This window comes from Phyllobates terribilis, unplaced genomic scaffold (genome assembly GCF_046119375.1).
Source record: "Phyllobates terribilis strain yellow unplaced genomic scaffold, ASM4611937v1 Scaffold_470__1_contigs__length_1423970, whole genome shotgun sequence".
NCBI lineage: Eukaryota > Metazoa > Chordata > Amphibia > Anura > Dendrobatidae > Phyllobates > Phyllobates terribilis.
In genome coordinates, this window is record NW_027363230.1 from 246,072 (window position 1) to 304,475 (window position 58,404).

General features: G+C 44.9%; 1 protein-coding gene across 1 annotated transcript; it reads right to left on the minus strand.

The window, feature by feature from the left end:
- Positions 1-1,495: 1,495 nt before the first annotated feature.
- LOC141229248 (gastrula zinc finger protein XlCGF66.1-like) lies at positions 1,496-32,767 on the minus strand. The gene is made up of 8 exons (XM_073667436.1): positions 32,701-32,767; positions 25,075-25,147; positions 15,604-15,754; positions 15,295-15,474; positions 15,082-15,205; positions 14,901-14,998; positions 5,152-5,242; positions 1,496-3,073 (listed from the first exon to the last, which is right to left on the minus strand). Exons 3-8 carry the CDS (start codon positions 15,679-15,681, stop codon positions 2,148-2,150), a joined length of 1,497 nt encoding a protein of 498 aa, XP_073523537.1. The 5' UTR covers positions 15,682-15,754; positions 25,075-25,147; positions 32,701-32,767; the 3' UTR covers positions 1,496-2,147.
- Positions 32,768-58,404: the final 25,637 nt, after the last annotated feature.

Genomic DNA, 58,404 nt, shown 5'->3' on the forward strand with positions numbered 1-58,404 from the left:
GAGCCTTGACCTATTTTCAAGATCATCTGTTTCTGCCAGCAGTGCTGATATTTGCTATTCTGCAAGCCTGTTCTCATTGCTTGTATCGGCTATCTGGTCCTCAATGACGCTGACTCTGCCTTCCACTGCCCCTGCTCTATTTTCTGCAGTTTGTGTCGTATACCTGCTATCTCATCTTTAAGACCACCAAAATGTACATTGAAAGCAGATGGAGAGAATTTACAATGTACTACTGCAATGAAAAGGTCTTTTAAAGTAGGTTCCTCAGGTACCTGTATGTCCCACTGGTGCAGACTAAGCTGTGAGGCAGTGAGTATTGTGCCACATGCAATTTTGTGGTCTTTTCATCCCCTTCAACGCGGCTGCCTCTCCCATCTCCTGCACAACTAACTCCTCCACTTGGAGCCCGTGCACAGGTGTGGGGTAGCTGCTATAAGAAGGCCACTGGCACCTGCTGAGACCTGTGTTTCTGTGCAGGCAAATTGCTACAGCCTGGCCACCACTTCCTCGTCTCCCCTGCTCAATCTGCCTGCAGCATGACGACTGGTGTCATCTTGGAGCTGAGAGCCTGCTTCTCCCGTAGTCTTTATGTGGCTTTTCCTGGTCATTTTTTTCCCCTGGAGCAAAGTACCTCCACATTCAGAAAGTTAACTGGTAGATGGATGACGAATTTCAGGATGGTCGTCAGGTCCTTTATCGGATAAATAGCTAGATGCTCGGCAGGAGCTCTTACGTCTGCTTGTTCACATATGTTATCAGGGTTGTTGCACAAAAGTACTGCTGCTTTCTGTGTGAGTGGGATAGTCGTGCAAGAGAATATTGCTACAAAAAAAGGGACTGGCCTCTCCGACATTCACTTCAGCAAGGGAGTAAACTGTCCTGCATCCAGAAGTTGAGGACCCACCTAGGCAATGGTGGTAACAAAATCTTATCAAGTTGGGCCTAGTGAAGAACTTTGTAAAGGCTATGGATAAAAATGTAAAAGCATTCCTGCATCTGATTGATAATTTTCCAAGGTTAAGTGAAGCAAATATAAAAGAAGGAGTCTTTATTGGACTTCAGATTCGTAAGCTTCTTCAAGATGAGGAGTTTCTTCATTTGTTGCAGGGCAAGGAAAAGCTGTATGGTTTACATTTGCTTTTGTGGTAACTAACTTTTTGGGAAACTCGAGCAGATACAGTAACTATGAAGAATTGGTGTTATTTCTCCTCAAAACATATAAGGATCTTGGCTGTAACATGTCCTTAATGATTAATTTCTGACATTCTAGACTTTTCTTACACCAAACTGTGGAGTAGTGAGAGACGAGGATGGTGAGAGATGTAACCAAGGTATTGCAGATATGGAGACAAGATATCAAGGAAAATGAAATCCATCAATGCTTGCAGATTACTGTTGTATAATTTTAAGAGAGGACCCGATACAGGAGTACAAGAAACAAGCAAAAAACAGTTGTCACTGAATGAGGACTAATTTTGTAGTGCAATTTCTGTAACTGTTTAAAATTCGCAATAGGGTTTAGACAGGTTTTAGTTATTTGAATTGTTTCTACGTTTTCTCTAAATAAATATCAGAAAATTGGCATAACAAAATATTCTGCATCTGTATATTTACAAAAATAATAATGTTTCAAAGTACTGAAACTTTTATTATTAATTATATGTAGCAGTAAAAGGAAAACTCATTGTACAATTTGAATTCAGGAGGTCAAACTCATTAAGAAATGGCTCAGTTCATAGCGGAACCTGACAACTTTTAAAAATATGTAAAACAAATGTTACATGATCTGAAAGGTCCATGAGCTAGGTTCTTCAGCGGCTCAGTCAGGATGTGCAGCCTCTGTAAAGGTCCCGGTACTTTCCTCTCCTCCTCTGCACCAATCAGATAAGTGTGGGGCTTGAGGAGAGAGCAGTTCTCTCACTGATCAGGAAGGACACTGTCTCATTGTTCTCGGTCACAGGAAGCTACCTCCAGTGTATAGGACACACTCATTCTTTAGCAAGATTTTTTCTTGCTAAAAGTGTGTCCTTTCAAGTAAAACATTTTCCACATTAAGGATATAAAAAAGGCGTCTCCCCTCAGTGACTTCTCTGATGTCTATCAACATGTGCTTTCCGGTTAAAAAATTTCACACATACTGAACAGGATTAAGGCTTATCCCCTGTGTGAGTTCTCTGATGTCTAACAAGAGCTAATTTGTTGTTAAAACATTTCCCACATTCTGAACATGAAAAAGGCTTCTCCCCTGTGTGAATTCTCTGATGGTTGATAAGACTTGATTTCCCTGCAAAACCTTTCCCACATTCTGAACATGAAAAAGGCTTCTCTCCTGTGTGAGTTCTCTGGTGCTTAACAAGATTTGATTTCACAGTAAAACATTTCTCACATTCTAAACATGAAAAAGGCTTCTCTCCTGTGTGAGTTCTCTGATGTGCAACAAGATCTGATTTCTGCTTAAAACATTTCCCACATTCTGAACAGGAAAAAGGCTTCTCCCCTGTGTGAGTTCTCTGATGTTTGATAAGACATGATTTCCCTGTAAAAACTTTCCCACATTCTGAACATGAAAAAGGCTTCTCCCCTGTGTGAGTTCTCTGATGTATAACAAGATGCGCTTTCCGGAAAAAACATTTCCCACATTCTGAACATGAAAAAGGCTTCTCCCCTGTGTGAGTTCTTTGGTGACTAAGAAGACTTGCTTTCTTGTTAAAACATTTCATACACTTGAAACAAGAAAATCTATTCTTTGCTGTGTGAATTTTTTGATGTTTAAGAAAAAACTTTTTGAGGGGAAAACTATTTCCATATTCTGACTGTGCAATTGGCTTCTTCGCTTTAGGAGCAGTTGGTTTTTTAATGCTTATTTTGTGACTTTGATTTTCCTTAGTAGTTGGTAATGCATCTGAAGATAGGACCTGTTTCAAAGAATCAGATGACACATCTTTGCTGTGAAGGGATGATGGTATATTTGGAGTAATGGCATTCACTTCAATTGTATCCTGTGAGATCTCAAGCTCATCTGATTTGAAAATTGAAGATGTCAGCTGTCCCTCTGATCTCCTAGTACAGTCATCTAAGTAAAAAAAAAAATATTTGAATAAAATATTCTTGAAATTTATATTTTTTAACATTTCTACTTAAACTGTTGGTACAAATGGCAAGTTATGTAAAAATATTGAATCATTCACCAAGACAATGACAGTTCACAGCCTAATAGAAAACCTCATAGCATGAACCAGTAGAGCTTGGTGTTCAACTGTTTGTTCATTCTGCTTCCCAAATATGAAATATGCGAAAATGATACCAATAAAATTTTTTACTCATCTCACAAAAAAACAAGCCCCACTCAGGTCCATCGTCTGTCAATGGAAAAACAGAGGTTTCCACATCATTAGTGGCTCAAAAACTCTTGAAAAGCAACATGGCTTCCATAAACCAATCCAGCAAAATCCGCTCTTCCAAAGTCAAATATGCTCCCTACTTAACTCAAATGCAAAGCACCACACCCTACTAAAGCTCATGCATAATGCTGGAAGCTGCCTGATACAGCCTTGTTCTCCGCTGGTTAAGTCCTCTGTGTTCAGCTCCCGTGTTGTGTATTTTCTTCTTAGTTTCTTCTTGTGATCCCAGCCCGTTTACTGACTACTATTGTGTTTTCTGATTTTGTATTTTCTCTGCCCTCCTGGTTCTGATCCTGCAACCTGACTATTCTTCTTGTCATCTCACACCACAGGACAGCAGGCAACACCAAGTCCAAGCCTAGGGGTCTTTGTGCAAGTACAGATCCATGTAGAGGGGTTAAAGGGTGATGGGCAAAACTTTGACTATAGACAATAACACATCTAATGAAAAGATCAAAAAAAAAAAAAAAGTAACTAGTGGTGAAACCTCTCTGGGATAATTAGAGTATGCTACCTGGTAGCTCCTGGCAATTTAAAATATAGAAAGGGCCAATATTTTCTGTCAGATGAGTATCAAGAAGAAATATACATTTAATGAGAACTTTTTATAATAGTGCAGAGCTGAGGTGTCTTACATTTAGAACTCGGGCATTTGAAAGAGGCAATGGAGACCTTTTTTGAAAGACTACCAGGGAGTTACAGACTCACATAAGTGAGGCAGGCCAATCCCACCACAATCAAACTATCATACAGAATGAACCTGTAAAAAAAAAAAAAAAAGACCGAATAAAAAAACAAGTAACATCCCCAACAAGAATGTATGTTTGGGGGTGGGGGGGGGGAGAACTCCAACACTAAACTAGAGTTGCACTTATTTATGCTAGACCGTTGGAGCTACTATAAGTCCTGACCAGAAGAGTAGAGAAAGTATTAGTGCTCCCCATTTCAGGATAAATTGCATCTAAATTCTTTAGGATCGATAATATAATTCATGACGTGGAGTGAATCCATGAAACCAGGGCTCGAGTCATGCCAACATATCTCCTGCAGACATGAATACATTTTTTTACAGCCATCAGCCACTCACAGCTTAGAGATATATCATGGCACAGGTGTAATGTTTTTTGTATACTTTATCTATTTGAAGTTATTTAGTTTAAAAAGAAATTGAAAAGTCAGGGTAAAGGGAAACTCTGTTGTTATTATACAAAAATTCACACATGGCTTTAACTGCATGTTTAATGTTGCCGATCATAAAAGTGAAGTTTGGCCAGAAAGACTGGACCAGGTCTTGTAGGGACCATATGAGCACATTCAGCAGCACAGAAGGGAGAGAAGGTAGATTCATCCAATAAGATATCAGGGTTCTATGAAGCCAAGAGCATCATTACCCTCCGCTTTTTCTCACAGGCCCATCAGAATATTTTTCTTCAAGTGATTTTCTAACTTGTCAACACTTTCTACATATGCTGTCATTTGGATTGGTAGTTTACAGATCTGGGAAGGTAAGAGTCAGGATCTTCTAATTTCAGTTGGTAGGTGGATCTTCCAAGTTGTAAGTTCTATAGAAAAGGAGTTTCAATGTCCAAAGTCATTTGAACAGTTTTTGGTGGAGGACAATGTTTTGTTTTAGATGCAAAATGATGATCACACGATCGTGATACAGCTGGACTACATGACCGGTAAATCAGCCACAGCCTGTGACTGAGAAGAATCTGTGACTTTTCTGCATTTAGTGGTTACTACTCACCTGGGTAGTCATATGTAGGAATCTCCTCTTTACACCGCTCATCACCCCTCACATATGTCTCTGTAGTATTAATATGGGTCAGATCTTCACCCTGAAAGAAATATTGTACAAGTCGCAGACAGATGGAGAAGTCACATCTATGATCAGTAGTGATGAGCGAGTACCGTAATATTCGTAATCGCTATACTAGTAACGAGTACTTTGTAATAATCGCGTATTCGTTCCGAATATCGAGTACAATGTAAGTCAATGGGAAATGCGAGTAATTTTCTGCTGGACCCTACAAAGGGTTCTGGGGGACTAAGGAAAAGGCTGAAATGGATGGGAAAGTGATGAAACAGAATGGGAAGAGCCTGGAGAATGTGCCTGCATGCATTTCTGATTCACATATGGTTTCTGGGAATAAGTTTGCTGCAGTATTACACCACTTTTACAGACACACAAGAACAACTACCAAACCTAACCTAAATTGCATTTAACAGGCCAAAAAGATTAAGAAACTGTTTTTCCTGCACAATCACTGGTATATAAGGCTAAATAAACCAGAGAAACCTAAAAAATATCCTTTTAGCCTTTGTTCACACATACTGTTGTGGCTTTTTTTCGCCTTTTACAATTGGGAGGGCCCTGACTGATAAATTTTGTAGGTCCCTCCGTCATACATCATTTTTAGTTCGCTATTCCCCAGCACTTTAGAAGCACAGCTAGAAACCAAAAGTAGGTATGTAGATCCTTGACCTGAGAGGCCTCAGGTGCCTCTGGGACAGCTGTTACTTAGACATTTGGGCGGTCCCTCCATCATTGACACTCAGATAGTGGAATACATATTCAATAGCAGTTTACAATGTGCCCATTGTAGCGTTGGGCTTGACCCTTCTCCTCCTCCTCAACCACCATGTGATACTGTGGCCCTAAATTCAAATGTTCAGAGGCCCTGCAGTAGGCAGGAAAGCTGAGTTTTGTGAGAGCCCTTGTGTAGCCCTGTAACATACATTTTGAAGTGCACTCCTCTAGAGATTTTGGAGGTCCCTCTTGTGTACATGAGAGTGCCCTAACTTATTCGTATTGTAGGGCCCTCACTCTATTATTTAACTCATTTAAGGGCAGAGACTACAGAGAAAAAGGCCAAGAGACATGGAGTACTAGAAGGTAGCAGTGAGTGCGGCCTGCGGTCCTCAGGTTTGGCTGAACTCTTTGAACCGGAAAAATAAAGCTTCACTAGTCAAGTCAACTGGATGACGAGCTCAAATATATCACTTGTGCAAGTCAATGGACAAAGGATATATGGTGCCCCCCACCAGGATGGGTTGGAGAAGCTTCTCCAAATGGCTCAGAGATTTTGATTGTCAATATTCCCCAGATTATATAGGAAGAGAAGACTTCTTGATACTGTACTACTTGGTCCACTGCAGAATATGCATCGTATTTCCAAAAATTACTCCTGGGGGCTGTGTCATAGGCACAGGGAGATTCCTTTACAAGGGCCTCCCTTGTCAAACATTATCTACGATGGAGTACTATAGTAGTTGTGGCCTCCAATAACAAATATTAGTTTGGTAGGACCACTGTACATTTCAGATTTGTCCACTGCACAATGTGCATAGGGTTTGCGTCATTGTTGATGCAGGAAGCCACCATCCCAAGGGCCTCCAATCACAAATAGTAGTTAGGCTAGAGTAGGAATACTGTCCTTGTTTGTCCACGGCACAATCTGCATAGGGTTTGTAAAAATTAGCCCTATGGGCTGAGTCATGGTTGACGCAGGGAGCCACCATCCCAAGCGCCTCCAATCACAAATAGTAGTTAGGCTGGAGTAGGAATACTGTCCTTGTTTGTCCACTGCACAATCTGCATAGGGTTTGAAAAAATTAGCCCTATGGGCTGAGTCATGGTTGATGAAGGAAGGAAACGGTTTCTTATGGGAAGGGGGTGACGTTAACAGCAGTAGCATTAATCTGCATTTTTGGTGAATTTAGTTTGGCTTGCTGTCATCTGGAGGGATTAAAAACTGTGGAGATATCCAGTTCTTGTTTAATTTAATCAGAGTAAGTCTCTCTGCATTTTCCGTGGAGAGGCGTGTGCACCTATCAGTGATGATTGCCCCAGCGGAACTGAAAACACGCTCAGACACCACACTAGCAGCCGGACAGGCCAGCACCTCCAAGGCATATAAGGAGAGGTTGGGCCAAGTGTTCAGTTTAGACACCCAATAATTAAAGGGAACTGAAACATCAGAAAGGACGCACATATGATCACTTAAGTAGTCGTTGACCATGTTCTGCAACTTAGCCCTCCTTGGCATTGTTACAGGCACAGATAGCCCTTGCTGTTGTGCTGGTTTATTGAAAATTGCCCAATTTGTGCACATTTTCCTCCCACCTCCGTTGGAGCTGGTGTTCGTGTACCTCCCCATCAACCCTTAGTGTTCAAATGAGCTGGTACCTCTGCCACCAGCATTGTCTGAGGGTGATGTTTTCAGCAACTGATCTACAATGGCCCTCTTGAACGATTCCATTGTAAAACTCTTTGGTGATTCCAAAAGGAGAGAAGGAAATTTCTCCTTGTACCATCGATCGAGAAAGCTGGCCAAACAGTATAGGTTGTTGGATAAAATGTGTATCACGCGAGGGTCTTGCCTCAGACACACATGAACTGCGCCATGTGAGCCAAGCTGCAAAAAGGCAAATGTTCTGTGTCCCCAACAGTAGAAAAAGTACCCATCTTCTCCTCACACTAATTCGCCTCCTCCTCCTCCTCTCCAGCCCATCCAGCCTGGACAGACATGACAGCCTGGACAGACATGAAGCTTGGGTTGGGTGTCCCCTCTGTAGCATTACGAGTCCCCTCGGTAGCACAGAAAAACAAGTCTTCTCCCTCCTCATCTTCCTCTTCATCACCCATTGTTGCCTCAGAATATTGACTGGGCTGGGTAGTAACACCCATTGGGAAATCTGGCTCCATACCAACATGCTGGGCACTCAAAGCTTCCTCTTTGAGATTATGCAGTGATTGTTTCAAGAGACACAGCAGCGGGATGGTTATGCTGATAATAGCCTGATCACAACTCACGAGGTGCAGTACTCCAAGTTGAAGAGGAAGTGAGACTGGCGATCGATGGGCTTAGACTCAAAAAGTCTCCAGGTCTGGATGGCTTAACATCCGAGTTCTTTAGGACCTTTAGGGACTCTTTAGTCCCCCTCTTGACTCAGGTGTTTAATGAGTGTCTCTCGGGCACTCTGCCGAGATCATTAAGGAGGTCAGCTTTGATCATTTTGTCGAAGGTTAAGGATCCGTCACGCATTGAGAATTGGCATCCCATAGCACTTCTCGATGTGGACAGGAAGATTTTGGCTAAGATACTTTTCAACCGGCTTTTTGAAGTTTGCACCCCGGCTCCTTTCAGAGGCTCAGCACTGTTGTGTTCCTGGCCGTAGCACTTTTAGTGCTGTTCTTGTTGTCCGAGAGGCCGTGGAGCAAGGCCTTTGGAAGGAGTTCTTGCTGACCCTGAATCAGGCAAAAGCCTTTGATCGGGTTAACCATGAGTACCCCTGGTCCACTCTTTTGAGGTATGGTCTGCCTGGAGGGTTTGTGGACTGGCTTAAGACCTTGTACGCAGGGGCTGAGACTTTCCCTCTGGTAAATGGTTGGATTGGACAACCTTTCAGGGTAGGATCTGGTGTCCGTCAGGGCTGTCCTCTTAGCGCTTTGCGCCTTTGCAATTGATCCCTTCCTCAGAAGGATCGATTGTGGATCGTTGGCAGGGGTGCGGATGGGCAGGGTGGCGCCGGAGGCTATCCTGAGAGTAGTGGCCTACACGGACGATGTCACCGTCTTTGTTTCTTCGCAAGAGGAGGCAATGGTGGTGATGTCAGAAGTGGAGCACTACTCGGAGGCATCCAAGTCCAAGGTCAACCAGGATAAGTGTGAAACTCTCAAGCTGGGAGGTGGAGATCCCGGGTTTGATCTTCCGGACACCCTCCCCGAACCCAAAGAACACACCAAAGTCCTGGGCACCGTTTTCGGCCAGGGTGCTTACCCTATGAGAAACTGGGAAGGCAGAATCAAAGGTGTCGCCCAAAGAGTGGACCAATGGAAGGGTTGGTCTTTGACCCTGAGGAAAAGGGTTGGCCTGTGCAAAGCTTTCCTGCTCCCCTTGTTAATCTACCTGGGCAGTGTCTGTGTCTTGCCAGAGTGTCTCTGGACACGGGTCTACAGTCTGTTCTTCCAGATGTTATGGGGGAATAGACTGAACCTAGTCAAGTGGGAGGTCACTTACCGCACGATGAGACTAGGGTGGTTGTATATGGTGAACCCTGTGGTGTTCCTAGTAAACAACTTCTTGAAAGTTAACGTGGCAAACCTCTGGAAGGAGAGGGCTCCTCTGTGGTTATTATCCTGCAAAGGATGGTTTCAGCCTTTCTTGCAGGAATAGGAGAAGATTGAAGGATCTTCGCACACCGCATGGGCATCTCCCGACTTATGCTACCCCGGTTCTGAAAATGATCCACCGGTGGGGTCTGGGAATGTGAGGTCCCTCCCGAGGAAAATCCTCGATAGGAGGGTCTTGCTTTCTCATTTTCAGAGTCCATTGGTCCTCAAGGACTGCCCAAGTCGGGATCTGGAGGTTGGGTTGAGTTTGTTAAATTCTAGCAGGATCCCCAGGAAGTACTGGGACTTAACTTGGCGCTGCTTCCAAGGTAAGCTGTAAGGGGCAATTTGAAGTACAGGAGGTCTGAGGACAGGAATTGCCCCCGAGAGGCTTGTGCTAACATGCTGGAAAGCATGGGAGCATTTCCTGCTTCATTGTCCCTTTTAATACAGAGGTGTAAAACAGGGTGGGAGCTTCCATTGGTTGGCCGCGGCTTGCTACTCTGTCCTATGCCGAGTGGGCCTATGGAGCGTTCAGAGACCTTGGGAGATGGGACCGAACCACTTTATTCATAGTAAGTGTAGTGGTCAAGTATTTCACATGGAATGCACGAGTTTTAATTTTGACGCAGAGTAAAATCCTCCGTGTAGATGAAGTTTGTAAGAACATCCTAGGTGACTTGGTGAAGGTACCTGGCACTCCAAGATACGGTGAAAAGATTTTTTAGGAATTTATTTACATGATTCTTCAAAATTAATTTGACATATCGACCTCATACGGCCTTCATCAGAACTGTAAATTAATCAGCAAAATATAATGTGAATATATAACACATTCTCAAAATATACAACATAATAATCAATTTATATAAGAATCCAAGTTTGTATAGTAAGTGCATATTGCCTATACAAAAAAAATATATAATAGATGAGAGCAATTCATGATATGGAGGAAAATGGCTAAATACATTTAGTGTGATTTACAGACATATAACTATACATTGGAGGCATCAACAAGAAATTGGAATACATGTCATCGTTACCAGGATGCTGCCCAGTGGATATATAGGTATGTAGGTTGCCTTTGCCCTGGCCTCTGCTCAACTTGGTATGGCAGACTACAATGTTTTTCTCTGAAGGACTTTCAGAAAAAAAATTCCACACAGCAGCTGAATGCCCCCTTGCCCTGACTTGGCGCACAGCGGGAGTGCTCTTGGGAACAGTTGACCCAGCTCTCACTCTGGGAAAACCACGACCCCTTGGTGCCTGTGTTGGTGCTACATATCCATCTTCCTCTGTGTTGCTGTCATGGCTATGCATGCCAACGGTCCAGGTTGGATCAGTAGACTCATCATCGACCACCTCATCTTCCATCTCATCCTCCTTCCTAGTTAACATTGTAGGCTGACCTGATAGCAACTGTGTCTCATCATCATCAGCCTCCACCTATGGAGACAAAAAATGATGTTCCGCCAAGTGGCTTTCTTCTGGCCATAGGTCCTCAAATACTTGAGCATCAACGCACGCCACCTCCTCTTGTCCCTCTTCAATGCTGCACGGTGATAGGCCAGAGCCAACCAAAGGATACGTACCAAACAGATCCTCGGAGTGGCCAAGCTTGGTGTCATATGTCTTCTGTGACCGATAGTGGCGGGAGGAAGGAGAACCAGCTTCAGGATTGGATGAGCCAGCCTTCTGTGTATCCACAGTAGACTGTGTGGTCGTGGAAGATTTGTTGCTGCTTGACAAATGCATAGAGGCCTTGTCTGCTATCCAAGACAGAATCTGCTCTCGCTCTTGTGGCTTCCACACACGTTTACGTTCCAGACCGGAATTTTTTTCCAGGAACATAGTGGATGCATCAAGCTTCTTCTGACCTGACACAGACTGAGTGCCTTCTCGCGCACCACTGAAAACACCACGTCCACATCCCTTAATAGCAGACTTTTTTGGCATTTTGGGTTTTGTTGACAGATTTTCAGATGTTGATGGCACAAACCAAGCTGTCACAGCCAAAATAGTGGTTAAAATGGCCTGGTGCATGCTTTGTAGCAGGCAGTAGGAAATGTTTGGACTACTGCTTTGTGTAGGGCGCCAAACACCTTTTTAAGTGGACTAATGTGGACAGCAGAAGCCAGGCTCTGACCCCTAAAACAGCAGGGAAAATAGACCGGTGCTAAAAAAAAAAAAAGGCAGCACAAAATGCTACTTCTGTGTGTGCTGGAAAAATATTGCTTTGTGTAGCAACGGCGTCTCTGCCCTTTGCCAGGCAGAGATGCCGTCCCTCTCACCTCCTCGCTCCCCGAGCGGCGTCCTCCAGCGCTCCTCTTCCTGCTGCCGTCCTAAGGAGTCCCCGGCCAATAGCCCGAGGACCTCCCATATATAAGGCACCTACTCCAAAATGGAGGTGCCCGAGCAACAGTCGATGCACAGTATACACTGTGTTCCAAATTATTATGCAAATAATATTTTCTCAGATTTTCCCAAATTACCTATATGAATTGCAGTCATTGTAATTTTCCAGTCAAATAACTATTAGAGTACAATTGAAAGGTTTTTGTACAAACTGCCTATGATAACAGTATATTTTTAAAAAAATAAAACACGCAAACTGCACTCAAAATGCATGTTCCAAATTATTATGCACAGCAGAGTTTTCAACCTTTTCATTTTAATAAAGAACAAAAAAATGGTCATGTTTGCAATTATAAGCATTAGCAGGTTATTACAAACTGAAATCAAACAGTTTTCACCTCAAAACTTTATTCTAGGTGATGTCACATTTGCACATAGGACCCCTTGTCCGAAAGGAGCTTCTGAACTCTCTCGTCCATTGAATTTGTCAGGTTTTGGATGGTTTCTGCTTTAATTGTTTTGCATGAGGACAGAATACCCTCCCAGAGCTGTTGCTTAGATGTAAACTGCCTCCCGCCATCATAGACACTCCTTTTGATGATGCTCCAGAGGTTCTCAATGGGGTTAAGGTCAGGGGAGCATGGGGGCCACACCATAAGTTTGTCCCCTTTTATGCCCATAGCAGCCAGAGATGCAGATGTGTTATGTGCAGCATGAGACGGTGCATTATCATACATGAAAATGATCTTGCTGCGGAATGCACGGTTCTTCTTCTTGAACCATGGCAGGAAGTGCTGTTTGAGAAACTCCACATACATTATGGAGTTCATCTTTACCCCTTCAGGGATCCTAAAGGGGCCGACAATCTCTCTCCCTATGATTCCAGCCCAAAACATTACTCCACCTCCTCCTTGTTGGCGCCGTAGCCGTGTTTGCATGGGGTGTCCATCAACCAGCCATCCTGCACTCCATCCATCTGGACCATCAAGCGCTGCACGGCACTCATCGGTGAACAAAACAGTTCGATGGTCCAGATGGATGGAGTGGGCATAAAAGGGGACAAACTTATGGTGTGGCCCCCATGCTCCCCTGACCTTAACCCCATTGAGAACCTCTGGAGCATCATCAAAAGGAGTGTCTATGATGGCGGGAGGCAGTTCACATCTAAGCAAAAGCTCTGGGAGGGTATTCTGTCCTCATGCAAAACAATTGAAGCAGAAACCATCCAAAACCTGACAAATTCAATAGACGAGAGAGTTCAGAAGCTCCTTTCGAACAAGCGGTCCTATGTGCAAATGTAACATCACCTAGAATAAAGTTTTGAGGTGAAAACTGTTTGATTTCAGTTAGTAATAACCTGCTAATGCTTATAATTGCAAAAATGACCATTTTTTTGTTCTTTATTCAAATGAAAAGGTTGAAAACTCTGCTGTGCATAATAATTTGGAACATGCATTTTGAGTGCAGTTTGAGTATTTTATTTTTTTAAAAATATACTGTTATCATAGGCAGTTTGTACAAAAACCTTTCAACTGTACTCTAATAGTTATTTGACTGGAAAATTACAATGACTGCAATTCATATAGGTAATTTGGGAAAATCTGAGAAAATATTATTTGCATAATAATTTGGAACACAGTGTACTTACCTCTGCTTCAGCCCTCAGGTCCCGTTGCCAGTCTGACTACTGTTCCAGTCTGCCAGCCTGACTACTCTCCAGTCCGACAGTCTGTATTCTGTTCAACCCGCCAGTCTGTCTATGGGCAAGTAAGCCTGCTTACCAGGAAGCACCTGCCAGTTACCTGCCTGCTACCTGCTGTGCCTGCTAGCCCGCTCACCTGGGAGCACTCGCCTGTTACCTGCTAGCCTACCTGGAGGCTTGGCCGTCACTTGTCGTGACCACCTGATAGCCTACCTGGAGGCTCCTGCTGTCACTTGCCGTGACCACCTGTCTGCTAACCTAGAGACTTCAGCCTGCTTGGCCGTCACTTGCCGTGACCACCTGATAGCCTGCCTGGAGGCTCCTGCTGTCATTTGCCGTGACTGCCTGTCTGCTAACCTAGAGACTTCTGCCTGCTTGCTGTGCGCATCTGCTGTACCGGTCAGTCCCAGCCATCTGACCCGTGGGAGTCACCTGCTCTCTTACAAGGTCGTCCCCAGAGTAGCACCTGGTCCCTCTGCTCGGTCCCTCCCTGGTCACGGAGTCGTTAGCCGCTGTACGACCAGGGTCGGTTCGAGTTGATACTTAGCCACGCCCCTCTGGGTCCCTCCTTGCACCGCAGCACAGAGGTTGCACCACCCGGACCCGTAACACTTTGCCTCTGACAAGAGCTGTTTTAATATGGACACTGGAAGAACACTACCTAATACACAATCTCTCCCTCCTTGTACTCTGACTTTGTTGTGTGCCTTCAGCTCTGAAAAGAGCTATTTTTTGGTGGTATTATGGAGCTAGTGAGCGGCTCCTTTCAACACATAACTAGTATACACTGCAGGTAGCCCTTAAAAGGGCATTTGTTTTATCAAGAGACCTAAACACTCTCCCTAGCAGCTCAGCAATCTCTCCCTATGCTTATAGAATGCAGGCTTCAGACGCAATGTGCACAAAATGGCGGCGGCAAGGCTTTAATAGATCCTATGACGCTGGGCGGCCAGCTAAACACAGTAATGCCACAACCAAGATGTCTGCGGCATTACTGTGATTGGTTATGAAGCCCAGCATGTTTAGTGGCTGCAAAAGAGGCGCCAAAACTGCAGGGCGGGACATCCGAATATAGCGAGGCGAGTACACAAATACTCGCAATATAACGAGTAACATAAATACCGTACTATCCATGCGAATAGCAAATAGCAACGAATACACTCGCTCATCACTAATGATCAGCTCTAACCCAGCCATCTCCACTATTCTCATTATACAAGTATAAACCATATAATTCTGGTGGATAAAATAAGACCGAACACAAGACCTTCACAGCCGTATACACATCACAGGAGAGATCTCATGACACCTCCTCTCCATGTACCTGATGATCCTGAGGAATATTGGGATCTTCTTGTTTATAGTCCTGTGGAAGAAGAGGACGGGGACATATCTCTGGTGTTGTCTTCTTATCGGATAGATCTAGAGGAAGCACATACAGGGACTGAATTCATTCTTTACATATAGACAATTATAGGCTGTGTGTATTAAGTCCTGTCTATTACCTGGTGATGTGAGGGGCTGAGGAACCTCCATAATGACGTCCTTGTACAGATCTTTGTGTCCTTCTAAATACTCCCACTCCTCCATGGAGAAATAGACAGCGACATCCTGACATCTTATAGGAACCTGACCCATACAATGATAGAGTTAACCCCCAATCCCTTCATAGCTTTACTAGAAAATGTCCCAGTATTCCTCATTCCTAGCAGTGTCACCTCTCCAGTCAGCAGCTCAATCATCTTGTAGGTGAGATCTAGGATCTTCTGGTCATTGATGTCCTCATGTATCAGGGGGTGAGGTGGAAGCTCCGTGATTGGGCTCAGGGTTCTTCCCCATCCCTCAGACAAAGGGTCCTGACAGCCCTCACTAGAGGTCTTCTTCACTACTGTGTAATCCTGGTTATGGAGAGAGACAGTAATAAATCTCACTCCAGACATTTCCAGAGTCCTCACCTCTCCAGTTCTGTCCATCTGTTATTTCCATAGATAAGAATGATGTAATGTGACGTCATCAGAATCTCTCACCTCTCCAGTAAGACGGAAGAGGATCTCTAGGGTGAGGTGTAATATTTTCTCAGCCATCTTGTCTGTGTCCATATTCATCTTTAATGGGTAAATCAGGAAAATTCTCTCAATAAAGAAGATATTCACTGAGAGGATCCGATATTGTAGGGACCTGAATGAGAAGTTGAGCAGATATAACGTCACAAAAACCTTGTGTAATAATACAATTACTGGAGATAATAAGGGAAACATATGAGGAGATTTATGTTTTACAGTATCTAGTTTTCTTCTTTACATCTACTAATAAAACCTATATATTTTAGGCCACAGACAACAAGCAAGTTTCTTCCTCAGAATCTGCACCTGAATACCTTTCTCATAGACTCATCTTCCTTATTGCTAATTCTCATCTCATTTACCAACACTGTAATCAGCATTAGCAATACTGCAGGAGATATTCATTACACGTGACATGAGAAATAACTACTTCATGATGAAGATGAAATCTTCATCTTCCACTATGGCTCTATAAACGTATTTGGCCAGAGTCCGTCACTGACTACATCACCACCGGCCGTCTATATGTTTCCCGTCTTCACCGGACTTTCATCTTCTATCCCATTAGATCTCAGGTCTGATTCACACTCAGAAGTTTGAGGCATTTATAAAAGCTTGTTTGTAAGAACACAAAGACAGGAGTTATTTGATACCAAAGTCTCCATGTACAGTGTTTTATGGGGTTTATTTCTGACCTTAGGCTTTCCTATATTGCAAGAAAAACTCCATAAAAAAGCAGATATTAAAAGTAGAAAATAGGAGGAATGATCCATCGTATCAGGATATAAACTTGAATAAAACATAGCTTTTATTGAGCCATGAAAAAATGCTGCTACCACCATAATAAGTCTTAGTGCACACAAGGATCACAGCTGTCTCGACCTATGCGTTTCAACGTGCAGTCTTAATCATGGTCTGTCTGAACTGTGGACTAGTGAGCATATAAAGGTAGGTTGTAATTAAAGATAATAGTTATGTGCTTACTAGTCTCTGTGGTCAGTATAATTAGCATAGACAAAAGTGAAATAAAACCATTAGTGACACACATATATTATTATCCTCTAAAATTAATATCATTGACATGTAGAAAAAATAAAAATATTTGTGATTCAAATCTAATATATACTTACCTTGTAATGTCTTCACATCCTGTTCCGTTCAGATGTGTCCAGATCGCAGAATTCCAAGCGGCGGAAGTTCACCGACCGCCATATTGGGACACCCAAGTGATGGGTGTCTCAATATGGAAACCACTAGTGGTACCAGCCTCTTGCGCAGTACCACCAGCTGAACACCGTCGCACCACACACACACATACACACACACACTGTATACACCGTACGCACCACACACACACTGTATACGCCGTACGCATCACACACACACTGTATATGCCATACGCACCACACACACTGTATACGCCGTACGCACCACACACACACTGTATAAGCCGTACGCACCACACACACTGTATATGCCGTACGCACCACACACACACTGTATATGCCGTACGCACCACACACACTGTATATGCCGTACGCACCACCACACACACTCTGTATACGCCGTACGCACCACCACACACACACTATATACGCCGTACGCACAGCACACTGTATACGCCGTACGCACCACCACACACACACTGTATACGCCGTACGCACCACACACACACTGTATACGCCATACGCACCACACACACTGTATACGCCGTACGCACCACACACACACTGTATACTCCATACGCACCACACACACACTGTATACTCCATACGCACCACACGCACACACAAACCCACTGTATACGCCGAACGCACCACACACACTGTATACGCCATACACACCACACACACTATATACGCACTACACAAACACACACTGTATACGCCATACACACCACACACACTATATACGCCGTAAGCACCACAACACACACACTGTATACGCTGTAAGCACCACATACTGTATATGCCATACGCACCACACACACTGTATACGCACCACCACACACACTGTATACACCGTACGCAACACACACACTGTATACGCCGTAAGCACTACAAACACGATATATACGCCATACGCACCACATGCACACACTGTATACGCCGTACGCACCACACACACACTGTATACGCCGTATGCACCACACACACACACACTGTATACGCTGTACACACCACCCACACACTCTGTATACACCGTACGCACCACCACACACTCTGGATACGCCGGGCACACCACACACACACACTCTGTATACGCCGGACGCATCACACACACACTGCGTACGCATCGCACACACACACTGTATACGCCGTACGCACCACACACTGTATACGCCGTACGCAACACACACACACACTGTATACGCCGTACGCACCACACACACACTGTATACGCACCACACACACTGTATATGCCATACGCACCACACACAAACACACACTGTATAAGCTGTACGCACCACACACACACTGTATACGCCGTACACACCACACACACTGTATACGCCGTACGCACGAAACACACTGTACACGCCACACACAATGTACACGCCATATGCACCACACACACACACTGTATACGTTGTACGCACCACATACACTGTATACACCACACACACTGTATATGCCGTACAGACCACATACACACACACTGTATACGCCGTACGCCCCCCCACGCACTGTATACACCGTACACACCATACACACACTGTTTACGCCGCACGCACCACCACACACTGTGTACGCCGTACGCACCACACACACACACTGCATGCGCCGTACGCACCACACACACTCTGTATACGCCGTACGCACCACACACACTGTATGCCCCGTACGCACCACACACACACACTGTAAACGCCGTACGCACCACACACACTGTATACGTTGTACGCACCACATACACACGGTATACACCACATACACACACACACTGTATACGCCGTACGCCCCCCACACAAACATGCACTGTATACGCCGTACACACCACACACACTTTATACGCTGTATGCACAACACACACTGTATACGCTGTATGCACCACACACAAACACACACTGTATACGCTGTACGCACCACACACACACTGTATACGCCGTACGCACCACACACACACTGTATACGCCATACACACCACACACACACTGTATACGCCGTACGCAACACACACACTGTATACGCCATACACACCACACACACACTGTATACGCCGTACGCACCACACACACACTGTATACGCCGTACGCACCACACACACACTGTATACGCCGTACGCACCACACACACACTGTATACGCCGTACGCACCACACACACACTGTATACGCCGTACGCACCACACACACACACACACACACTGTATACACCGTACACACCACACACACACTGTATACGCCGTACGCACGAAACACACACACTGTATACGCCACACACACTGTACTTGCCATATGCACCACACACACACACACATTGTATACGTTGTACGCACCACATACACTGTATACACCACACACACTGTATATGCCGTACAGACCACATACACACACACTGTATACACCGTACATACCACACACACACTGTTTACGCCGTACGCACCACCACACACACTGTATACGCCGTACGCACCACACACACACACTGTATGCGCCGTACGCACCACACACACATACTCTGTATACACCGTACGCACCACACACACTGTATACCCTGTACGCACCACACACACTTTATGCACGTACGCACCACACACACTTTATACACGTACGCACCACACACTGTATATGCCGTACACACCACACACACTGTATACGCCGTACGCACCACACACACTGTATACTCTGTACGCACCACACACTGTATACGTCGTACGCACCACACACTGTATACGTCGTACGCACCACACACTGTATACGTCGTACGCACCACACACACTGTATACTCCGTACGCACCACACACACACTGTACACTCCGTACGCACTGTGACGGGGTATGCGGCAGAGCAAGAAGAGACCACCGGACTAAGAACGATCCAATGGGATTTATTAAGGCAGGCAGCATACCAAATCAAAAATCCATGTTATTCCTAAGGTTCATAATAAGTCCACAATCACCGACGGGCGTGAGGTCTTGCCGCAGCTAAGAGCCCCCACACTTCTTCCTCCAGAGATCTCCCAACACAACACTGGTCACACATAAGTCCATTGTCTTGGGCTACCGGGAACAGCCCAAGGGTAGGGGAGGAGAGGTTTCCCCCCTCCTAGTCGATGGTTTAGTCCATGGCATGGCTCCGATGTGTCTATAAAGGTGTGTACTGCGAGTTCTCCCCCTGCTTAAGAGAACAATGGGGGAGTCCTCTAGCGGTGTTGACACAAGCCCAAGTTAAATTATGGTTGAGGAACAAAGATCTGGGAAAGAGCATGGGTATTTACATCACATCATGACATTTTATACAGAAATGCAGGACAGGGAAAACGATGTACCATGACACGCACCACACACACACTGTATACACCGTACGCACCACACACACTGTATACGCCATATGCACCACACAGACACACTGTATATGCCCTACGCACCACATACACACACACTGTATACAACACACACTGTATACGCCGTACGCACCACATACACACACACACTGTATACGCCGTATGCACCGCACACACACTGTATACGCCATACACACCACCACACACTGTACATGCCGTACGCACCACACACAGTATACGCCGTACGCACCACACACACACAGTATACATCGTACGCACCACACACACACACTGTAAACACCGTACGCACCACACACTGTATACACCGTACGCACCACACACTGTATACGACATACACAGACACTGTATACGCAGTAAGCATCACATACACACACTGTATATGCAGTACGCACCACACACACTGTATTCGCCGTACGCACTACACACACACTGCATATGCCGTACACACAACACACACACTGTATATGCCGTACGCACCATACATATAGACTGTATATGTCGTATGCACCACACACACTGTATACGCTGTACGCACCACACACACACACACTTTATACGCAGTACGTACCACACACACTTTATACGCAGTACGTACCACACACACACACTTTATACGCAGTACGTACCACACACACACACTTTATACGCAGTACGTACCACACACACACACTTTATACGCAGTACGTACCACACACACACACACTTTATACGCAGTACGTACCACACACTATATACGCCATATGCACCACACACACATTGTATAAGCCGGACGCACCACACACACACACACACTGTATACGCCGTACGCACAATACACACTGTATACGCCATATGCACCACACACACACTGTATACTCCATACGCACCACACACACTGTATACGCCATATGTACCACACACACACTGTATACGCCGTACGCACCACACACACTGTATACTCCGTACGCACCACACACACTGTATACGCCATATGCACCACACACACTGTAAACGCCGTACGCACCACACACACTGTATATGCCCTACACACCACATACACACTGTATACACCCTATGCACCACATACACACACACTGTATACACCACACACTGTATATGCCAAGCGCACCACATACACACACTGTATACGCCGTACGCACCACATACACACACACTGTATACGCCGTATGCACCGCACACACACTGTATACGCCATACACACAGTATACGCCGTACGCACCACACACACACAGTAAACGCCGTACGCACCACACACACACTGTATACGCCGTACACACCACACACTGTATACGACATACACAGACACTGTATAAGCAGTAAGCATTACATACACACACTGTATATGCAGTACGCACCACACACACTGTATACGGCATACACAACACACACTGTATACACCGTACGCACCACACACACACTGTATATGCCGTACGCACCATACATATAGACTGTATATGTCGTATGCACCACACACACACTGTATACGCTGTATGCACCACACACACACACTTTATACGCAGTACGCACCACACACACACTGTATACGCCGTAAGCACCACACACACACTGTATTCGCCGTACGCACCACACGCACACTGTATACGCCGTACGCACCACACTGTATACGCTGTACGCACCACACTGTATACGCTGTACGCACCACACTATATACGCCATACGCACCACACACACATTGTATAAGCCGGACGCACCACACACACACACACACACACACACTGTATAAGACGTATGCACCAGACACACACACTGTATACGCTCTACACACCAAACACACACTTTATACGCCGTACGTACGACACACACTGTATACGCCGTACGCACGACACACACTGTATATGCCATACGCACGACACACACACTGTATACGCCATACGCACCACAAACACACACACTATACACCATACGCATGAAACACACACATTGTATACGCCGTACGTGCCACACACACACTGTATATGCACCATACGCACCACACATTGTATACGCCGTACACACCACAAGCACCACACACTGTATATGCAGTACGCACCACACACACTGTATACGCCGTACGCACCACAGACACACACTGTATACGCCGTACGCACCGCACGCACAAAAACACTGTATACGCCGTACACACAAAAATTAACGTGTGATAGTAATTTTGTGATACATGCCATTTCCTGTGCCTGTGGCCTGCAATACGTGGGTCGGACCATCCATTCCCTACGATCCCGTATGAATGGCTACATGCACAATACCAAAAATGTTTTTTTTTTAAAACAGAGCTTATCTCGGCACTTATGTTTGAAGCATAATAAAACATTCAATATTTCCGTGACCCTGTTGGAGCAAATACCTGAGAATTGTACTAATAGGGTACAAAATTTAAACCGGAAAGAATCATATTGGATCTTCCGTCTGGGTACATTATACCCAGATGGACTAAATTATATGATATTATAGAGGGTATATGGCATATAAATATTGACATGTATATATATATACACATTTTTATTATTATTTTTTTTTTTTTACAAAATTGTATTTGAAAATGGCTAGAATATGAAGAAAGAAAGGGTTTTTAATTTTTGTCATAATGTATATGTTTGCAGGATTTTCCATTTCTGTATGAAATCACACTTTTAGTATGTTTAATAACATTTTAAAAGACATTTTATATATGGTAAAATTATATTTATAGTGTTTTTAGAAAAGAAAATACTTTGGCTGTGTGCCCACGTAGCGTTTTTCAAGCGTTTATGCTGCGGAATTTCCGCAGCATAAACGCTTGTGAAACGCTAGGTAATCCGCACCCCATGGTCCCCAAGGGGATTCCGCATGTTCTATGCACATGCTGCGGATTTTTCCGCAGCGTTTATGCTACGTACAAAAATCCGCAGCATGTCATTTAATTTTGCGGAAGCGCAGCGGAACTCCCGCCATTGACTTGCATTGAGACGCATAGAAACCGCGACTGTACATTTTTACAAGCAGCTTCTATGCGTCTCTATGTGCGGATGGTACCCAGTTCTGGAGGAGAGGAGACTCTCATCCAGACCTGGGTACCATTGTACCTGTAAAAAAAGAATAAAATAACAAATAAAGTTTATACTCACCTGTCCGGCGTCTTCTCTCTGAATGCCAGCAGCGCTGAAGGACCTTCGGTGACGTCACAGTCATGTGACCGCAGGCCCTTCACCGCTCTGTCTCGCGATATGCCGGCAGCCGGGAACCAGACAGGAACGAGCGCTGCAGCCACGCCGGGGCCTCAGGGGTGAGTATAGCTTTATTTGTTTTAATTTTTACGGTTCACACTGTATAAATCCATGCTGTTTGCATGGATTTATACAGTGTGACCTAGTTGTCAAGCACTTTCCAAGTGATGCTATCGCCTGGAAAGCGCTTGTCAATCTGCATGCGGAAACGCATGTGAACCCGCATGTGGATCCGCATGTATTCTGCAGGAAAAACGCATGCACAATCTGCATGCGTTTTTTTCTGCCAGGGAGATGCAGAAATGCTGCAGAAATTTTCTGCTTCATTTCTGCATCGTGGGCACATAGCCTTTCTGTGTGAAAAAAATTTGTTGTGGAAAAAAAACTGTATGAAAGTCATTTAGTATATGGGTTTTGTTAGATTCCTCAGAGTGCAAAATCCTGCATATCTGAGTATCTGGGTGTGTCTGAAAAACAGATCTTTCAGTCCCCACCCAAAATGACAAGCAGGGATATCTGCTATAAAATGTGTGTTTATATGCATGATATTATACCTGAGGAAGACTCAAAGAAGTCTAAATCGGTTGTATTTTAGTTTGAAATAAAAATTATCTTTGAATCTGAATATCAAGTTCCATCATCATCTTTCAGGAGCGCATATTGCTGGGAAAAACATTTACAAATTGAAACGGACTTTGGCAGGTTTTGTTGTACGTTTGTAGGGACGTTTGTTTAGAATAGAAAATGGACCTTTATTCCAATCATACACTTTGTTCTGTGAGTAATCCACACTATCACGTTTGAATTTTGTTTTTTTAATGTTGATAATAAAATCTTCTATCATCGCTAAACTAGCTTTCAGTTTGTCATTATGGCTAGTGAAATCCTTGTTGTGCACAAACGTTTCCAATGAGGATTGGATACTTTTTATTTCTGTTTTACTTTTTGTAAGTTCCAGCTCCTCATATTTCAGGATTAATCCCATCAACTTCAATGAACAATCGTTAAGGATGCAGTTCCACTCTGTAATGTCTCATCATACAGGGCTGTGGCCACTTTTTTTTTAGCCTTAATCCCCTTGGTATCATCTCCTTTTCACATACATTTCCAGAGTTGTAAAATCCCAGCAGATTATTAATTCTTGAGATTTTTCAATCACAGGCTGGATCTAATGCTACAATATTAGTGACAGTTTTGTTCACACCTTGGACATGGTATATCGCTAGTTTCTATATTTATTCTATATTTGTATCACAAATATTTTTATTTTTTTCTACATGTCAATGATATTAATTTTAGAGGGTAATAATATGTGTCACTAACGTTTTTATTTCACTTTTGTCTATGCTAATCATACTGACCACAGAGACTAGTGAGCACATGATAACTATTATCTTTAATTACAACCTACCTTTATATGCTCACTGGGCCACAGTTCAGACAGACCATGATTAAGACTGCACATCGAAACGCATAGGTCGAGACAGCTGTGATCCTTGTGTGCACTAAGACTTATTATGGTGGTAGCAGCATTTTTTAATGGCTCAATAAAAGCTCTGTTTTATTCAAGTTCAAACCCTGATACGCTGGATCGTTCCTATTTTCTGATTCAGGAACCAGGCTGCTCTGGCTGGATCCGCGCGAGGCTGAGACTGCACCACACCCCAAAGGTGAGCGGACTTTACTTACCTTTTTTTCTCAGATATTAAAATGTTTCAATAGAAAATTGGCACCAATAATTCTTGAAATAAGAAAAAAAAACCTGCAAAAAGCACAAGACAATTTTGTTACTTTTTAACAACTTAAACATTTTGTTTTAAAAGAAATTAAGTCTTTTGAGCACCAGAACAGATGTACCCCGCAGGGATGGCACAGGTACGGCTGCTACACCAACCCTGGCAGTCTAACCACTTACTGCTGTCAAATGCAAACATGGCATCTAAGAAGGTTTGACAGAGTTCGGTCAATGCCCCTTCTCCCCCAAGTACTGGATAGTATGTGGCTGCCTAGTTATTCCGATACTTAAATGCCTAATAATGGTGTCTGGGCCTGCAATGTACAAAAGTCTATTAGGCCGGGCCAAAGGCAGCGTCCAATAAGTTACCTTTTAACGCCTCCAAACACATTAGACTAAAACACACGTAACTTTTTTATTTTTTGGCAAACAGAGCTGTAAGATCGATTATTGTTTGCAGGTCGAGTGGCAGATTTTTTTGGTACCATTTTGCATATATTTTTTGATCGCTTTTTATGCAGATTTTTCAGACATAAAATGAACACAAACCAGCAATACAGTAATTTTTTCTATATTTTTTGCGCCATTCGCTGTGCAGTAAAAGTGATCAGACCGATTTGTTCGTCGGGTCGGTGTGATTACAGCAATACCAGATTTATAATTTTTGTGCTTTGCTATTTTTACAGACTAAAAATAATATTTTACAAAAATGAATTTGTTTTGGCATTGCCATTTTCTGAGAGTTGAAATTTTTTTTTTTTTTTGCCGAATGAGCTATATTAGGGCTATTAGCTATATTAGGGCTAGTTTTTTGCGGTTTGGTGGTTTCATTTTTACCATTTTTTTTTTTAACATAACTTTTTGATCGCTAATCAGTATGATCAATAAGCGATGTTTTGATGTGCATTTATTTTTATTTTTTTACGGTGTCCGCTAAACAGAATAAATAACATGCCAGTTTTATAGAGCGGGTCATTCCGGATCCAGTGATACCAACTGTGTGTACTTTTTTTTTTGTTTATTTTTGTTGCATCACAATCGCTGCGTTTTAAATGGCGAAACGGCTTTTCGTGATGTGTTTTTGTCATACTTAGTTTCACCTTTTTTCACTCTGGGACATGTATAATTTTTATTTTTATCACTGGTCTCATACACTGCAGTACTCGTGTACTGCAGTGTATGAGAATAGTCAGCTTATAGCTAGGTCTCACAGGCCACTGTACCCTGGGGTCATCACATGAAGTCAGGGTACCATGGTAACCATCGGGACCAGCAATTCTCATTGCGGGGGTCCGGTGGTTACAAAGGGGGTCTTGTGACTCCCTTGAACCAATTTAAATAGTGCTGTCACGATTGACAGCGGTATTTAAGGGGTTAATTGGCCCCCAAAACGTCTGGGGCCGATACTGCAGGGTGTCAGCTGTCATAATGTTGTTAATGAGCTGACTGCACAATTTTAGTTAAGTCTCGTCCATAACAACTTTATTATACGCTATTATCCTATACACATTGACGTAAACAGAAATCACAGGTCCCACAGGAATAGCTGTACTTGGGCCCCCAACCTCAAAAGGGCAAAAATTCATAATAAATATATATATACAGTACAGACCAAAAGTTTGGACACTCCTTCTCATTTAAAGATTTTTCTGTATTTTCATGACTATGAAAATTGTACATTCACATTGAAGGCATCAAAACTATGAATTAACACATGTGGAATTATATACTTAACAAAAAAGTGTGAAACAACTGAAAATATGTCTTATATTCTAGGTTCTTCAAAGAAGCCACCTTTTGCTTTGATGACTGCTTTGCACACTCTTGGCATTCTCTTGATGAGCTTCAAGAGGTAGTCACCAGAAAGGACTATCAGCTGTGTATCCACCTGACTTCTGCACAACACAACTGATGGTCCCAACCCCATTTAAAGGCAAGAAATCCCACTTATTAAACCTGACAGGGCACACCTGTGAAGTGAAAACCATTTCTGGTGACTACCTTTTGCAGCTCATCAAGAGAATGCCAAGAGTGTGCAAAGCAGTCATCAAAGCAAAAGGTGGCTACTTTGAAGAACCTAGAATATAAGACATATTTTCAGTTGTTTCACACTTTTTTGTTAAGTACAGTGCCTACAAGTAGTATTCAACCCCCTGCAGATTTAGCTGGTTTGATAAGATGCAAATAAGTTAGAGCCTTCAAACTGCAAACAGGAGTAGGTTTTATGAACAGAAGTATAAATCTTACAAACCAAAAAGTTATGTTGCTCAGTTGAATTTTATTAAATTTTAAACATAAAAGTGTGGGTCAATTATTATTCAACCCCTATGTTTAATATTTTGTGGAATAACCCTTGTTTGCAATTACAGCTAATAATCGTCTTTTATAAGACCTGATCAGGCCGGCACAGGTCTGTGGAGTTATCTTGGCCCACTCCTCCATGCAGATCTTCTCCAAGTTATCTAGGTTCTTTGGGTGTCTCATGTGGACTTTATTCTTGAGCTCCTTCCACAAGTTTTCAATTGGGTTAAGGTCAGGAGACTGACTAGGCCACTCCAACACCTTGACTTTTTCCCTCTTGAACCAGGCCTTGGTTTTCTTGGCTGTGTGCTTTGCATCGTTGTCGTGTTGGAAGATGAAATTACGACCCATCTTAAGATCCTTGATGGAGGAGCGGAGGTTCTTGGCCAAAATCTCCAGGTAGGCCGTGCTATCCATCTTCCCATGGATGCGGACCAGATGGCCAGGCCCCTTGGCAGAGAAACAGCCCCACAGCATGATGCTGCCACCACCATGCTTGACTGTAGGGATGGTATTCTTGGGGTCGTATGCAGTGCCATCCAGTCTCCAAACGTCACGTGTGTGGTTGACACCAAAGATCTCGATCTTGGTCTCATCAGACCATAGAACCTTGAACCAGTCTGTCTCAGAGTCCTCCAAGTGATCATGAGCAAACTGTAGACGAGCCTTGACATGACGCTTTGATGGTAAAGGTACCTTACGGGCTCGTCTGGAACGGAGACCATTGCGGTGGAGTACGTTACTTATGGTATTGACTGAAACCAATGTCCCCACTGCCATGAGATCTTCCCGGAGCTCCTTCCTTGTTGTCCTTGGGTTAGCCTTGACTCTTCGGACAAGCCTGGCCTCGGCACGGGAGGACACTTTCAAAGGCTGTCCAGGCCGTGGAAGGCTAACAGTAGTTCCATAAGCCTTCCACTTACGGATGATGCTCCCAACAGTGGAGACAGGTAGGCCCAACTCCTTGGAAAGGGTTTTGTACCCTTTGCCAGCCTTGTGACCCTCCACGATCTTGTCTCAGATGGCCTTGGAATGCTCTTTTGTCTTTCCCATGTTGACCATGTCTGAGTGCTGTTCACAAGTTTGGGGAGGGTCTTAAATAGTCAGAAAAGGCTGGCAAAAGAGATCTTTAATCCACACATGTGAAGCTCATTATTCTTGGTGCCTGAACTACTTTTTAATACTTTAGGGGGACCAAACAGAATTCTTGTGGTTTGAGGGGTTGAATAATAAATGACACTCTGAATTAACTTTTAACGTTATAAAAAAAAAAAAAAAAAAAAAAAAAAAAAAACAAAAGTTGCTGCAGTGCATTTCCCACTTCCAGGCTGATCTACAGTACAAATGTCACAATGCCAAGTTAATTCCGCATGTGTCAACCAGCTAAATCTGCAGGGGGTTGAATACTACTTGTAGGCACTGTATATAATTCCACATGTGTTAATTCATAGTTTTGATGCCTTCAGTGTGAATGTGAAATTTTCAGTCACGAAAATACAGAAAAATCTTTAAATGAGAAGGTGTGTCCAAACTTTTGGTCTGGACTATATATATATTGTAATGCAGCAGCTTGTGGCATTACTGTAATGGTCCAGGGTGTGTTTTGGCCGACCATGTACCTCCCCCAGGTGACTGGTCAAATGACTGACATCGCACAGGTCCTGTGTGTAGCATCGGCGTCTCTGCCCCTTGCTAGGCAGAGATGCCGTCCCTCTCACCTCCCCGCTTCTGGCGTGGCGTCCTCCAGCGCTTCTCTCCCCGCTGCTTCCAGCACGCGCTCCTCCCCAGCAGTGTGCTTAGGGCACGCGCGCGCGCGCGCTCTCCCCCTCTCTTAAAGGGACCGCGCGCGCCGTCCTTAGGAGTCCCCGGCCAATTGCCGTTGGACCTCCCATATATTAGGCACCTCCTCCAAAATGGAGGTGCCCGAGCAATGTTGTTTGCACTGTGTCTCACTTGTGCTTCAGCCCTCAGGTTCCGCTGCTAGCCTGACTTCTCGTCCTGCCTGCCAGCCTGTTACTTGCCTTGTCCGCCAGACCGCTCACCTGGGAGCGTCCTTCAGTTACCTGCCTGTTACCTGCCTCGTCAGTCAGACCGCTCACCTGGGAGCGTCCACCAGTTACTGCCTGTTACCTGCCTCGTCTGCCAGACTGCTCACCTGGGAGCGTCCACCAGTTACCTGCCTGTCTCCTGCCTCGTCTGTCAGCCCGCTCACCTGGAGCGGCCACCAGTTACCTGCTTGTTACCTGCTGTCTCCGTCAGCCCGCTCACCTGGGAGCGCCCGCCAGTTACCTGTCAGGTATCCGCCTCGCCTGTCTACCCAGAGACTGTCCCGGTCACTTGCCGTGACCACCTGCCTGTCTACCCAGAGACTGTCCCGGTCACTTGCCGTGACCACCTGCCTGTCTACCCAGAGACTGTCCCGGTCACTTGCCGTGACCACCTGCCTGTCTACCCAGAGACTGTCCCCGTCAACACCTGCCCGCTTACCCAGAGACTGTCCCCGTCAACACCTGCCCGCTTACCCAGAGACTGTCCCCGTCACTTGCTGTGACTACCTGCTTGCCCTCCCTGGGAGTCACCCGCTTCCTTACAAGGACTTCCCCCTTGTATTGCAGCTCAGAGGTTCCACCTCCTGGACCCGTAACACTGTGCACACAGAAGGTCTGATCACATGACTGTGACATCAGCACAGGTCCTGTGTGTGCACTAGAGGATATATAAACCCTGGTATATTTTAGACAGGTGTGAAAGGCGTGAAGCCTGTTCCCCGTGTGGGACACCGTTAGAGTGTGAGGCCTGGTGAGGCGTGAAAGGCAGAGGCTGGATCGTTATGTGTAAACAATATCAGTAGCCTTGGAGGGCCAGAGGCTTGGAAGGCAAGAGTCCTGGAAGGCAGAGGCTGGATGTTAGGTGAGAAAACATACCAGTAGCCTTTGAAGGTACGAGGGTTGGAGACCCCCATCTGGGAAGCCATAAAGCCACAGTGGTGGCAAAACAAATCTGACTGAAGCAGCTAAAACCCGGCAAAGGTAAAACACTGCATTATATGGACGTTGATATAAGTGACTTTGTTGAAGGCTGTAACTGGAGCCAAGTGGGCATGACTGCCACTTGAAAGGCTCCTGGACATTATATGTGTATGTCGGCGAGCCACTGAGTTGGACTCGGTGATAAGCAGTAGTGAAGAGTAATAAACTGCTGGATTGTGAAATACTGGAAAACGTGGCTAGTGTGCTTTAATTGACCCGGTGCAGCGAGTGTCCCCCCAGCATGATGACTAGTGCTGCCTTCCTAATATATATTAAAGCACACCAGCCACGTTTTCCAGTATTTCACAATCCAGCAGTTTATTACTCTTCACTACTGCTTATCACCGAGTCCAACTCAGTGGCTCGCCGACATACACATATAATGTCCAGGAGCCTTTCAAGTGGCAGTCATGCCCACTTGGCTCCAGTTACAGCCTTCAACAAAGTCACTTATATCAACGTCCATATAATGCAGTGTTTTACCTTTGCCAGGTTTTAGCTGCTTCAGTCAGATTTGTTTTGCCACCACTGTGGCTTTATGGCTTCCCAGATGGGGGTCTCCAACCCTCGTACCTTCAAAGGCTACTGGTATGTTTTCTCACCTAACATCCAGCCTCTGCCTTCCAGGACTCTTGCCTTCCAAGGCTACTGCTATTGCTTACACATAACGATCCAGCCTCTGCCTTTCAGGCCTCACCAGGCCTCACACTCTAACGGTGTCCCACACAGGGAACAGGCTTCACGCCTTTCACACCTGTCTAAAATACACCAGGGTTTATATATCCTCTAGTGCACACACAGGACCTGTGCTGATGTCAGTCATGTGATCAGACCTTCTGTGTGCACAGGACCTGTGCGATGTCAGTCATTTGACCAGTCACCTGGGGGAGGTACATGGTCGGCCAAAACACACCCTGGACCATTACAGTAATGCCGCAAGCTGCTGCATTACAATATATATACAGTCCAGACCAAAAGTTTGGACACACCTTCTAATTTAAAGAATTTTCTGTATTTTCGTGACTGAAAATTTCACATTCACACTGAAGGCATCAAAACTATGAATTAACACATGTGGAATTATATACTTAACAAAAAAGTGTGAAACAACTGAAAATATGTCTTATATTCTAGGTTCTTCAAAGAAGCCACCTTTTGCTTTGATGACTGCTTTGCACACTCTTGGCATTCTCTTGATGAGCTTCAAGAGGTACTGCATAAGGGGCATTATACTGTGTGGGGGCATGATACATCCTGCATAAGTGGCATAATGGGGGCATTACACTGTGTGGGGCATGATACATACTGCATAAGGGGCATAATGGGGGCATTACACTGTGTGGGGGCATCATACATCCTGCATAAGGGGCATAATGGGGGCATTACACTGTGTGGGGGCATCATACATCCTGCATAAGGGGCATAATGGGGGCATTACACTGTGTGGGGGCATCATACATCCTGCATAAGGGGCATAATGGGGGCATTACACTGTGTGGGGGCATCATACATCCTGCATAAGGGGCATAATGGGGGCATTACACTGTGTGGGGGCATCATACATCCTGCATAAGGAGCATAATGGGGGCATTACACTGTGTGGGGGCATCATACATCATGCATAAGGGGCATAATGGGGGCATTACACTGTGTGGGGGGCATCACACATCCTGCATAAAGGGCATAATGGGGGAATTACACATCCTGCATAAGGGGCATAATGGGGGCATTACACTGTGTGGGGGCATCATACATCCTGCATAAGGGGCATAATGGGGGCATTACACTGTGTGGGGGCATCATACATACTGTATAAGGGGCATAATGGGGGCATTACACTGTGTGGGGCATCATACATCCTGCATAAGGGGCATAATGGGGGCATTACACTGTGTGGGGGCATCATACATCCTGCATAAGGGGCATAATGGGGGCATTACACTGTGTGGGGGCATCATACATCCTGCATAAGGGGCATAATGGGGGCATTACACTGTGTGGGGGCATCATACATCCTGCATAAGGGGCATAATGGGGGCATTACACTGTGGGGCCAGTAAAGGGGTCCTGTACTATGAGAACAATACGTTTCCTCCCTTCCTGTCTCCATAGTTGGGTCGTATGTATCTATTACAGGAAACAGAACAAAAACCTTATGATTCTTATAAAGGGGCAACACAAGACCCCAAAAGAGTCTCGGTGCTGAAGGGGTTAATGCCCCCTGCGCCCAGTAATGGGGTCTCCACATACCTCCACCTGCAGAGCCGCCACCACATATATGGCTGCTCTGTGCGCACAGGAGCTGTGATGAGGTCACAGGAGGGGAGGAGTCAGGGGTCACATGATCAGGGGCCTCAGTGGATGCAGGACTCTGCTGTGCTGGTTGTCATGGTGCTGGATGAGCTGAAGTTTATGTGTGGGGTCAGGAGGGGTTTACAGTGTGGATGTAGCAGAGCCATGTGTGTACGAGGTGTACGGAGCGGAGCCGTGTGTGTACGAGGTGTACTGAGCGGAGCCGTGCGTGTACGAGGTGTACTGAGCGGAGCCGTGCGTGTACGAGGTGTACTGAGCGGAGCCGTGCGTGTACGAGGTGTACTGGGCGGAGCCGTGCGTGTACGAGGTGTACTGGGCGGAGCCGTGCGTGTACGAGGTGTACTGGGCGGAGCCGTGCGTGTACGAGGTGTACTGGGCGGAGCCGTGCGTGTACGAGGTGTACGGAGCGGAGCCGTGCGTGTACGAGGTGTACGGAGCGGAGCCGCGCGTGTACGAGGTGTACGGAGCGGAGCCGCGCGTGTACGAGGTGTACGGAGCGGAGCCGCGCGTGTACGAGGTGTACGGAGCGGAGCCGCGCGTGTGCGAGGCGTACGGAGCGGAGCGGAGCCGCGCGTGTGCGAGGCGTACGGAGCGGAGCCGCGCGTGTGCGAGGCGTACGGAGCGGAGCCGCGCGTGTGCGAGGCGTACGGAGCGGAGCCGCGCGTGTGCGAGGCGTACGGAGCGGTGTGTGTACGGAGCGGAGCCTCGTGTGTACTTAGCCGTGTGTGTACGAGGTGTACGGAGCAGAGTCATGTATGTATGGAGCGGAGCAGAGTGTGTTCTAAGCGGAGTCCTGTGTGTACAGCATCGTGTGCATACGGAGCAGTGTGTGTACAGTGCCGTGTGTGTACGCTGTATACAGCTGTATACTCCCAGGTTCGGTCGGAGACAATGCGGCTCTTTATCAGACTGTAGAAGAACTGACTCTGGACACTCGGTAAAACTGCGCTCGGACGTCTCCTGTTTCTCGCACAGATATTGATAACATAAGATGGAGTCAGACGAACCCTCCTACAAAACCTGATAACAAAGTCATTACTACAGGACTGGATGAGAAAGGGATTTATTCTACAAGAAATGCTGGGGCCACAAATGAGAGAATCCGGGCCCCGTGGCTGGATACTCCGGGCCCCCCGCCGTGTTAGGACCAGATGGGGTCTTTGTCCCTGGAGCTTCTCTGCTCGGTATAATGAGACTCTGATCTTGTTCTTATAAAGAGGGTTGGAGTAAAATAGAAGCTGCCTGAATATGAGGACCTTGTCTGATCTCTATGTCCTTGTGTACAAAGCTATGGAGATAGCGCTATTCTCTGTATAATAGATGTGATGTCGCTGTAGCCCTAATATTCCTGTACAAGGGTCTCTGTAGAGATAATCTTACCCCAGCATTATGGATTGGGAGAAGGGAAAAAGGGATTGGGGACATTTTATTGTAATTTACCTTTAAAAAATGTGATAAAAAAATAACCGATTATAGAAAGTGTTTCGTTTTCCCGCCATGTTGGTTGTAGGAGAAGTAAAGAGTCGGGGCTGAAGATGCTTTAACTCCAGAAGTCTACAATAGAGGGAGGATTGGAAACTTCCAATGTCCTTGTCTATTTTGGGATTGGGAGTTAGGAAAAGAGGCAGGAGCACATTTTGGGATTTGCTTTGGGGGCAAGAGATGCAATATTTGTCCATATAGTGTAAATATATGAATACAGGTAGGTCCAGAAATATTTGGACAGTGAATCTTCATGATTTCAGCTCTGCAGGCCACTAATCTGGATTTAAAATGAAATAATAGTGATGAGCGAGCACTAAAATGCTCTGGTACTCGAGTCGAGCAAATTGGAATGCTCTGGTGCTGGACCCAAGCAACGAGCCCAATGTAAGTCTATGGGAAACTCAAGCATTTTTCCAGCGCCTGCAGGGGGCCTAAAATTTGCCGAAGTTGATGGGAACAGTGCTCAAATGACATGGGAACAGCATGGGGAAGACCCCTGGAAGCATCTCTGACTCCCAGGTCACTGCTGTGAACAATGTTGTCAGAGGTAATACGCCACTTTTACGGACTCACAATAAAACATACAAAAACGAAACCAAAATGGATTTTCCTGGGAAATATGTTAAGGAACATCCTTTCCATGGTAATGACTTGTATATAAGGCAAAATAAATAACCAAAAACAAAAATACTCCTCCACACCTTGGGCTATGTTCACACAAAGTGTTTTTGATGCGTTTTTGCACTTTTGCATTAATTTCAACTGTGAAAAATACATTCACCGGTAAATTACATTTTAACATTTTACAACCTTATCTGGCCATGTGGCGTGTGAGACATGATCAGGCTCATCCATACAGTGCTGAAAAGACATGGGAACAGCGTGGGCAAGACCCCCGAAAGCATCTTTGACTCCCAGGTCACTGCCTAAAACCATGGTCATCAGACGTGATCCTATATTACTGCGGTAATAATACAGACATTTTTGGCAACGTGACAAATCTTAAACTCCATTTAAAATGGGCAACACGCGTGGCAAGGGAGGGGGAAGTGGACATGCACGCCGAGGCCATGGGCAACATGAAACTGTTCCTGCTGGGGGAGCACAATAGGCACCCACATCATGTCAAACTACCTTCCTGTCCCAATTTCTAGGGGGCCGCGTAATACCACTCTTAAAGCCAGAGCAGTGTGAAAAAGTTGTTGGCAGGTGTTAGAAAAACTAACACTTCCTTACTTTAGAAAAGGGGTACGATGAGAATAGAGAGGAAAACAATCTTGAGTTGTGTGGATAAAACAAAAGCTTATTTAATGTTCATTCAAAGGTAATTACAAAAATGAAGAAAAATAGTTCATAGTGTAAAGGACATATTGATATTCATGCTACAGCATACTCCTTGCATAACATACATTCTTTCCTTCTTTTTTCATGCATCTTTCCCACACTAACCTTTTCTCACAAGAATATTCTGTGAGACACCCTGCTCCTGTTATCTAACTAGTCTGAGCCAGGATGGGTAACCTTGTAAATTTCCATTGTGCTTCAAACTAACGATGATATATGACCATATATGTGTTTTCGTAATAATTGCACTAACATTGGCTTAAGCCTGTAGTACGACTGTAGGTGATTGGCTATTGATATACTCAAAATAATATAAAATGCTAAGTAGAAATAAACGGGGTTAGAGATTCTCTGAATCCTCCCATACAGAGCACTGTCTCCGTCTAGTTTTCTGTGGATTGCAATCAACCTTATAACATAATAATTTGACACTCACTTGGTCAACCGTGAAGGGCCATTGCCCTCCCTCAACAATAGCACACAAGAAGAAGTATCAGGTTAGAAGAGAGAAAGGAAACAATTATAGGTTCTTACATATCCAGTATAGAAGCATGATTCGTGTTGGAGATACTCGAGGAATGAGTGATCTCCCCCATTCATTTCTGGCTCTGCTTATATACCATCTTGCCTCATAGACATACATTGGAGAATATTTTTACAGTTTCATAACCCAATATGGTGACTTGCTCGTATATTAGTAGCTTCTACCATATTAGAACAAAACTAGTAACTCATGAAATGTGCATGTAGCCAAAATGCATATCACCTCATGTTGGTATATTTTAAACATATGGTTAGTGACCTTTAAAGGGTCATACTCACTAGTTATCTCCAAATAACCCATATAGACAAGAGTCCTATAGGTTTGACAAACAGAACAGGTTTCTACCAAGGTCCCAGAATAACTGCACATTCTTTCTCTATATTTGAATCTAAGCATGGTTAGAGCCTAAGCATGTTAAAGCTTATGTATATATTTTTTAGCATTAGAGATTAATATTTTACAGTCCCCCCTGATTATGATTTAAAAAATATCATAATCAATCCTAAACTCATTCTCTCACCATTCGTATCGCATTCATTCTTTATTCTGAAAACCTTGTATCAACACCTGTTCTGAATGTCATATGAGTTCCCAAAAACTTCTAAATGAAAAATAAAAATTAAATCAAAAAGTTCTATTTTTTTATTTTAACATTTCTCTTAAAATATCATTGTTTTAATTTCTGTCTTTATCTTTTTTGAATATTTTCTTAATTTTACACATAATAAAAATCTGATAAAAAGTACACAGCAAGACTAAAATAAATATGATTATGATTGGATTTGTTAATACATTTCCTGCTGCCATTTTGGCTGAAGACTGTGACCAACTAGTTACTGATCTTCCTAGATTTTTCCACCAAGATGAGCCTGACATACTTGTCCATTTGTTACGGGTCCGGGTGGTGGAAGGTGCAAGGAGGGACCCAGAGGGGCGTGACTAAGTATCCACCCGAACCGACCCTGGTCGTACGGCAGCTAACGACACCGTGACCAGGGAGGATCCGGGCTGAGGGACCAGGTGCTACTCTGGGGACGACCTTGTAAGAGAGCAGGTGGCTCCCACGGGTCAGATAGCTGGGACTGACCGGTATGGTGGATGGACACGGCAAGCAGGCAGAAGTCTTTGGTAGCAGACAGGTGGTCACAGTTCGAGAAAGCAGGGCAAGTAGCAGTCTTTAGTATTACCAGGAAGGTGGTCACAGCAAGTGACGGCTGGGTCTCCAGGCAGGCTGGCAGGAAACAGGCAGGTGCTCCCAGGTGAGCGGGCAGACAGACGAAGCGGGTAACTGGCAGGTAACTGGTGGGTGCTCCCAGGTGAGCCGGCAGACAGACGAGGCAGGTAACTGGCAGGTAATTTGGCGGGTGCTCCCAGGTGAGCGGTCTGACAGACAAGGCAGGCGGATGCTCCCAGGTGAGTGGACAGATAGCCAAGTCAGGTAACCGGCAGGTAACAGGTGAGCGCTCCAGGTGAGCAGTCTGGCAGGTAACGGGCAGATAATAGGCTGGCAGGTGGGACGAGAAGTCAGGCTAGCAGCGGGACCTGAGGGCTGAAGCACAGATCAGACACAGTGCAAACAACTTTGCTCGGGCACCTCCATTTTGGAGGAGGTGCCTTATATATGGGAGGTCCTCCGGCAATTGGAAGCAGCGGGGAGAGAAGCGCTAGAGAACGCCGCGCCAGGAGCGGGGAGGTTAGCGGGACGGCGTCTCTGCCTAGCAAGGGGCAGAGACGCCGATGCAACACCATTCATGTTCAATATCATTTAAATGATCTTGTTCATGTCTGAATACAATTTCAGCTTCTTTTAGTTGTTTTGTTAACAAATTTAACAAACCTTTGTCTTTCTTTATCTCATTTGTCCACATATCCCAAGGGAAATTATTTATTTGGCACAAACTGAACTGTATCGGAAGGATTTTCAGATTTCTTGTCCCTATTGATGTAATATTAATACTTCCTTCCTTCTTGGAGATAGTTTTCACATTTCCCTCCATACAATATAAACCTATTGTCAGATTTTCAGCATGTACACAAGAGGAGAAGAATGGCGAAAAAACTTCTTTTTCGGACATAACCTGGAAACAAATATTGTTCGAGCTTATTGGGGTCACCAAGTTATGTATCGTGTGCACATTCTCAACTCTGGCATGACATGAGGTATGATTATGGAAACACGAGTTATAAATGACTTTATCCTGTCCAGGTAGACACATTACCTTACAAACAAAATGTAAGCATGAAGAAATGTCTAATTGTTCAGTGTTTGTAACACCAAATGCAAAATCTGTGTACTGTAATAGATAATATAGTAATTGTGTATTACTAACAGGAATGCTCAGTAATAGGAACCATGGTTTCTTCTCTTCCCGATATTGGGATTAGTGATGTTCCTACATAAATGTTCTGTTCCCATCCTAACCACTTATTTACCCCCAAATCTGTATGATTTAACGCAAAATTATATTCTGTAGGCAAATTTCTCATTATTCCTAAAAGGGTAATTCCACTCTGCAATGCCTGTGCAATCATTTTCAGATTGGTGGCATATTCAATCTGAATTTCTAGACATGCTCTGGCTACTTGGGATTCCTGCTCACTTTCTATTAGAGCTAAAGTAGCATCTTGTAGATGTGACACCGAAGATCCCAGCACAGCAGCAGTGTTCAAAATCATCTTCTCAAGGAGTTGATGCAAACTTTTCTGAATTTTTACCCCTTTGCCTCCAATATACCCAATATTTTCCAAATCTGATTTAAGTGTATGAATGTCCATAGTATTAATTAAACTTCCTACTGTTCCTAATCCCCCCAAAATACCTTCTAATATCCCCCTCTTACTTCTAACATGTGTTGAAATTCTTTTCCCAAACCATTGTTCTATTCCCATCTCCATGTTCATGAGATGTGATTGACACTGGGGATATCTGGATGAGATTTTCCAACTAGACATGCTAAAAGTCCAGACCATAGTCATCAACACTCCATCTCTTAATAGAGGTTTAGATTGGAATTTATTGATTTGGAAAGGAGTAGATGGTTGAAACCTTGTCTGTGTACATACATTATCTAATCCTGACCAAACATTTACATCTTTATATTGTTTATAATTATTTTTAGTTAAAACGCAACATTGGTAAAGTCCCGAATCCTTAGGAGATGGATTATCTAGAGAAAAATCAAAATTCTTATCCAACCATCTCACATTCCCATATTGACTTCTATGTATAACATTTGTTGGACCATTTGAAAAACTTCCCAAAAATAATTTGTTTCTGGTCCATGTTAACAAAGACTCGGGAGGTAACTCTAACCTTGTGTTGCATTTCAATAAAAGAGGAGACATATTTTCATGACGATGTATTGCTTGTGGTGCAACCCTTACTTCTGGAGTGATATTATTTGTTACTGTAAAAACTACAGATACTTGTACTGATTCTCTGGTTATCTGGAAATTCCATGTTTTTACCCAATCTTCATCTCCTTCTGTAATAGAAAGTAATGAAGGATCCAAAATTTTCCCCAAAAGTTGTGTCTTTAACATAATCTCTGTTTCGGATGTTCTAACTGTCCCTTTTGTGATCATATCATTAGTAATATCACCCAACCACACAGCTTTCTCTTCACCTCTTATCTCTATATTCCAGTATAACACATCTGTAGGATTGCATTCCCATGTGCCTGTCTTATTATTATGTATATAATCTCCTTGTAACTGTGCAAATTTAGACTTAGGTCCTATGGCAGCATGTAATATTAAGTGTCGTGTATGAAGTGTAGCTCAATGCAGCATTTTACACCATAACCCATGCAAATGTTTCCAGTAATATCTACTGAATCGTCCGGTATGTCTTCATCTATTAGATTTTGTAGACTTGATCCTCTTGGTTTCCGTGAATGTAAAGTTCCTTTGATATGTCCATTCACTTCACTAGTATTTGTTCCATGATATAAAATGAATGTCTTCTGCGTAGATCAAAATTGAAATAGTACAAAGTAGCAGAAATATGGTTCCCATCAGATAGTAGCTTTTCTTGGGAAACTTTTTCTTTTCTTGAAGGATTGGTGTTGAATCCCTTCCATCAAGGACATGGTATTCCGTATTCCAGCTCTTATTGGAATCCATTTCTTCCTAAAAGAAATGCAGTATCATTATTTTGCAATATACAATTTGCATTGATCAACATGTTCCCACAATTTTTTGTTGTCTGCGGGTATTTTTAACCACGTTGGATGCTGGTTGCACTAGGATCATAACTCATCCCATGGTGTCGATTATTTCAAAGGGACCTTCCCAGTTTCTTTCCCAAGGTCCATTCTTCCTGAAAGTTTTAATCATGACCAGAGCCCCTATTTTAATTTGGATTCATATGGTGGCTCCATCCTCTGCATTCTTGATGCAGGATGTGGAAGAATGGTTTTCAAGTTTTCCTGCATCAATTGCAACCATTTGGACCTTGCAACAGCATCTTTTTGAGGTGTGGACAAAAATGGTTCATGTGGGAAAATCAATGGCATTTTCCTTCCTGACATTAGTTCAAAAGGAGTAAACTGAGTTGTGGAGGAAGTTGTTCCGTTAACACTCAACAGTACAAAAGGTACTGCATCCACCCAAGTATTACCTTTGTCCAATAACATTTTGGCAATTCTGGATTTTATTGTCCTATTCATCCTTTCCACAATACCAGCAGACTGTGGATGGTAAGGTACATGAAACTGTTGTTGTACCCCTAGAATAGTACAAACCCCTCAATAGTGACCCCTCTCTGTCCACTTCTATGGGAGCAGTTATGTAATGTGTGACCCCGCTCCGTCCACTTCTATAGGAGCAGTGGTGTAAGGTGTGACCCTGCTCCATACATTAGAAACTGTATCTAATCCCATCCTGTGTGATACACTCTGCTGAGCTCAATATCTAATCCCATACAGGACTACACTTAGTCCTGTATCTAATAGCAGCATGTGTTACTCTAAGCGTATCTAATCGCGCATGTGATACAGTCCACATATCTAACCCCAGTTTATGATACAGCAAGCAGCACCATCTATCAGGATCAGCTCTGCCGGCTGTCCTCAGTGACACTGTACTTGTCAGTATCGCTGTCGGTCACCAACAAAATGTGCGATACTCCCCAGACCCGTGTATTTAATCCCGTCATTGTGTGCAATATGCCCCGGACCGGTGTATCTCATCCCATCATGTGATACACTACACTGAATCCTATATCTAGATATGTGTAGTGTATCATGTGCTGTGAATAATCCCACTGTGTGTAACACTCCGTATTGTTATGGTAAATATTTATACTTTGATTTGATTATTATTTTAGACAATTAAATCTACCTATCGTATTTTTCGGACTATAAGACGCACCCTTATATTTTGGGGTGGAAAATATAAAAAAATATTTTTTATAAGATGGGGGTCCATCTTATAGTCTGAATAGGTATGGTATCTTACTTGGGGGGCAGTGAAGCGAGGGTCACAGGAGGCAGGGTCACTCAGGAAGTCGGCGGCTGCAGCAGAAGAGGTCAGATGCTGTGGAGCCTGTGCCAGGCTGGGGCCTGTGCCTGGCTGAGGCCCTCAGCCTGGCCGATTCCTGTGCTCAGGCCTGTGGCTGGGGCTGAGGCCTCTGGCTAGGGTTGAGGCCTCTGGCTGTGGCTCAGGCCTCTATATGGGGCTGGGGCTGAGGCCGGGGCCTCGGGCTGGGGCCTGTAGTGGACTGAGCCCGGGGCCTTGGGCTGGGGCCTGTACCGTGCTGAGGCCGGGACCTCGGGCTGCGGCAGGTGCCGGCAGTGAGTGGCGAATCAGTGCGGACTGCGCAGGTTTCCGGTGTGCGCGGCCATCTTCCTAGAGCTGTGATCTACAGGAAAATGGCCATCGGAGCTACGGTCTGCACATGCGTCGGCTTGGGCGGCCATTTTCCTGTAGATCACAGCTCTAAGAAGATGGCTGCGCACACTGGAAACCTGCGCAGGCCGCACTGCCTCGCCACCCGACGCCGCTCACAGCCCGACACCTGCCCCAGCCCCAGTACCGGCCGGGCACAGGTCCCGGTCCCGGCCCCACCTGCTCTGCCTCACCTCTGCTGCCGCTGACGCCGCTACCACCACCGCGATCCTGGAGGGCCCTGCAATCCCACTTCACCACCACCGTAGGTAACGTTCGGACCATAAGACGCACCCCCAATTTTCCTCCTAAATATTGGGGGAAAAAAGTGTGTCTTATGGTCCGAAAAATACTGTATATATTTTTGATAATTTAATATTTTAATATTACACTTGTAAGTGTTACTCATAAAAGCGATAACACGGCATTGTATGAAATATAGAGCTGCCTTCGTGTTAAGCTTTCCTTCTTTGTTTTTTAAAGTATAGTAAATTGGACAGAGCTGCTTTCAAGGACTGTTATTTCTAATTAAAATAGTTTCTTTCTTAGGTAATGTTAGCCACCCCTTTCTTCTGGGGGTGTAATAAAATACTTGTTGCTTGGGTTCTGAGGGCAGACAAGAATTGAACACTCAGACACTGGCTGTGTGTTATTTTATTCCTCCGATGCGTCATATTTATTTATTTAATTTGAACCAAAAATGGCAGATTTGGAGATAATTATCTCAATCCAAATTCTTGGAAGGGCTACCATGACAGTATCTAACCCCAGCTTATGATACAGAGAGCAGCATTAACAGAGTTGGCACTGCCGGCAGTCCTCAGTGACACTGTACTTGTCAGTATCACTGGCAGTCACCAACAAAATGGCTCCACACTGTGATCCTAAATTTCATCCTCTCTTATCCTGTTACAAACACCCAGAAAGGGAGGAGAGGAGCGACATCACACACATGTACAGTGTCCATTTTAGGACATGATCAGATAGCAGAACGATGTCAGTTTGAGGCTAAATACCCTCTCTGACAAGTGATTCTGACAAGTGATTTTAAGGGACTTTTACAACTGTAATAATAAAAATAGTCACTGTTCGCTGATGGGACTTGAACCCAAAATTCTATGTCCAGAAACCAGTGCGCTAACCACAGAGCTATTAACTCAATTGGAGAAACCTAAGAGTTATATTTAGATATATAAGTTTCAGTGCAAACCTGATTGAAACTCATTGGGACTTATGCGCAGACTGCAAGCAAGCCAAATTCAAATGATGTTTGATTTTGATGTGTGAGTCTGATGTGTGACTTTCTTCAAACATCAGAATCACAATGACTTTTAGTCACCCGGAGTATTTTCATGGTTGATCTCATAAGACAAAAAAGCTTCTGGTTACTATCACTTGACTGGATACCTCAATGGTAAGGCGTCAGCCTCTGAAACTACAGTGTCACAGTTCAAATCCCAATAGAAATATTATTATTATTTTTTTTTAAATTATGCCTGTTTAGCACACAAACTACAGGGGTGTTTTACTTTTAATATGGGACATTTTGATTGTCATCCTGACGTGTTAAGAGTTTCAGACACGCTGTCTATTTGCATGGTAAATTACATAGCCAAACTAAATTGGAAGGCACTAATTTACTACATATCGATTTCCAAGTGACTGTACATTTACATAATTTCTTAAAAGGGTCTAATGATAACATTTCTTTGTCAATTTTTCTTTCCATCCACCCAAGAACTGTCTGCAAACTCCCAATTTACTTTTGCAATGTAATTATTATTATATATCACTACCTAAATAATCAAATAATGAACCTATAGTTTAATGGTAAGGCATCTGTGTCACGTAGTTTTGGTTTGAAAGGATAATAATAATAGTAATAATAATAATAATTAATAATAAAAAGTTCAGTGTCCCTACAGGTTTTTCTTGGCTTATGAGATTAACCATGATAATACTCAGGGGGTCTAAAAGTAATTGTGATTCTCATTCTGATGTGTGAGAAAAGTCAGATATCAAAGCCAAGCATCAGTGAAGTTTGTGTGCTAGCCAGCATCATTTAAAAAAAAACAAAAGATTATTTTTTCTGCACCAGGAATGTAAACTCAGAACGCCCACTCTGTGACGCAAGAGAGTTACCATTCTGCAATAAGCTCAAATGATGCTGCTAGATGTTTTTTCTTGGTTTATGATATTTACTATGCAAATACTCATGGTGTCTGGAAGTCCTTCTGATTTTGATGTGTGATGAAAGTCAGGTATCAAACTCATTCATCAAACTCATACATCATTTGAATTTGGTTTGGACAATGTCTGTGTTTAAGTCCTGCTTGCACTGGAAATAACATAACCAAGTAAAATGCCCACTTTTTTTTAATAAGTGTATAGCTCACTGGTAAGTGTGCTGACTACAAAACATATGCTTTTGGTTTCAAGTCCCTGTAGGGACACTCAACTTTTTATTATGAATTATTATTACTAATAATGTATTATTGTTATTATTAGTGTTGAGCCACCCCCGTAGTGTTCGAGTTCGGTTCGGTTCGTCGAACACCCGTGTGTTCGCCGAACTGTTCGTCGAACTGTTCGTCGAACACCTTCGAACACCGTTAAAACCAATGGCAGGCAAACAAAAACACATAGAAACACATAGAAAACACCTTCAAAGGTGTCCAAAAGCTGACAAACTGCTCAGAAGACACAACTAACACATGGAAAAGTGACAAGTACATATAGTCATGCGAAAAGAAAAGAGGTGGAGGAGTAAAAGGAGGGGGAGACACAGATATAGGCATGTCATGCCCTTCTAAAATCCAAAAAGTGAGAAGCCGACACGTTCAGTCCGCTCCTGCCCGTGCCACCTCCGTGTCGCCGGGTTTGTGCCAGAGCCGCGGTGAACCCTGACGGCCAGCCCCCCTCTCCCAATACTGGTGCCTGTCCGCTGGTGGGTCGAGCGAGCCCCCCTGTGGTGGAGGCAGCTCTAAGCTTTTTAATTTAAATTGTCTCTCTAATTTGAATAAATACACTTTAAATCCATTTACAAGGATCTATTGGAGGGCAAGTCTCATGCCAGCAGCCGCGTAATTCCAGCTCCAGTAGCGTCCACTAAAGCTGCTGCAGTTAAAAAGCTTTTATAAGGATCGAGCTCGGCTGTCCACCGCAAGGCATCCTACTGCCAGTCCGAGCCCCTATGCCTTGGGGTGCCTCCTGATGCTCTTCACTCAGTATCCCGTGGTCCCGAAGCATTTCCTTTGAAAAAATGAAGTGTCCAAACTACAGGTGGTGTAGCTTGCTTAACAGCCGGGATAATCCGCTGACTAGCAGACACTGCTACTAGGCACAAAGTATTTCCTGGGCTAGATGCAGTTAAAAATTTGTAATTAGATACTCTCGTTGGATGCTGAGAAAGCATTCCATAGAGTCTCCTGGCACGCCATATATGATTCTCTTAAAAAGCTTGGGGTAGGGGTCCAGGGGACCCTTTTATAGCCAAAATCACGGCCCTGTATCGCAATACGTCACCTAGGCTGAAGATACATGGAACTGTAGCACCCTGAGGGCTCGGTTGCTACAGAGGTATTGCACCTCACCCAGAGGTGTGATATCTCACTCTCAGGTAAGGATGTAGTGTGGATCAGGACCCGACACCTGCATGCATTACACCACATTGCCGTGGGGCAGGGCGACCAATATGCCCCTGAGATGGGCACGACAGTCCCTGTCCCTGGCTGGAGTGGGGGGAGTTAACACTGAGGAAGGGGAACCCTGTAGTGCAGGAGCAGGGAGGAAGCAGTTCCTGGGTGCATTGAGAAGGAAGTATAAAAGGTGGGCACCATCTTAGTTCAGTGCAGAGAAGTCTGAGCAGAAGTGGCAGGGAGCAGGGGCTCTGCATGAGCTCTGCTCCGGAGGCGGGCCTAGTAACAGAGGCCCAGGCCTGGAAGAGGGAGAAGGAAGGAAGAGGAGCGGAGAAGGCTCCAGGAACGAGGAACGAAGGGATCTCAGGGGTGCGGACGGGCGAGTCGCCACCGCACGCCCGAATCCACCTGCATGGAGGGGTCAGGCCAAAGGGGGAGACCGGTCCCCGAAACTAGTGGAGGCAAGAAACGACCCTCAGCTAGAAACAGGAGGCTGTGACATTTTATGTGGCGCAGCCCCTCGCTACACCCGCTAGGAAGGCACCACATAGGGTCAGGGAAACTGGCGCCAAGTTTACCAAGAGGAGGCCCGAGGCAGCCGGACAGAAGGGTTGGTAAGAAAGGCCAGACAAAGGACACACAAAGGGGGTCCTGTGAAGCACTCCAAAGTTATCTGGGAGTTGTCTGAGCCCCTCACCTGGTGAGCACAGTACGACGTGGGCAGCCGTTACCTGCAGACGTGGTCTGGATAATAAGAACTGTGAGTAAAGGCCCTGGACTGCATCACTGACTCCGTGTCATTACTGCTGCTGCCCTGCACCATCACCCCCATCCTCCGCATACACTGCCCTGAGGCTATACTCCTCCCGTGGGGAGTTATGCTACGCTCTGCTGCACCCACAACACCAGCCTCAGCGGTCTGCCCTGGAGCGGCGGTTCACTCTGACCGCAATCCACGGGTGGCGTAGTCGGACATTTAAACATCAAAACCACATAAATAGTTCCGCCACTGGTTTGACCGCCCTGAGCCACGGAACCGGGTTGCCGCCACGGAGACTACAACCACCAGCATCCACCAAAAAGGGTCCGGCTCTGGGTGTCCCAAGGCCCAGGGGGTGCATCAGAACATTTTCATCACCTTTCACAATCACCAATGGGACAAGGCAGGGATGTTCTCTGTCCCCTCTCTTATACATCCTAGTGACGGAGCACCTGCTCTCATCAATTCGCTATAACCCCAATATTAGGTGGATTGAGGTGGGAGGCACCGAGTACAAGTGCTCTCTATTTGCTGATGATGTCCTAATATATATCACTCAATCACATACAGTACAGACCAAAAGTTTGGACACACCTTCTCATTTAAAGATTTTTCTGTATTTTCATGACTTTGAAAATTGTACATTCACACTGAAGGCATCAAAACTATGAATTAACACACGTGGAATTATGTACTTAACAAAAAAGTGTGAAACAACTGAAAATATGTCTTATATTCTAGGTTCTTCAAAGTAGCCACCTTTTGCTTTGATGACTGCTTTGCACACTCTTGGCATTCTCTTGATGAGCTTCAAGAGGTAGTCACCGGAAATGGTCTTCCAACAATCTTGAAGGAGTTCCCAGAGATGCTTAGCACTTGTTGGCCCTTTTGCCTTCACTCTGCGGTCCAGCTCACCCCAAACCATCTCGATTGGGTTCAGGTCTGGTGATTGTGGAGGCAGGTCATCTAGCGTAGCACCCCATCACTCTCCTTCTTGGTCAAATAGCCCTTACACAGCCTGGAGGTGTGTTTGGGGTCATTGCTCTGTTGAAAAATAAATGATGGTCCAACTAAACGCAAACCGGATGGAATAGTATGCCGCTGCAAGATGCTGTGGTAGCCATGCTGGTTCAGTATGCCTTCAATTTTGAATAAATCCCCAACAGTGTCACCAGCAAAGAACCCCCACGCCATCACACCTCCTCCTCCATGCTTCACGGTGGGAACCAGGCATGTAGAGTCCATCCGTTCACCTTTTCTGCGTCGCACAAAAACAATGTGGTTGGAACCAAAGATCTCAAATTTGGACTCATCAGACCAAAGCACAGATTTCCACTGGTCTAATGTCCATTCCTTGTGTTCTTTAGCCCAAACAAGTCTCTTCTACTTGTTGCCTCTCTTTAGCAGTGGTTTCCTAGCAGCTATTTTACCATGAAGGCCAGCTGCACAAAGTCTCCTCTTAACAGTTGTTGAAGAGATGTGTCTGCTGCTAGAACTCTGTGTGGCATTGACCTGGTCTCTAATCTGAGCTGCTGTTAACCTGCGATTTCTGAGGCTGGTGACTCGGATAAACTTATCCTCAGAAGCAGAGGTGACTCTTGGTTTTCCTTTCCTGGGGCGGTCCTCATGTGAGCCAGTTTCTTTGTAGCACTTCATGGTTTTTGCAACTGCACTTGGGGACACTTTCAAAGTTTGCCCAGTTTTTCGGACTGACTGACCTTCATTTCTTAAAGTAATGATTGGCACTCGTTTTTCTTTACTTAGCTGCTTTTTTCTTGCCATAATACAAATTCTAACAGTCTATTCAGTAGGACTATCAGCTGTGTATCCACCAGACTTCTGCACAGCACAACTGATGGTCCCAACCCCATTTTATAAGGCAAGAAATCCCACTTATTAAACCTGACAGGGCACACCTGTGAAGTGAAAACCATTTCCGGTGACTACCTCTTGAAGCTCATCAAGAGAATGCCAAGAGTGTGCAAAGCAGTCATCAAAGCAAAAGGTAGCTACTTTGAAGAACCAAGAATATAAGACATATTTTCAGTTGTTTCACGCTTTTTTGTTAAGTATATAATTCCACATGTGCTAATTCATAGTTTTGATGCCTTCAGTGTGAATGTACAATTTTCATAGTCATGAAAATACAGAAAAATCTTTAAATGAGAAGGTGTGTCCAAACTTTTGGTCTGTACTGTATATCCATCCATGCTGTTATGGCTGAAATAGATCACTTTGTTACATGGTCAAATTTTAAAATCAATGCAGCGAAGTCTGAGGCCCTCGATGTCTCCCTCCCCAAATCCATACAGGATTCCATCCAGTCCAACTTTCCCTTTGCCTGGCCCTCACAGGGTATCAAATACTTAGGAATTCCTATTTATAGAGACCTCTCCCATCTATGTTATTTTAATTTTGGGCCCTTTATTGAACAACTCCATACAGACCACGGTTGGCAAGTTAGAACTGTAAGATTCACTACGTGAACCACTGGTGTTTTGTGGAAAAGCACATGTACACTGTGTTCCAAATTATTATGCAAAAAGTGTTTAGGAGTGATAAGGGAAGAATTTGTTTGTTTGTCAGTTAAACTCATTGATGGTGATGTGTGTCAGGGCTCTTTATATCACTGTAAGCAATTGCAGACACCTGTGCTAATTAGTTTGGCAGGTGTGTCCAATGAAAGGCAAGACTACTTAAGAAGGCTGTCTCACATTATTAAGCAGCCTACATTTTCTGCCAAAATGGGAAAGAAAAAGGATGTGTCGGCTGCTGAGAAGCAACAAATTGTGGAGTGTTTAGGTCAAGGCATGACTACAATCAACATTGTGCGATGATCAGGATGAAGTGTCTTGGCAATCAAGAAGTATGTAGCTGATTCACAGTACACACGTGTGCGTGCTGATAAGGGCAAATTGAGGACTCTTTCCTACAGGCAATTACGTCAGGTTGAAAGAGCAGCGGCAAAAAAGCCTTGTCATAGCAGCAGACAAGTTTTTGAAGCTGCTTGTGCCTCCAACGTCCCCCGAACAACAAGATGCAGGGTCCTTCAGAGGTTTGCAGCTGTGCATACGCCATCCTGTCGACCTCCTCTATCCACTTCACACAAGCAGAAACGGCTCCAGTGGGCCAAACATTACATGAAGACTGATTTCAAAACTGTTTTGTTCACGGATGAGTGCCGTGCAGCGCTCGATGGTCCAGATGGATGGAGTGGAGGATGGCTGGTTGATGGACACCCCACGCAAACACGGCTACAGCGCCAACAAGGAGGAGGTGGAGTAATGTTTTGGGCTGGAATCATGGGGAGAGAGATTGTCGGCCCCTTTAGGATCCCTGAAGGCGCTAAAGATGAACTCCATAATGTATGTGGATTTTCTCAAACAGCACTTCCTGCCATGGTTCAAGAAGAAGAACCGTGTATTTCACAGCAAGATCATTTTTCTGCATGATAATGCACCATCTCATGCTGCACATAAAACATCTGCATCTCTGGCTGATATGGGCATAAAAGGGGACAAACTTATGGTGTTACCCCCATGCTCCCCTGACCTCTACCCCATTCAGAACCTTTGGAGCATCATTAAAAGGAGTGTCTATGATGGCGGGAGGCAGTTCACATCTAAGCAACAGCTCTGGGAGGGTATTCTGTCCTCATGCAAAACAATTGAAGCAGAAACCATCCAAAACCTGACAAATTCAATGGACGAGAGAGTTCAGAAGCTCCTTTCGAACAAGGGGTCCTATGTGAAAATGTAACATCACCTAGAATAAAGTTTTGAGTTGAAAACTGTTTGATTTCAGTTTCTAACAACCTGCTAATGCTTATAATTTCAAAAATGACCATTTTTTTGGTCTTTATTAAAATTAAAAGGTTGATCGAAAAGTTTGGGGGATCTAAGAGTGTGGCAACCCAGTAGTCATGATTACTTCGAATTCTGACAATATGAGGGTCATGCTGCAGGTAGTGCAGCAAGAAGGCACTTATGTGTCTTGCGCATCTCGGAGCCCCAAAATTATTTTCCGGGCTAGATGCAGCTAAAAATTATTATTAATTTTAAATCTGGTGAAGCTTTAGTATAGATGGCCTAATAGGATCAGTGCTGCACACTGCTACAAAGCCCAAATTATTTTCCAGTCAAGATACAGATAAACATGATTAGTAATTTTAAATCTGGTGGAGCTTATTATAGATGGCCTAATAGAATCAGTGCTGCACACTGCTACAAAGCCCAAATTATTTTCCAGCCAAGATACAGATAAACATGATTAGTAATTTGAAAGCTTAAAACGGTTGGTAGGGTGATTTTAACCAATCATCAAGCTTTTACTCTCCCCAGGATGACACAGGGGTAGAAAAGTCGTTTCAGATCCATGATTTGTTCATCTTTATGAACGTGAGTCTGTCTACATTATCAGTGGAGAGCCGCGTGCGCTTATCTGTCAGCACACCACCAGCAGCGCTGAACACACGTTCAGACAGAACGCTGGCTGCGGGGCATGACAAGATCTCCAAGGCGTAAGTGGCTAGCTCCGGCCATTTATCCAGATTGGAAGCCCAAAAAGAGCAAGGGTCCAGTGACACAGTCGTGGCTTCAATGTTTACTTGGAGATACTCCTGTACCATCGTCTCTAGGCGTTGACTATGTGTCAGACTTCTTGTCTCCTGTGGCCTTGCAAAGGATGGGCTAAAAAAGTGGTGAAATGATTCCGCAAAATTGATGTTACCAGCAGATACTGTGGTTCTGTTACGGTTTGAGTGCTGAACACTTGACGGTCCCACGGTTGGCAAGTTGGAACTGTGAGATTCACTACGTGCACCACTGGTATTTTGTGGAAAAGCACATGTAAGATTCTGCAACAGTCTCTGCTGATACTCCTGCATGCGTGCATCCCTTTCTATGGCCGGAATAATTTCTGCAAATTTACTTTTGTACCGGGGATCTAACAGTGTGGCAACCCAGTAGTCAGGATTATTTTTAATTCTCACAATTCGAGGGTCATGTTGCAGGTAGTGCAGCAAGAAGGCACTCATGTGTGTTGCGTATCCATGAGCACCAAGTCCCTGTTGTGTTGGTGGCGAGGTAACAATCATGCTTCCTTCCTCTGTCCTCTCCCCCTAACCTCGCACAACAGAAATGTGATCAAGGTCTCCCTCATCTGATGAGTCTTCCATCAGTTCGTCCTCCACCTCTTCCTGGGCTCCTGCACCTTCCTCACTAGTTTGGCTGCTACCATGCGCCCTGGTAAAACCATCTCCCCCACCCTCACATGCCTGCCGCCTTGGTGCTGCCGACCGTCTGGACCTTGCAGATGTTAGCCCTTCCGCATACAACTCCTCCTCCTCTACTTCCTCCACCTCCTCTTGTGCCACCACCTGACTCCGAATTCTGTTTAACATGTGCTCCAGCATGTAAATCACCGGAATAGTCATGCTGATAATGGCATCGTCAGCACTAAACATCTTCGTCGCCATTTCAAAACTGTGCAGAAGGGTGCATAGGTCCCTGATCTGAGACCACTCCTCCAGCGTGATTTGCCCCACCTCTGGATCTCGTTGGCCCAGGCTATACGTCAGAACGTATTGCACCAGGGCTTGTCGGTGCTGCCACAGTCGCTGCAACATGTGCAGAGTTGAATTCCACCGGGTAGGCACATCGCATTTTAGCCGGTGAAGTGGCAGGCCCAACGACTTCTGTAGAGATGTAAGTCGCTGAGCTGCGGGATGCGAACGGCGAAAGTGAGCACACAGCGACCGTGCCCTCTGCAGAAGGCCATCTAGTCTGGGATAGTGGGCTAAAAATTGCTGGACAACCAGGTTCAACACGTGAGCCATACAAGGCACGTGTGTGACATTGCCCCGGCGAAGGGCCGCACCCAGGTTTGCAGCATTGTCGCACACGGCCTTCCCTGGTTTCAGGTCCAGTGGAGACAACCATTCATGAAATTGGTTCTCCAGAGCTGACCACAACTCCTCAGCTGTGTGACTCACATTTCCCAGACATTTCAATGTAAAAACCGCCTGATGACGTTGAGCCCTACTGCCAGCATAGTAAGGAGGTGTGCAGGATCCCTTCTGCGCAGTTAGAAAGCTTGTGGCATGACCAGACAGGCTTTGGGTGCAGGTGGAAGACCGAGAGGAGGTTGAGGAGGCAGAAGCAGTGGAGGAACTTTGACATAAAGAGGATTGACGCACAACTCGTGGGGACGGCAAGACTTGGACAGCAGCCCCTTGTCCTGCTGTCACCATAGTTACCCAGTGCCCAGTCAGCGACATGTAACGCCCCTGTCCATGCCTACTCGTCCAAGTGTCTGTGGTGAAATGCACCCTGTCACACACAGAGTTTCTCAAAGAAGCGGTGATGTTGTGTGCGACATGCTGGTGGAGCGCAGGCACACCTTTCTTTGAGAAGTAGTGCCGACTGGGCATCTGGTACTGGGGCACTGCGACGGACATAAGGTCTCGAAAATCCTCTGTGTCCACCAGGCGGAAAGGCAGCATTTCTGTAGCCAAGAACTTGCAGATGGTGAAATTCAACCTCTTAGCTTTCTCATGGCTAGGAGGAAATGGTCTTTTACTTGTCCATATCTGAGGGACCGAGGGCTGGCTATTGTGCTTAGACGGGGTTGATAAGGGTGTCCCCGGCAAACTGCCGGTCTGTGAGGAAGATGCAGGCGGACATGTTAGGTTGCCTTGATCCAAAGGTGGTGCTATCGATGTCGGACAGCGCTCAACACCAGCTGGTGTTACCACCTCCAAAGAAAATGATGACCTGCCAATCATGCTGGCTGTTGCGGGTAAAGAGTTGGCAGGTCTGCGCCCCAAAACAGGTGTGACTGCTGTCCCCCCAGTCACAGAGGATGAAGAGGCCGCGGATGCACAAGATATGGCAGACGGTGGTTGGCCCGGCCGGCTAGGCCGCATTGTAGCACACTGAGCTTCCCACTGCAACTTATGCTTCATGTCCATGTGCCGGTTCATGCATGAAGTACTCAAACTATGTATTTTTTGGCCTCTACTTAGCTTTTGCTGACAAATGTTACAGATAACACGAGTTGGGTCATCTTTATCGATCTGAAAAAATGCCCAGGCTATGCAAGGCTTAGCACCCATGCGACCTGAAGAGCCACCACGACTTGTGGTGAGAGGCAGAGTTGTGTTTGAGGATGCAGTTGTTGACGTGCTTCCAGTACTACGTCTCTGTCCAGGAAGGCGCAACCTGACCTCGTCGTCACTAGCATCTTCCTCCACCTCCTCTGCTGACCTCATCTCTTGGCTGACTGTGGGTTGACAGTAAGTGCGATCTCCAACCTCATCATCATCACCCTGTGCGTTATCACACCCGTCGTCCTCAGAGCCAACCTGTTCCTGCCCTGATAAAAAACAAAAGTTGTCGCTCCAATCAGGTATTTGAGTCTTATCATCGTCTTCCTCATTGTCTCCACCAACAGGAGTTACAGTTTGGGAATGAGGGTCTACATTATGGTCAGAACCTTCTGCGTCTGGTCCTGGATCCGACTCATAAAGATTCTGGGCATCAGTGCAGATCATTTCCTCGTCTGGATTCACAGAAGCGCTGGAGTCGACCTCTGATTCCCAGGCTATAGTATGAGTAAACAGCTCTGCAGACTCAACCATCTGTTCTACCTCATACTCAGACGGGCAGCTGGAGATTTGGGAGCTGTGAGGAAGCAAGTGCGATTGGGGTGACACCTTTGAGGACTGGAGTATTTGTGATGTTGAAGTTGATGTGGAGGAGAGCCCACTTAAAGGAGCACTTGATATCCGTTGAAGCACCTGCTGTTTTTGTGCCTCATCTGGAATTTGTAGCGATTGGCATGGCCGTAAGAAAGGGATCTTATCACATTGTCCGCTAAAAGAAGTAGACATTTTAGTTTGGCTGGAAGATGGTCTTTCTTCTGCAGATGTTACTGTTGCTTTAACACCTACCCCACGGACACACCTTTTTTTCCCCTTCCCAACACGCCTATTCCCCTTTCCACCAGCAGCAGGCCTTTTTCCACTCATTTTGGTGGTTAACTAATTAACAACTCTGGAGTTGTTTGCACAAAAAAACAATGGATGGGAACCGAGCAGAGCTGAGTGGCCAAACTGTGGTATTAGGCCAAAACTATTGGCTGGGTTAGATGCAGAAAAAAATTATATTCAATTTGCAACCTGATGGAGGTCAGTATAGATGGACTAATAGAGAAAGTCCCACACACTGCTAGAAGGCCAAATATTTTTTCAGAGCTAGATGCAGAAAAAAATATATTCAGTTTTCAACCTGATGGAGGTCTGTATAGATGGATTAATAGAACAAGTCCCACACACAGCTAGAAGCCCAATATTTTTTCAGAGGTAGATGCAGAAAAAAATATATTCAGTTTGCAACCTGATGGAGGTCAGTATAGATGGACTAATACAACAAGTCCCACACACAGCTAGAAGCCCAATATTTTTTCAGAGGTAGATGCAGAAAAAAATATATTCAGTTTGCAACCTGATGGAGGTCTGTATAGATGGATTAATAGAACAAGTCCCACACACAGCTAGAAGCCCAATATTTTTTCAGAAGTAGATGCAGAAAAAAATATATTCAGTTTGCAACCTGATGGAGGTCAGTATAGATGGACTAATACAACAAGTCCCACACACAGCTAGAAGCCCAATATTTTTTCAGAGGTAGATGCAGAAAAAAATGTATTCAGTTTGCAACCTGATGGAGGTCAGTATAGATGGACTAATACAACAAGTCCCACACACAGCTAGAAGCCCAATATTTTTTCAGAGGTAGATGCAGAAAAAAATATATTCAGTTTGCAACCTGATGGAGGTCAGTATAGATGGACTAATACAACAAGTCCCACACACAGCTAGAAGCCCAATATTTTTTCAGAGGTAGATGCAGAAAAAAATATATTCAGTTTGCAACCTGATGGAGGTCTGTATAGATGGACTAATACAACAAGTCCCACACACAGCTAGAAGCCCAATATTTTTTCAGAGGTAGATGCAGAAAAAAATATATTCAGTTTGCAACCTGATGGAGGTCAGTATAGATGGACTAATAGAACAAGTCCCACACACAGCTAGAAGCCCAATATTTTTTCAGAGGTAGATGCAGAAAAAAATATATTCAGTTTTCAACCTGATGGAGGTCTGTATAGATGGATTAATAGAACAAGTCCCACACACAGCTAGAAGCCCAATATTTTTTCAGAGGTAGATGAAGAAAAAAATATATGCAGTTTGCAACCTGATGGAGGTCAGTATAGATGGACTAATACAACAAGTCCCACACACAGCTAGAAGCCCAATATTTTTTCAGAGCTAGATGCAGAAAAAAATTATATTCAATTTGCAACCTGATGGAGGTCAGTATAGATGGACAAATAGAATGATGCTATGCCCAAAAGATTTTACTTCACTGGGTGCAGTAAAAAAATTGGTATTCTATACACAGGTGGTATATCTTGCAACACAGATAGGCTACTCCACTGACTAACACACTCTGCAATAGGCCAAAAAGGATTAGCTTTGCTAGATTCAGCCAAATGCTGTGAAAAAAACTTGCACAGCACTGGCACAGACCTGCCTGGCAAAAACTGATAGGAACTGATGTAACCTAGTCCTGAAAAGGACTCCAATTACAATTAGTCCTTACTCCCACAATCAAGCTGACGCGCCCCTGGGCCTGTGCTGAGTAGCGTTGCGCACGCGGGAGCCTACCCGGAGCCGGATCTGATAGGGGTAGTAGTCTCGTGGCGGTGACCCGGTCCGTGCCCAGGGAGTCAAACTGTGTGGCTGAGTATTAGCAGTAGATGTAGGACGACTACGCCACCTGTTGAATGCAGCTATGGAGCTGCCGCTGCAGGGCAGACCGCTGAGGCCGGTGGTAGGATAGTGCAGCGTAGATGGTATAACCCCCAACGGGAGGGGTATGGCCTCAGGGCAGCCGACGTGGATGATGGGGGTAGCAGGAACCACTCAGAGACGATGCGGTGTAGTTCAGGGTCTATACTGGTGACAAAGATAGACCCTCCCGGAGTACTGGCTAGCGGTCGGGGCCTGGTCAGTCCTTGAGCAGATGGGATCCCCCTTGGCCAGGCGGAGTTGTAGGCCTCCCCAACTAATCGTACTCTTCTGGCTACCTTGCTAGAGGCGGGTAAAAGTAGCCCACATCCCTGAGTGTACCGTGTGGTGCTCACCCGTATGGCCGGTGACTCGGGGCCTTCTAGTGGCTTCCGCTCCACGACGGCGGTGCTGGTTCCACGCGTGTGACCGTGCCTTCGGGTTTCTTGGCCAGAGGACCTGCAATCCCCTGCCGGGCGGTTTCTGCTGCTGGGTCTGGGTTAATCCCCACAGCCTCGGACTCCGGGTCCGGTAGTAACTCTTCAATCAGGGCGAGCTCTTCAGCTGCCAGCCCCTGATTCCTTTTAGCCTGCTCCCACAGAGCTCCTGATCTTTCTTTCCTATGCTGCTTCTCTTCTTCTCAACTCTTCTCTTCTCACTAACCCTGCCTCAGCCCCAGTTTTATATAGGGGAAGTTCTTCCCCTCCCAGGACTGGGCAGGAGGTGTGGCATGCATAGGATTCCTGACCAAGAGACCTCCCACCTGCTCTCAGACATAACATTGCTATTACTGTGGAGACCAGACCCCTGGGGTGCCACATATCTATTTAAGAGCACAGACCTGCCTGATAAAAGTCGTAGGAAATGCTGTAACCTAGTCCTTAAAAGGACTGCAATCACAACTATTCCCTACTCCCAAGCTATCTGTAGATTTGTGCGAAAATTGGCTTGAAATTAACAAGGTATAGCGCACACAGCAATAGCGGTGCCGTCTAACACGCAGCTGCAGCAGTGAGAAAATGGTGGCGACGGGGAAAATGGCTTGGTCTTATAGGGCAAGGACATGTGACATACACTGCCAATGACACATGCCCTTGCTTGTGTGAAAAAAAGCACTTCGCTCCGTGTGTGCGCTGCTGATAGGCTGACAGATTGCACCTCCCCACTGTAAATGCGGGAAAGAGAAAAAAAAAATGGAGATCTTCATTGTTCCTGCAGAGATCCATCCCCTGCCCCTCCCCCCACCCCGCTGTACACTCAAACTGCGTATTAACATTAATTTTCATCATTACTGAGAAAAAATCCAGTTATGATTTTGGTGCACGAACAGTTATCGAACATAACCTCGAACAGCCGAATTTTTCTCAAATTGTTCGTGTTCGCCGAACGGCTCGAACACCGCCCAAAACAGCTCGAATTTGAGATTGGCGAACAGTTCGAGTAGAACAACGTTCATCTCTAGTTATTATTACTATTACTATTATCCTTTCAAACCAAAACTATGTGACACATATGCCTTACCATTAAACTGTAGGTTCATTATTTGATTATTTAGGTAGTGATATATAATTATAATAATTACATAGCAAAAGTAAATTGGGAGTTTGCAGCCAGTTCTCGGGTGGATGGAAAGAAAAATTGACAATAAAGAAATGTTATCATTAGACCCCTTTAAGAAATTATGTAAATGTACAGTCACTTGGAAACAGATATGTAGTAAATTAGTGCCTCCCAATTTAGTTTGGATTGTAATTTACCATGCAAATATACAGCATGTCTGAAACTCTTAGCACGTCAGGATGACAATCAAAATGTCAGATATTAAAAGTAAAACACCCCTGTAGTTTGTGTGCTAAACAGGAATAATTTAAAAATAATAATATTCCTAATGGGATTTGAACAACGACACTTTAGTTTCAGAGGCTGATGCCTTACCATTGAGCTATCCAGGAAAGTGACAGGAACTGGCAGCTTTTCTTGTCTTATGAGATTCACCATGAAAATACTCAGGGTCACTAAAAGTCATTGTGATTCTCATTCTGAAGTTTGAAGAAAGTCACACATCAGACTCACACATCAAAATCAAACATCATTTGAATTTGGCTTGCTTGCAGTCTGTGCATAA

Bases quoted from the DNA above. Each gene is read 5' to 3' on its own strand.
- LOC141229248 (XM_073667436.1), bottom strand. From the start codon at position 15,681: ATGAATATGGACACAGACAAGATGGCTGAGAAAATATTACACCTCACC. The intron at 15,206-15,294 runs GTGACACTGCTA...TGTATGGGTCAG, and splicing joins TTGAGCTGCTGACTGGAGAG to GTTCCTATAAGATGTCAGGA. The intron at 14,999-15,081 runs GTAATAGACAGG...TGCTTCCTCTAG, and splicing joins TCAGCCCCTCACATCACCAG to ATCTATCCGATAAGAAGACA.